Raw genomic sequence first — 72089 nt, 5'->3', positions numbered from 1 at the left:
AGAACAGTCGTGTAAACAGAGCACGTGCAGTACCGAAGTAATGTTCTGTAGTACAGCACTCTCCTGAGATCTCTAATACCGTTTGCGAAAAGACTGACCAAGGCTGAGCAGCTCTATGGAGGGTGACGCTGTAGGTCTCCATCCACTCATCTAGATTTCGTTTTCACTGATTTCTATAAATCACTTATGGCACTCTCCAGACCTAAACTTAATCTGGATTCCTTCTCTTTCGTTTATGAATCAAACTGTCGTTTCTTAATCAAACTGAATAACGGCACTCAACTCATGCATGTCTGTATATCGAACAAGAGGATCACGGTGTAAGTGTAGAGCAGAAAAAGAGTTTGATAGTTGCCGAATCTGCAAATATGACACACAGTAACAATTAGCAACGAAATCTATGCTTGCTTCTGTAAATGAATGATAAATTACAAAATTACGAAGACCTTAGAATGTTGTTTATGAAACGTATCGGTTACATTTTGACATGACGCGTTTCATATGAAAATAAGAAGCATCCTTCGAAGAAAGTTAATTTGTTTTCAGACATACAATTTTTGGATAGTACAAAATATATCGAACTGCTCAATTTAGATTGGTCCGCCGCTGGAGATCTCCTACCACGAGAATAGCCCTGTATCGTTGACATTTGGCAAGGTGTAAAATGAAATAATCATGCATTGCACAGTCATAAAATAGTATTTAGGCATTTACTGTATCTCCTCTATAGACCCTCGTGGTTAAAGTTAACATTCCATAAAATTATAAATCTTGGTGCGATAACTCACACAGCACAGGCCCATACGTAACAGTACACACAGGTACTGCCCCTTCTGACAGCATTCCTACAATAGAAGTGGTAACTCGAACCACAGTCTGTTGCCTCAAAACATGTCTGCACCATCTGGTATGCAAATCGAAAATTCGCCCGTCACGAGAACACATGTCCATTATCCTGCTATTCGGTGTACGGGATGTTTCTAACACAACTGTCTAAAAGCTCTTTACAATCCAAAAAAGAGTAATAATATATGACTACAATGTCACTAATACATAAAATAAAATCTCTCATCTCATACAGATACCTGGGCGTAACCATTTGTAGTCTTTGAAGTAGAATATTCGCATAGGTCCTGTCGTAAGTAAAATAGGTGATTCCTAGGCAGGTTACTGGGAAAATGCACTCAGATTACAAAGTAAACTTCTGCCTTCCGGCTTAGAAATTTCTCAAGTGTGTGGGACCCGTGCCCAGTAAGTCTAAGAAGGGAATGATTCCATCCGATATGTCGAAACACATCCTGAAACATGTCACCCAGGAAGAATACACCGAAAGAAATGCAGTGTCACCATTTTAGCTGCTAGTCTGTACTAGGAAGTATTTCTTAAAAAAGTCACTCATTTGTGCCGTTGGAAGAGCCGCTTGTAACAGCTGTTCGTACGGCCTTTTCTGCACAAATCGGCGAATAAGCAGACGCACTCCTGACAAGAGGACATAGCGCAGCGTAGTGCGTAATCAAAGTGCACTCACATAAATTTTAAGCACTTACGCCTAACCAAAAATGTCTCATAGCATTAATTTTTTTAATAACTTGCCCTTCATATTGACAGTAAACAGTCGCAAAAGTAATTGTTACACAGATGACCAGCACAGGAAAGGGAACCAGGCAGTGTATGACATGACATCACAAACCATTTCCAGAAATAGTGACTTTCATTTGTTGACAATAAATATTTTATAACAGTTCCTGTAGCACGAATCTTGTGATAACTTTTGAATGATATATACTTCGCTTACAGTGAATGTCGGCATAAAAGCATAAAGTTACATTGCATCAAGAAAATAAGCATTTGTCTTACACCAGGCACATGTGATAAATGAAGAGCTGATGCCTTCAGGCCCTTCACGGTCGTTAGTAGTTTCATTTATACAGAACTGGAATTGAATGAGAAAAGGGCATGGACGTTGTCTGCATTTCGCGTTATGTGTCATACATACTGGATAGAATTCGGAAAACGTGGAGAGGGAAACTGAAAACGCAGAAATGACTGACGTTTAACTACTGCTCTACTGATAAACCTAAAATGACAAAGAGCTGTCGGAAATTGTATGAACTCATAATTTTCTTATAAATGCCTCACACTGTTAACTTATTTTATCGAGAGTCTGAAACACTGAGTTCCAGGTGGAATCCGAATTATATTAAGAGACTTTTCGCCGTTCTCCAAAAGACAAAACTGTCGATATGTCCACGCCAAAAATCCAACACAAGGAAAAAATTATTTTCTGCAAATGGTAAGAAGGCAGTTCGTATATAATATTGAAACTTATTCTCTTCCATTTTTCCAGATTTTGGTCCGTCGATTACAACACTTTTGCAAGTAAACAGCCCTTTTTTTTATATTTTTTGTCCAAATTTTCTTTGGTATTCCTAAAGACAGAGGCCGAACAGCCGAATCTGTAATCCATTGATATACATCACAAGCATTTTTGTATAGAAATGTGTCATAGTATTCATAGGCTCCACAACTCTGTCTTTTTGTTACTCGAACTGACAAAATGCAGTTTGCATGAGACCTGAGTGACTGGCTTTATACGTAGCTTCAAGGGGATAACAAGAAGCGTCGCCTTTATGTTAGCAACGAACATCACTGAAGTATTACCTATTAATGACATCTCCTCTACATGTTCAGCTGGCGTAAACTTCATAATTTGAAGACTTCGTTGTACGTATAATTTCCTGAATCTGTCGAAGAAGCCGGAAAACATATGATGTCCATCTCACATGCAATTGAGGGGACCCAGTCTCGTACATCTCCCTCAGTAGTTGCTCCCTGATTGTCTCGAGCTAAGGAGGTCTGAATTCTTCGAATAGCTTTTTTACACACATTTTAAAGTTCCATTTTGGTGCGTATTTCATATTTCGTGTAAATGTTTCTCCCATTCTTAAAATAATTTTCAGATTTTGCGAAATGAAACCAGCTTTACATACCGCTTAAGTCGAAGCGTTTGCTTGCTTCTTCATTTAAATAAAACACTTAGAGCCCTTTTCTCTCACTGACAATTATTACTGTGCACGGTTTCTTTGGGTTTGGAAGGTATTCTGTTTTTGACCTGGACTTTAATTAGCACAACAATGATCAATCAAGCCACAATTCAGAATATCATCTGTTACCTGTATCTGTAATGTTTCCACCATTTCTAACGACAATATGTAGGTCTTCAAGACAAGTAGGTGATTTCGATTGCATACTACATTCTTCGTCTTTGCAAGGATAAAACATTAATAGCATTCCACAATACTGTGGAACCTGCAAAAAGACATCTTATACTAGGAAGTATACACGAGGAAATCAGAAAGAAAATCTGCATTGTTAACACTTAGCGATACCACAAAGGTATATGTTAATTAAACTGAAGAGCGAAATATACTGGTACAACTGCCTAATATCGAGAACGGCCTCCGAGAGCTCGCAGAAATGCGGCAACATGACTTGGAATGGACTTGATTAATGTTTGAGGTAGTGCTGGAAGGAACTGACACCATGAATTCTGCAGGGCTGTCCATAAATCCTTGAGAGTACGAGCCATGGATGTCTCTTCGGAGCAGCACTTGCAACGCGTCCCATATATGCTCAATAATGATCATGTCTGGGCAGTTTGGTGGCCGGCGGAAGTATTGAAACTCAGAAGAGTTTTCCTGGAGCCACTATATAGCAATTCAGGACGTGTGGTATGTCGCGTTGTCGTGCTGGAATTGTTCAAGTCCGTCAGAGTGCACAGTGCATATGAATAGATGCTGGTGATCAAACAGGACGCTTACGTACGTGCTGCCTGTTAGAGTCGTATCTAGAGGTATAAGGGGTCCAATATCACTCTAACTGCACACGCCTCACACCATTGCAGAGCCTCCACAAGCTTGAACAGTGTGCTGCTGACATGCAGGGTCCATGGATTCATGAGGTTATCTCCATACCCGTATACGTCCATCCGCTCGTTAGTATTTGAATCGAGACTCACCTGACGAGGGTGCATGTTTCCAGGCATCAACAGTCCAGTGTCGGTGTTGACGGGCCAAGGACGGGCGTAAACCTTTCTTTCATTCACTCATCAAGGTTACATGCGGGGACCTTCGGCTCCGAAAGCCCATATCAGAGATGTTCCGTTGAATGGTTAGCACAGGCCCAGAAATTTGTAGAAGGGTTGCACTTTTATCACGTTGGACGATTCTCTTCAGTCGTCGTAGGTCCCGTTTTTACAGGATGTTTTTCCGGCTGCGGCGATGTCGGAAATTTACTGTTTCACCGTATCCCTGATATTCACAGTACACATCACTGAATGCAGTGCCTTCAAACATTATTGTAGAAATATGGGATGACTTTGACCATCATCTAGCGGTTTTCCATTCGTCCACTAAAGGGCATACGCGATAATTATGAAAGGTAAATTGAAATGTAAAGAGTATCCCAAAATGCATGTGGAATATATACCCAGGTTAAACTGGTTGATATCTTGGGAAAAAAATGGTCCAATGTGTCATTTTAGATTCATCCCATGCTTCTGTTTTCATTCATGTATAACTATGCACCGGAAGCCGTGAGAGTGGAAAGTGGGCAGACGATGTTTGTGCTTGAGCTCTTAAAAGGTTTTAAATACACTTCTTAATGGAATTCGAAAACTCCGAACACATTCACAAAGAGAACCTAAATAAGCACTGAAATAGACAAAATGCAAAATTAATATCTACACATAGATAACAGTGTAAAATTACCTGCTCATTAGAATTTCTTCACCCTTATGCACCAAATGAAACGCTGTAGATGATGATGCAACAGCAAAACAATGACCAGAAAGACACAAAGATCAAATCTTACCCCAGAATAATATATCCCAAAGCATATTCCACCAAAACCCAACACCCTAAACCAATACTATTTAATTAGTTAACAAGGGTACAGAATATGAATAACAGAACAAATCAACATAGTACAAACGCTGTTGACGGTAGCCGCAAGAAAAGAAAAGAGCAAAATTTACTTCTACATCTATATCAGTGTGAATTCTGAAGTACATTTATTAATCAAATTCAACAACTGTACATTCATCCACAAAGAGAAGATGGTTACGTTATAAAACGCAGAATCAGTAAATGCCAGCATCAATGACAGATCAGAGTTTAACTGAACACAGCAAACGATCAAACACAACTACCTAAGGTTTAAGGCACTAGGTTCTATAGTTGTAATGTGAAACCTTGCACATTTCAGTTCACCAAGGTAGGCTCAGTTGTCTGCACTACAAAGATTATAACTGAACACGACTAGAAAAATCTTGACATATGGAATAATCGGGTCTACTGCAGGACGTTTGTGTCGCTCTGGCACACTATTTCGGCAACGTAACTCGTTGCCTTCTTCAGGTGCTACCTGAGACAGTATTTATGCCTAGAGGGCGCTGTGTGCTCTCTATGCCGTCCGCGCCCGCCTGGCGCTGCTTCTAATGTGTTGTCTCTTCACCGGTGCTCCCTCAGACGTCCGCGTCCGACTTGGTCGCCATCTGTGGCAACTCTCTGAGGTCCGTCCTGTATCGGGCGTTCCGCTCGCGGTCCGCGCCCGCCAGGTGCTGCTGCTGAGGTTTTGGCCCCTCCCTGGTGCCCCCACTGACGTCCGCGCCCGGCTCGTCCAGCATCTGTGGTTTTGGCAACTGTCTGGGGCCGGACCCGCGTTTGGCATTCCGTTCGTGCTCCGCGCCCGCTTGCCGCTGCGCCTGATGTGTTGACACTTCCCTGGTGCTCCGACGGACGTCCGCGCCCGCCTCGTCCACCATACGCAGTTGTGGCAGCTGTCTGAGGCCCGTCTCCCGTCGGGGGCACCCAGCGCCCTCTGGGCATGAATACTGGACAAAATCCTCCAACACGGCAGTCTCAGGTAGCACCTGAAGAAGGCAACGAATTACGGGGCCGAAATATTGTGCCACAGCGACACAAACAAAACGCAGTAGACCCGATTATTCCACATGTCAAGATCTCGCTGGGAAAGCCTGAAGAGTTACATCAGAAAAATCTTGTTGGCCATTTTTCCAGAACACACAACAAAATTATAACTACTTGTTTCCTGGCTGCGTCATATTACCAAAATCCAGGAAGCCATCAGACTGCCTCTACTGCTTTGCCGCACCAACTTCCTGCTTCGTCTCGTCCACCTGACTGCCATCGTAGAAACCTGCTGGTTGTGTTGCCTTCTTGTTCGGCGTCTGGACACTTCCACCTCTCTGCAGGGTCTCTCTCTGATGACCATAGTGGACACATTGTCTTCCACCTAGATGGGGTGGCTATCACTGTTCAGCTCTCTGCGACAGCCACTTTGGAATTTAAACTAAAGTGGTCAGTACGCCATACATCTCCCAACACCATACGTGAAGTACTCTCAGCAACTGTCCGTGGTCCACCAGCACTGGCTCCAAGTTAATGTCACTTACGTCACTGAGCCGTGACTCACTCCCTGCTATCACACATGGCAATACCAAGGCTCAGCATGTCACTGCGATCAGCAGATTAGCAGATGCGCACACCACTCGCTGCAGCAGCAATGCTTCACTAACACTGTTGACAACTGCTAGACGGGGTGGGAACTGAAGTGTTCTGTGAACAGTTAATCCATGTCACAGACCATATAGTCTTTTGAAATCGGACGATTCCTTTACAGTCACCCTCTACACGTTGACGAGCTCACACCATACACATTGACGTGCATCGAGAGATACTTTACAGATATATGAATGTCGCTTCGCATGCAAAACATCTCCGGAACCTTTCTGCTATCACTTGTCAGTGGCATACCCTTCTGATGGATCTTATCCCACGGGGGCTCTTCCCTACAAGGTGTATAACAGAATAGGCCATAGCATGCACCTAGAGCAAACTATCCAAAGGACGAACCTGTAGTTGGAAGAAATAAAACAAGCAACAAGGAGACGAACAGTTTCTCTCTGTCTCATCACCTGTTTCTCTCGTTTACTTACATCCAGTTTTCCAAGAGCCGTCCTACGTTTATGTCTGGGAAAATACGTATTTTTCATGCTTGGTGATCTCTTTCCCTTACGTTTATCTCTTTGCATCAACTGAAGAACGTAAGTATTTCATGACAATACCCTTCCAGCCAATGTTGCTAGTCTTGCAAGATTTTTGGAAGCTGGGCGTATGGCAGGGAGATACTGACAAAGTGAAGCTGTGAGAGCTAAGTCCCATAGTGCTCAGAGACATTTGAAGCTGTGAGAACAGGTAATACCAGGATAGGTCAACCAGAAGGACAACTGTCTCCCATTGATAGTGTTCCCAGTTTTCAGATCAGTAGTTAAGCTACTTAAACTCTGACTGTTCTGAGTGGTAAGACCGAAAAACGTATATAGCCTGAACTGGTGCGCCGCTGGCGCCGGTCTCCATCGATTCTCATGACGATCGTCTGAGTCGATTTCCGATGCCTGCCTGGCTACGAATCTTTGGCGGATGGCTATTTAACTGCGGCGCGCGCGCTCTCTGGGTCTTGAGTTCGGATATCATCTGTGTCAGCAACAGTCACGTCTGTCTGCAGCGTGACGAGGGGCCGAGTCGGTCCGACGAAGAAGCGTAAGGCGCTACTGCAGCGTGTTTAGCAGTTGTAATGCAGATCCGCTGTCGACGCTGACTGGGGTTTCTTGGATATGTGAAGCAGAGATTTCCTTGGTTCTTCGTTGATCCATTATGGACCATGGGTCAACGGCTGGCATTTATTTCTTGACGCAATAATTTACCAACAGCCGTATGTATTGTAGAAACTTATTTTATGAACTTATGTGCTACCAGTTTCGGCATTACACAGATGCCATCTTCAGGGCACACATGTCATAGTCGTAAAATCGCTATACACGAAAGGAGCCATGTAACTGGATCCGTGAATCAAATCGTTACGCAACAGCTCTTGGTGGCCAGGCCACACAGTCTGTTTTTTCATTAGACATCAGCAATCTTTATACAAACGTTTCCGTGCAAGAAACTTTGAATATCCTAGAAAAAGATTTACGCCATTTCAAAAAAGAACTTTCAGATGAACAAATCACTGTCTTTATGGATCTAATCACTGTCGTAGTCAACAACTTTTAATATAATGGTATCTCTGTGGGAAATCCTTTGGCTGGTATACTTGCCGACATTTTCATTAACTCTCTAGGAGAAAAGTTCTTCAACTGTTTCTCAGCTACAGCGCTGAACATTCGCTCCTATTTCAGATACGCCGATTATATTTCAGTCACCTACAAAGGACCTGTTGTTGGTATGACCGTATTTTCAATCACTTTAATGAACTTAAGTAGAAAATATCCTTCATAGGAGAACTCGAATACGAGGCCCGTCATTTGAATTATATTGACTTGATTCTAACAGCAGAAGAAAATAAAATCTCTTTTAATGTTTTTCGTACAGAAACTTATACCGATCAGACCGTACTTGCTTCTTCCATGCGTCCTCAGTCTCATAAGAACGCTTTCATTCACTCTGCTATTCAAAAAGCTACTTCTATTCCACTATCCAAAGAAGAATTTGAGGAAGAAATTAATTTGACCAAACCTGTAGCAGATAATAACGAATACGAATAAAGGGTTGCTACACTCGGCACCTCTAGCATTGAGTCCAACCAAAAGAAGAAGTTCTTCTCTGTTCCTTTCTTGGTGCCCATTTCCTATCAGATTCAACGCCTTCTTCGTAATAAATACAACTGTAACGTCACCTTTTTAAACCAATCATAGCTTGAAAAAAAAATGTTCACAATTCAAAATCGACGTGACCATTTAAAAAAATCTGGTGTCTATCAGATTTTCTGAGACACTTGCTCTTCTTATTACATAGGACAAACAGGACCCACCTTTACAGTCAGATACAAAGACCAGTTTAAAAAAAATGGCACTAGTACCCAGAATTCGTCTTATGCCGACCACCTTCTGATTACAGGTCATGCACCCAAAGCTGTTCACGATATCAACATTTTTCAAACTGACAGGAAAGGCCGTAGATTAGATGTTCTCGAAGAATTGGATATTTTGAAACATCTTCCTCATTCTTAATAACGCAATAAAAGCTTCTTCAATGGCATAAAGCCGTTACTTGATATTTTATTTCATGTCCCCTCGTGCAGTTACCGAAATATTTTTTCCACCGAAGTGTACTCATAATTTTTTTTGCTTTTGAAAAGTTTATATTAACTGCATTTCTTGTTATACCATTATTTTCTGTTTGCTAAGTTACTCAGCTCCCTTTGTATTTCAAAAATGACTCTTTCAGCCTTTAAACTGTACTTGTAAGCTCTTATATAGACAAATTTTTACCGTGTCTGCTGCTGTCAGATAAAATTATTGCGTTTTACTTCATGTAGAAAGTAATGTTCATCGTAACATTTCAATGTTAAGTATCCTGTTTGTATTTGCGGCTACCGGATGGCACTCTTGGTGTAATGTTCACCTGCCCGCAATTGCCGACGCGGGCGCCTTAGTCTGATGGTACCGTAGCTCGACGCATGTGAGCAGCCCATAGTGTCTTGCCTTTTGTGTTTTCTGTTTTACAAATTTGACGACTAAAGCTATATCGCTTGATTTTTAGTTTAATGCTTTTTTGTACTTACAGTTAATTTATTTTATTTCCTGTAATTTTATAATTATGTTAAAGACTAGTCTGAGAGCTTTATTTTTGATGGAGGCCACAGCAGTGCCGAAACATGGGTTGAAAGACTCTTTATCTGTGAGCGAGGGATGCTGTTGTTGTTAATTTTACGTTCTGCAGGGCTGTAAGATACTTTTGTACAACATTCAGAAGCGACCGCATAAAACAAGTTTAGGAAAAACGTGTTAATTAATTGGTAGAATCTTGAGGAAACTTAATTTTTCGTCAGAAGTAACACACAAAACACCTGCGCCAATTATTCTTGAGTACTGTTCGTCGGTCGGAGCCCTTACCAGGTTGCATTAGTAGAGGGGATAGGAAATATCTCAACGACGAGTGGAGCGATACGGGGCGAGTGGAGCGATACTGTAAGTCGGCTGTTTAGATTTTTTTATTGGTAACGCCACGTAGCGCTCTCTATGAAAATCACTGGCTGTGCCGTGTGCAGTCTGTGGCTGGTTTGCATTGTTGCTTGCTATTGTAGTGTTGGGCAGCTGGATGTTAACATCCCGTAGCGTTGCGCAGTTGGAGGTGAGCCGCCAGCAGTGGTGTATGTGGAGAGTGAAATGGCAGGGTTTTGAGAGCGGATGATCTGGAAAGAGACAGTAAATTTGTAAGACTGGATGTCATGAACTTATATATATATATATATATATATATATATATATATATATATATATATATATATATATATATATATAATGACTTTTGAACACTATTAAGGTAAATATATTGTTTGTTCTCTATCAAAATCTTTCATTTGCTGACTATGCCTATCAGTAGTTAGTGCCTTCGGTAGTCTGAATCTTTTATTTAGCTGGCAGTAGTGGCGCTCGCTGCATTGCAGTAGTTCGAGTAACGAAGATTTTTGTGAGGTAAGTGATCTGTGAAAGATATAGGTTAATGTTAGTCAGGGCCATTCTTTTGTAGGGATTATTGAAAGGCAGATTGCGTTGCGCTAAAATAATTGTATGTCAGTTTAGTGTTGATCAGAATAGGTAAAGCGCGAAATGTCTGAGTACGTTCAGTTCTGCTCAGCTGTTTGAAAATCAAATAACATAAGATGTTTATCAGCACAATAATTCATTAATTTTTCTAAGGGGACGTTACAATGCGTCACGGGTTTGTTTAGTTAGCGTGAGAGTCTTACGGAGATGCCTGTCAAACTACAGACGCAGATGGTACATGGGGGTCATTGTACATTACTGTGCGGTTTACTGTTAACACTGGTATACTGCACTGTAGAAGAAGATTCGCACAACATACTATTTGCACCCACATACTTCTCACCAAATGATCACGACGGGTAAATCAAAGTGATCAGAGCCAACTACGGAGCGTCTTTACAATGATCAACATTGGCAGGGGAAAGGTGGGAAATGGTAGTCGTTCCAGACGTATATGCCACCACCCACCACAAGAGTATCAGAAAAGAACTGATGAACAGCAACTGAAAAAAGTATCTTTAAAGGAAAATCGATATCGAATGGTTCCCATAAATAAGCAGGTGCTTGTCAGCCATGGACGACAAAAATTAATGTTCACTTGTAGCACATACAGAATAGGAAACGAAAACACAGTTGGAACTTTGAGTGTGATCCGACAAAGCTCTGACGAACAAGAGAAATTTCGCAGCACTGATACTTTTGATGCAAAAATGAAACAAATGTGTTCAGCGTGAGGGTTTTTGTCATTCTTGATAAGACAGCGTGAAGTACGGGCAAGCGGACGGGGTATCTCTGACCGGCCATTTAACGCAGACAACAGAAGGAAATTGGATTCTTCAGTGCTGACACGGCGGAGCCGCTTGTACTTGGAATGAGTTTAAGGCTGGGGGAACCAGCCAAGTGAGTTATCGGAGCGGACGCAGCAAACAGCTGCAGTCTCTCCCGCGGGTGGCCGTGTACCTCTGCAAGCCTCTCCTGACACTGCTGCTACACGCAGAGGGGATCTCAGGCATATCTCTCTAAACGATATTGTGGACGACGTTTTTCCATTAAGGTTTATACCAAAGATACTGTAATTGCATGTAAAATGAGGTTCATCTGTTACAATGCCTACTACACACTACTACAAGACAAAATAAAGACACTACAACTACGACCAAAGTTTATAGTGCTTAGCGCTCGTACGTGAAATACTTTACGTCGAAATAAAGAAAGCACAAAGCATAAATTTCAGTTACTACTAATAAACCTCCCAAGAAGAAATTTTTTGCACTACTGGCATCACTTTCCCAATAAAATTTTGAACCAAAAATATCACTTCATACAGCCACCTGTCCAATGAAGGCAAAAAAAGTTATCCGACATTCTCGATGGAGTTTAGTAGACCACACTGTCTCTCCACGCTAGTCACTTCAGGCTATCAACAAGCCTAGAAGGGTGATTTCAAGTTTATGTATTTCCTCGCTATTCCCTTGTCTAACTATTGCTTTTTAAATGTAATACTGATACATGCTATTTGTTACTACACTAGCATCAATTTTATATTATATGATTGCTAGTTTAGTTAAATTTGCTTTGTAGGCACTTTTTTATACGTTTAATTGTAATTTTCTAGTTAGTTCTAGTTATTTTTATTTGTTTACAGTTTTAATGCCTCAACTGTTTAATTATGTAACCAACACACTCACAGAGATAACGTTAATTTTGTTTTCGCACTTCACTCTCCATGGGTAAGGTGTTTTTCGGTGTTATTCACGAATATTGTATCTATCCTCTGAGGTCAATAGGTAAAGTGACCTAGTGTACCGAAGATGAACTTGTGTACCGAAAACCTATTAACAGAATTAATTAACACTGTAGACACCACCACAATATTCTGTTTCTCATTTAAAAGTACAAACGTAAGAAATGCCACACATTATTTCTTGAAAGTAGGTTAGTTTTATTCAGGATTCCAATATACTATTTTTTAGAAATAATTCAAAAGACAAGATCACTTAAATACTGTTTACTGGATAACCGGTTTCAACACACTTAAGGTGCCATCATCAGATCTGAATGTAGCTTAACATTTCTAAACAATTTCTATATAACGATACATGAGGCAGACCAGCTGATAAAAAATCATTGTCACAAAATAAAAAAATAAGAAACAACTGCTCTCATGGTTTGAGCTATATTGGCTTTTGAATTATTTCTACAACAGAGTGATCGCCCCACTATACACTATGTGTTCACTGCAACATACTATTTTTCCCCCACTCCCTTGGCTACAAAACTCATTTTTTCACCATAATCCCCGTTCACTGCGACGACGTTACGCCATCTTACTGGGAGAGCCTGTATGCGCACGTGGTACCACTCTATCGGTCGACTACGCAGCCATCAACTTGCTGAGTCATAACCTCCCAACCATCTGCGTCCCGCGGCCCGCAGAGAGCATCATTCATTGGGCCAAACAAATGGAAGTCGGAAGGTGTGAGGTCCAGGCTGTGGTGCAGATGGGGAAGAACTGGCCAAAAAAGTTTTGTGAGCTCTTCTCGGATGTCAAGACGTTGTCATGGAGAAGGATAATTTCGTTTGCATTTTAGTGGCGACGATTCGATAAAGTCGTTTCTTCAGTTTTCTGAGGGTCATATAATACACTTCAGAATTGATCAGCCGGCCGCTGTGGCCGAGTGGTTTTAGGCACTTCAGTCTGAACCCGTGCTCCTGATACGGTCGCAGGTTCGAATCTGCCTTGGGCATGGATGTGTGTGCTGTTCTTAAATTAGTTAGTTAGGTTTAAGTAGTTCTGAGTCTAGGGAACTGATGACCTCAGATGTTAAGTCCCATAGTGCTCAGAGCCATTAGAACCATTTTTAGAATTGATCGCTCCAACATGAGGGAGGACATAACCCCTTCAGAGTTCGAGACGATCGTTATCATGACTTTACCAGCTGAAGGTGCGGCTTTGAACTCTTTCTTCAGTGTAGAGATGGTGTGTCGCCACTCCATGGATTGTCGATTACTTTTTTTAGTGATAATTGCTGAATCCCTGTTTCATCACCTGTGGCGATGTTCTACAAAACATTTTGGCGATCAGTCTCGTAAAGCGCAAGCAGATCAGCACAGATGGTTCCCCGTTGCTCTTTATGGTCTGCCCTTAGGAGGCGAGGAAGCCCACGGCACACACTACTGAGTACGCCAGCTGGCGCACGAGTGTGTCAGCACCGCGAACGGAGACCTCCAGTTAAGCAGCGAGGTGTTCCATTGTGATCCGTTGCCCAGTTCGAATGAGAGTGGCCGCACGTTCCATTGTTGCAGGAGTCACAGTTGCGTGTGGCCGGCCGGCACCCGGGCGATCCGAGAGGTTTGCGCCACCTTGTTGCGATGTTGTCAGACGCCTCGCCCAACGACTTAATGTGTTTATGTTCCCTGCCAGGCATCCGTAGACGCTCTGCAAAAACCTATGAATACCTGCGATGCCTTGTTTTTCCGACAAATGAAACTGGATGACAGCTCTCTGCTTGGAAAACCCCTCCATTACAGAATCTATTTTGACGGCTACGTATATATGTCCCCCCCCCCCCCAATGAACCATGGACCTTGGCGTTCGTGGGGAGGCTTGCGTGCCAAAGCGATACAGATGGCCGTACCATAGGTGCAACCACAATGGTGGGGTAATTGTTGAGAGGCCAGACAAACGTGTGGTTCCTGAAGAGGGACAGCAGCCTTTTCAGTAGTTGCAGAGGCAAAAGTCTGGATGATTGATCTGGCCATGTAACACTAACCAAAACGGCCTGGTTGTAATGGTACTGCGAACGGCTGAAAGCAAGGTGAAACTACTGCCGTAATTTTTCCCGAGGGCATGCAGCTTTACTGTATCCTTAAATGATGACGGCGTCCTCTTGGGTAAAATATTCCCGAGGTAAAATAGTCCCCCTTTCGGATCTCCGAGAGGGGACTACTCAAGATGACGTCATTATCAGGAAAAAGAAAACTGGCGTCCTACGGACCGCAGCGTGGAATGTCAGATCCCTTAATCGGGTAGATAGGTTAGAAATTTTAAAAAGGGAAATGGATAGATTAAATTTAGATATAGTGGGAATTAGTGAAGTTCGGTGGCAGGAGGAACACGACTTTTGGTCTGGTGAATACAGAATTATAAATACAAAATCAAATAGAGGTAATGCAGGAGTAGGTTTAATAATGAATAAAAAATAGGAGTGACGGTAAGCTACTACAAACAGCATAGTGAACGCATTATTGTGGCCAAGATACACACGAAGCCCACGCCTACTACAGTATTACACGTTTATATGCCAACTAGCTCTGCAGATGATTAAGAAACTGATGAAATGTATGATGAGATAAAGAAATTATTCAGGTAGTGAAGGAAGACGAAAATTTAATAGTCATGGGTGACTGGAATTCTAGAGTAGGAAAAGGGAGAGAAGGAAACATAGTTGGTGAATATGGATTGGGGCTAAGAAATGAAGCCGTCTGGTAGAGTTTTTCACAGAGCATAACTTAATCATAGCTAACACTTGGTTCAAGAATCATGAAAGAAGGTTGTATACATGGAAGAATCCTCGAGATACTAGAAGGTATCAGACAGATTATATGATGGGAAGACAGAGATTTAGGAAGCAGGTTTTAAATTGTAAGCCATTCCCAGGGACACATGTGGACTCTGACCACAATCTATTGGTTATGAACTGTAGATTAGAACTGAAAAAACTGCAAAAAGGTGGGAATTTAAGGGGATGGGACCTGGATAAACTGAAAGAACCAGAGGTTGTACAGAGTTTCAGGAAGAGCATAAGGGAACAATAGACAGGAATGGGAGAAAGAAGTACAGTAGAAGAAGAATGTGTGGCTCTGAGGGGCGAAGTAGTGAAGGCAGCAGAGGTTCAAGTAGGTAAAAAGACGAGGGCTAATAGAAGTCCTTGGATAACAGAAGTAATATTGAATGTAATTTATGAAAGGAGGAAATATAAAAACGAAGTAAATGAAGCAGGCAAAAAGGAATAATAAAGTCTCAAAAATGGGATTTGACAGAGCCCTGGGAGTGGACAACATTCCATTAGAACTACTGACGGTCTTGGGAGACCCAGTCCTGACAACACTCTACCATCTGGTGAGCAAGATGAATGACAGGCGAAATAGCCTCAAACTTCAAGAAGAATATAATAATTCCAATCGCAAAGAAATCAGGTGTTGACAGACGTGAAAATTACTGAACTGTCAGCTTAATAAGGCACAGCTGCAAAATACTAACACGAATTCTTTACAGACGAATGGAAAAACTGGTAGAAGCAGACCTCGGGGAAGATCAGTTGGGATTCCGTAGAAATATTGGAACACGTGAGGCAATACTGACCTTACGACTTATCTTAGAAGAAAGATTAAGGAAAGGCAAACCTACGTTTGTGGCATTTGTGAACATAGAGAAAGCTATTGACAATGTTGACTGGAATACCCTCTTTCAATTTCTAAAGGTGGCAGGGGTAAAATACAGGGAGCCAAAGGATATTTACAATTTGTACAGAGACCAGATGGCAGTTATAAGGGTCGTGGGGCATGAAAGGAAAGCAGTGGTTTGGAATGGAGTGAGACAGGGTTGTAGCCTCTCCCCCTTGTTATTCAATCTATATATTGAGCAAGCAATAAAGGAAACAAACAAAACCTCGGAGAAGGTATTAAAATCCATGGAGAAGAAATAAAAATGTTGAGGTTCGCCGATGACAAGGTTATTCCATCACAGACAACAAAGAACTTGGAACAGCAGCTGAACGGAATGGACAGTGTCTTGAAAGGGCGATATAAGATGAACATCAACAAAAGCAAAACGAGGATAATGGAATGTAGTCGAAATAAGTCAGATGATGCTGATGGAATTAGATTAGGAAATGAAACACTTAAAGTAGTAAATGAGTTTTGCTATTTGGGGAGCAAAATAACTGATGATGGTCGATGTAAAGAAGATATAAAATGTAGACTCGCAATGGAAAAGAAAGCGTTTCTGAAGAAGAGGAATTTGTTAACATCGGGTATTGATTTAAGTGTGAGGAAGTCGTTTCTGAAAGTATTTGTACTGAGTGTAGCCTTGTGTGGAAGTGAAACATGGACGAAAACTAGTTTGGACAAGAAGAGAATAGAAGCTTTCGAAATGTGGTACTACAGAAGAATGCTCAAGATTAGATGGGTAGATCACTTAACTAATGATGAAGTTTCGAATAGAATTGGGAGAAGAGGAGTTTGTGGCACAACTTGACAAAAAGAAAGGACTGTTTAGTAGGACATGTTCTGAGTCATCAAGGGATCACCAATTTAGTATTGGAGGGCAGCGTGGAGCATAAAAATCATAGGGGGAGACCAAGAGATGAATACACTGAACAGATTCAGAAGGATTTAGGTTGCAGTAGGTACTGGGAGATGAAAACGCTTGCACAGGATAGGGTACCATGGAGAGGTGCATCAAACCAGTCTCAGGACTGAAGACCACAACAACAACAACATATATGTGTCAGAGCTTGAAACTATAGAATCTGAAGTTTGAATATTCCACCATGTCCCGCAAGAAATTCCGCCTTTTTTCGACCGAAACTGACCGAGAAAAAGACTGTGTTATATTACTTATTGAACCACCCTTGTACTTGGTGAGGTCTGACGCTGTGTCCCAACGATTTCGACTACCTTCGAACAAATTTCACAAATTGACAGTCGTGTTTGCAACGTAGAAAAGAATGTACATGACTTATAGATACTTGCAAAAATTTAGCAAAATTTTACATAAATTTAAGGAAGATATTTTGCAGATAATTTTTAATTTTTATTGTAGTGGTGCGTTATGTTATTTACCTGTTAAAACTTTCCCTGGTAGCAGCAAATTTCCTACCAAAGGTTTTACCCTACACTGTAATGATAATTTTGCTTTTGGTATGACAGAAGGATTCAGTACTAGGCAGAATCCGTAGTCTGATATAACCTTTGAAACTCTTTGTCGAAATTTTGGTTAGGGACTGAGCAAGCTACAATCAAAAGCGAATTTCTAAACGGTCCAAGTTCTGAAGGAATAGATGGAAATATGAAATTATTTTACGATAAAGAGACACACAAAGTAATTCATTTAGAGAAACTTTTCGATGATTTAACAGTGGTTCACGTACTAAAACTTGGGTTACCTTAGAGGATTAACTGGAGTCTGGTCCACGGGGCAGACGAGTCAACTGAAACATTTTTGAAATACGTGGATAAGTTAGACGAAGCTCCTGAAAGGCAAAAATCAAATGTAGGAAATTTCGGTAATTCATCACATGGGGAGTGGGACCCGGATTTTAACAGAGGGAATCAAGGAAGACGAAATTTCGGGAGCAGGTCCCCTGGTTATCCGGACAATGTGAGTAGGGGTCATTTCTGGCCTAGTGGCAGAAACAGGAACTGGAATCACGATCAGGAGAATCGGAACGTACCAAGGAATGAGAAAAGGTGGAAAGCGTATAAGGGAGCACATGATAATAGAAACAGGACTTTCATTTATTAGAAGTCCCATTGGAGGATTGTCAGTTTGGGCTGAGACCTTAATGCACAAATCAGGCAAATAATTACTGGAGTAGACCTAAAAATAAACAGAGACCTGTGTTTAGTAGACAGAATAGTTACAATTTTCAGAGAAATAAGAGCAGTTCATACGAGATAAATAAGATAAGACAATTAGAAGACTGCTGGAAGTATATAGAACAACAAAAGGGGATGTGAGAAGGAAGTAATATAAGAAAGTGAAACTATTGCAAATTCACTCGAATCATGTAATATTTCTGAATCAAATGGAGAGAATATTCTTGGTAATGATCATGGCAAATTTAGGTTTAACAGGTCACTGAAGACCTAGCTTTACGTCATGATGTTAACACGGGTATTGTTGCTGACAAGTCTGACATTCATGCTGAAGTGGCTGATGACAATTTAATGGCAAAGGCAGATCATGGTATAGCTTCTCAAGGTACTGGTGATGATAATGATGATTCAGAGTTGGAATAGTTGTGAAGATTACGGTTATGTTCTTGATGATGTTGATTCTGTGTATAAGGTTAGCAGTGATGGTGATTTTGTTGATGATTATGATGATATCAGAAAAGTTGATATTGTACTACAAGAGATGATTTTCGTGGAAGTAAAAGAGAATGTGACTGAGGACAGCGGTACGTTTATGGTAAAGCGAAAGTTAATTCAGGTATAAATAACAATAGTAAATAACTTTATGCATAAACAAAACTTCAGCATATTAGATAATTACGACGGTAAAAAGTGGAGTCGTTAGGTTTACTACTTTGCCATTGGTGAAAAGTGTGGACTGACGCGGGAGAATGGTGTTTTGCTATTGGCTGTTGAGTAAACTGACCAATGATAAAGCAGTGTTCTTCGCGCTCCTTTCTCTGCTGGTATAGAAGACTTAGAGTATGTTAGAGAGGATTCGGAGCCTAGCCATGAAACAGATCAGATGTGTGTAGTAGTAGTTCCGATGGAAATGCTAAGTTCCTGGATCTAGCAGTGTTCCATACATCAAAAGTATTGTAAATTTATGGCATAATTATTCCGATGGGCGTGTAGAAATTTCGGAATTTTTAAGTGAATTTTGTGACGAGAAAAGACAAATTCCGCCTGGCGTACTGAGCAGGTCGGTGGCTAAAAACTGTGACTGCATCAAGAACCGACAGACTTAATATATGGCGAGCATTCTCAATCAAAAACAATCTGTATTTTGGTAGCTACTACGTTTTCGGGTAATGCAACACCATAAACTTGCTGACGTAAGTGAAAGGGATTGTCAGTGACTGTTAAGTCTATCACGAGCTTGGCAGTGATACTTGCTCACCTAAGTTTCAGAATATATTAACTAAGGACAAAACTTCAACCTTTCATTTCGTGTGAAAACATTCTCCTGAAACGTAGATTAGTGACTTTAATTGCATCCTGGTTCACGTCGAAGTACAGTAGGTTTCGCTCGGCTTCACTACTGATGATCTGCTGAGACAATGTTGACAGGTAGGTGCAGGTCCGTCGTAGAAGGGACGGAAGGAAGCGTGCGGCCGCACTCCATAGCACTAAAATTATAGCATGCTGTATACTGCCCTTATAGCAGCTTGTGCATTACCCGACAAATAGACAACAAAAGTTGGAAAGTATGTTTTTTCTTCATCTGAATCTAAACGTACAAGGATATTCTTGAAATCACGTTTCAATTCCTGGCAAAGGGTTAATCGAACCACCTTCACAATCATTCTGTATTAAATCAATCTCAAGTAGTGCCTGAGAAAAACGAACATCTACATCTTTCTGGACAAGCTCTGATTTCCCTTATTTTATTGCCATGATCACTTCTTCCTATGTATGTAGGCATCAACAAAACATTTTCACATTCGGAGGGGAAAGCTGGTGGCCGAAGTTTCGTGAGAAGAGTCTGCCCCAACGGAAAACGCCTTTGTTTTAATAATGTCCACCGCAAATACTGTATCATGGCGCTGACACCCTCTCCACCATTTCTCAAAAACACTAAACGTCCTGACCTTCTTTGAACTTCCTCGATGTACTCCGCTAACCCTATCTGGTAAGGATCCGACACCGCTCATCAGTGCTTGGAAAGAGGACGGACAAGTGCAATGTAGGCAGTCTCTTTAGTAGAGCTGTTGCATCTTCTGAGTGTTCTGCCAGTAAAATACAGCCTTTGGTTCGATTTTCCCACAACACACTCTATGAGTTCTTCCTAATTAAAATTTCTTTTAATTGAAATACCTAGGTATTAGATTTGACTGATTTATTGTGTAACTGAAGTTTAACGGATTCCTTTTAGCTCTCGTATGGATGACCTCACAATTACATTATTTAGAGCCATTTGTCAGTTTTTGCAACATACAGATATAATTTCTAAATCGTTTTACAATTTCATTTGACCTCCTGATGACTTTACTGGACGATAAACGACAGTATCGTCTGCAGATAATCTAAGATGGCTGCTCAGATTGTCTTCTAAATCCTTTATGTAGATAAGGGAAAGCAGAGGCCGTATAACACACCTTGGGAATGCCAGATATCACTTCTATTTTATTCGATGACTTTCCGTCAGTTTTTACGAATTGGGACCTCTCTGGCTGGAAATGAGGAGTTCAGTCACATAACGGAGATGATACTCCAAAATTACGCAATTTGTCTACAAGCAGCATGTGAGGTAGAGTGTCGAAAGCCTTCCGGATATCTAGAAATACGGAATCAATTTGAATTCCCTTCTCAACTTCACTCAGAACTTTGTGTGATTAGAGAGCTAGTTGTGTTTCACAAGAACGATCTTTTCTAAATCCCTGTTGACGTGTGGCAATAGACCGTTTTCTTCGGGGTAATTCACATTGTTTGAAACACAATATATTTTCCAAACTCCAGCTGGCATCTACGGTAATGATACAGGCCTGTAATTTAGTGGCTTACTCCTACTGCCTTTCTTGGCTATTGGTGTGACCTGTGCAACTTTCCAGTCCTTGGATACGGATCTTTCGTCTAACGAGAGACTGCTTATGTTTGTTAGGTATGGAGCTATTGCATCGATATACTCTGAAAGGAACTTAATTGGTATGCAGTCTGCACTGGAAGACTTGTCGTTATTAAGTGATTTAAGTTGCTCCACAACTCCGAGGATGTCTACTTACAAGTTACTCATGCTGGCTGCTGTTCTTGATTGTATTTCTGGAATGTTTACTTCGTCTTCTTTGGTGAATGAATTTCGGAAGGCTGTGTTTGCTAACACTGCTTTAGCAGCACTGTCATCGGTACTATTTCCATTGTTATCGCGCACAGAGGGCATTGATGGCGTCTTGACGCTGGCATACTTTACATACGACCAGAATGTCTTCGGATTTTCTACAAGGTTTTGAGATAGAGTTTCCTTGTAGGAACTTTTATAATAACCGTTTCGCATTGAAATCTGCGCTAAATTTCGAGCCTCTGTAAAAAATCGGCAACCTGGAGATTCTGCGTCTGCTTGAATTTCGCATTTGTTTTCGTTGTTTCTGCAACAGTATTCTGATCCGATCTGTGTACCAAGGAGGATCAGCGCCGTCATTTGTTAATTTATTTGGTATAAATCAATTGCTGCTGATACTATTTCTTTGAATTCAAGCCACATCTAGTCTGCACTTACATTGTTAATTTGGAAGGATTGTAGATGGTCTCTCAGGAAGGCGTCAAGTTAACTTTTATCTGCTTTCCGGAATAGGTATACTTTTCGTTTATTTTTGGAGGATTTGGGAGATACAATATCCAATCACGCAACGTCAACCCTGTGTTCATCAATCCCTGTATCCGTTTTGATGCTCTTTATTGGCTGAGAATTATTTGCTGCTAGGAGGTCAAATGTGTTTTTGCAAACATTTACTATTCTAGTGGGCTCATGAACTAACTGCTGGAAATAATTTTCACAGACTGCTTGTATCTCAATTTTTTGCGATGCTTTATGCGCACCTCATTATTGAACCATGTATTTGCACCAACATACCGAGAGTAAACTAAGGTCACCACCAACTATAATTGTATGAGTCGGGTATGTAATTTACATTAGACTCAAGTTTCCTTTGAACTTTTCAGTAATTGTGTCATCTGACTTGGGAGGTCGGTGAAAGGATCCAATTATTAATTTGTACCGGTAGCCAAGAATGACCTCCACCCATACTAACTCAGAGAAACAATACACTTCAATTTCGCTACAGGATAAACTACTTCTAACAGCAACAACAACACCACCGCCATGTTTAGCATATCCTTCCTGAACTTCTTCTCAAAAATTTCTGCTCAACGTACCCCCGGCTTTAGGCGGCTTTCAGTACCTATTACGATTTGAACATCAATGCTTTCTATTAACGTCTGGAGCTCTGGTACTTTCCTAACACAACTACGACAATGGAGATAGTTGCTGGATCTACGTTCTTCCTGTGTTCGACCTGCACCCTTTGAGACTAAAAAAAACCATCGAGTCCACGCCACACAGCCTCTGCTACCCATGTAGCCGCCTCCTCCGTGCTCCTTGTAGTTGACTACTGACCTATTTAGCGGAATCTGTATTCTACGCGGTCGCAGAACCGCCTGACCTTCTGATTCAGATCCTCAACTCGGCTCTGTACCAGAGGTCCGCAATCGGTCCTGTCGACTATGCTCAGCTCTGCTTTGACCACACAAGCAAGACTGGCAGTCTTTACCACTTCTGATGGCCGCTCGAAACCAGAAATAATCTCTTCAGATTCAAAGCGACGCACATCATAGGTACTGATGTAAGCTACCACCTTCCATTCGCTGCGCCCTGGGCTCTTAATGGCAGCGGGAAGGCTTGTTCCGTGTCAGGAATAAGCCCACCCGGTACTCACACAGAGGGCACATTGGCTGTCTCTCTTTGGCAGCCATGGCCCTAAAGAGCTCAATAACGCGCCTAATGTTGGAGCCCCCTATTACCAGTAATCTCATCCTTAGGGATAGCCCGGATCTTGTTGGCTGAGGGGTTTCCTCTGGAACAGGACGAGCGACAGCACCCAGCTGAGGGACAGTGCCAGTCACAGACAGCACCTGGAACATGTCTGTCTGAGTGACTGTGGACGTCTTACGTTCGGTCACCTGGGAAGTCTTTCGCCACCTGCCACCCCCCAAGCTGACCTCTCACTTGACCATCGGCTAGGGGTGAATTAACAAATTGTCATAAATGTCAGAAAAATTTATAATGTCATTGTCCTGTGTGCTTTGTTACAGTCCCATAGAACTGTTATGAAAAATATCTATGTTGTGATTAAACTAAAAATTAATTGGCAAAGTTTGCAAATTTCAACATACCTAAAACCGACTTTTGGAGCATTTATCAGTAATCTAGTGTACTTAACATGACTTGTGAACTTTATGTATAATGTCAGCAACGAAAAAACCAATTTCAACAGTTGTAATTTTTTTTCCGTTAATGATTCTCGAGCATTGTGATATAAACAGTATTGTTTTTCAGTTATTTTGATGCCACGAAAGTATCATATAGAACTTTAATCTTTAATTCCATTTGACATATTGTACTGTATATCAGTTAATGTCAGGAATAAAACCCAACCTGAAATGAAAATGTAACCAATGATTTTACAATAGGTTTGTTACTGTAGCTTCATAACCAAATCTCAAAATAAAAGTAAGTAGAACGATGGTCAGAATGGATCCTTTATTGTCTTTAAAATCGTACTGACAATTTTTTGTAAATTTTTTACTTTTCATTTGTTGTTGTTGTGGTGTTCAGTCCAGAGACTGATGTGATGCAGCTCTCCATGCTGCTCTATCCTGTGCAAGCTTCTTCATCTCCCAGTACCTACTGCAACCTATATCCTTCTGAATCTGTTTAGTGTATTCATCTCTTGGTCTCCCCCTAAGGTTTTTACCCTCCACGCTGTCCTCCAATACTGAATTGCTGATCCTTTGACGCATCACAATATGCCCTACCAACCGATCCCTTCTTCTAGTCAAGTTGTGCTACAAATTTCTCTTCTATCCAATTCTATTCAATACCTTCTCATTACATATATGATCTACCCATCTAGTCTTCAGCATTCTTCTGTAGCACCACATTTCGGAAGCTTCTATTATCTTCTTGTCTAAACTATTTGCCGTCCACATTTCACTTCCATACATGGCTACACTCCATAAAAATACTTTCAGGAACGACTTCCTGAAACTAAAATCTATACACGATGTTAACAATTTTCTCTTCTTCAGAAACGCTTTCCTTACCATTGCCACTCTACGTTTTTATCCTCTCTACTTGGACCATCATCAGCATTTTTGCTCCCCAAATAGCAAAACTCATGTGCTACATTAACTGTCTCATTTCCTAATCTAACTCCCGCAGCATCACACGATTTAATTCGACTACATTCCACTATCCTCGTTTTGATTTTGTTGATGTTGGTCTTATATCTTCCTTTCAAGGCACCGTCCATTCCGTTCAGCTGCTCTTCCACGTTTTTTGCTGTCTCTGACAGAATAGCAATGTCATCGGCGAACCTCAACATTTTTATTTCTTCTTCATGGAATTCAATACCTACTCCGAATTTTTCTTTTATTTCCTTTACTGGTTGCTCAATATACAGATTGAAAAACATCGGGGATAAGCTACAAACCTGTCTCACTCCATTCCAAACCACTGCTTCCCTTTCATGTCCCTCGACTCTTACAACTGCCATCTGGTTTCTGTACAAATTGTAAATAGCATTTCGCTCCCTTTATTTTACCCCTGCCCACCTCCAGAATTCTTAAGAGAGTATTCTAGTTAGCATTGTCAAAAGCCTTCTCCAAGTCTACAAATGCTAGAAAAGTAGGTTTGCCTTCCCTTAATCTATCTTCTAACATACGTAGTAGGGTCAGTATTGCCTCACGTGTTTCAACATTACTACGTAATCCAAACTGATATTCCCAGAGGTCTACCGGTTTTTCCATTCGTCTGTAACTAATTAGTGTTAAAATTTTGCAGCCGTGGCTTATTAAACTGATAGTTCGGTAATTTTCACATCTGTCAACACCTGTTTTCTTTGCGATTGGAATTATTATATTCTTCTTGAAGTCTGAGGGATTTCGCCTGTCTCATACGCCTTGCCCACTAGATGGTAGAGTTTTGTTAGACCTGGCTCTCCCACGGCTGTCAGTGGTTCTAATGAAATCTTGTCTGCTCCCGGGGTCTTGTTTCCACTTAGGTCTTTCAGTGCTCTGTCAAACTCTTCATTCAGTATCATATCTCCTATTTCATCTCCATCAACGTTCTGTTCCTTTCTGTAATATTGTCCTCAAGAACATTGCCCTTGTATGGACCCTCTATATATTCCTTCCACCTTTCTGCTTTCCCTTCTTTCCTTAGAACTGGGTTTCCATCTGAGCTCTTGAAATTCATGCAAGTGGTTCTCTTTTCTCCAATGGTCTCTTTAATTTTCCTGTGGGCAGTATCTATCTTACCCCTAGTGATATGCACCTCCACATCCTTATATTTGTCTTCTAGCCATCCGTGCTTAGCCTTTTTGCAGTTCCTGTCGATCTCACTTTTGAGACGTTTGTATTCCTCTTACCTGCTTCATTTAATGCATTTTTATGTTTTCTCCTTTCATAAATTAAATTCAGTATCTCCTCTGTTACTCAAGGATTCCTATTAGCACTCGTCTTTTTACCTACTTGATGCTCTGCTACCTTCACAATTTCGTCTCTCCAATCGGCCCATTCTTCTTCTACTATATATTTTTCCCCCATTCTTGTCAATATTTCAAATGGCTCTGAGCACTATGGGACTTAACATCTGTGGTCGTCAGTCCCCTAGAACAGCTTAAACCTAACTAACCTAAGGACATCACGCACATCCATGCCAGAGGCAGGATTCGAACCTGCGACTGTAGCAGTCGCGCGGTTCCGGACTGAGCGCCTAGAACCGCTGGGTCACAAAGGCCGGTTTCTTGTCAATCGTTCCCTAATTGTCTCCCCGAAGCTCTCTACAACCTCTGGTTCTTTCAGTTTATCCAGGTCCCATCTTCTGAAATTACCACCTTTTTGCAGTTTCTTCAGTTTTAATCTACAGTTCATAACCAATAGAGTGTGGCCAGAGTCCACATCTGCCCCTGGAAATGTCTTACAATTTAAAACCTGGTTCCTAAATCTCTGTCTTACCATTATTTCTGTCTAGCCACAGATACTCAACCACCCACACAATGGGTACAAAAAAGCACTGAATGTATATACCATCTGATGATGAGTTGCTAGGCAACTCGAAACCGGTCATGGTTAAATAAAATACATCTACATAAAAGGCGACTGGTTGCAGTAATTTCTGAAAACCTTTTCACACCACAGTCGCAGTGTTCCACATCCACAATGGATAAAAGTCTTACCATTATATATTCTGTCTGATACCTTCTTGTATCTCCAGGCTTCTTCCATGTATACAACCTTCTTTCCTGATTCTTTAACTAAGTGATATCCTTGATTAAATTAGCTCTGTGCAAAATTCTAACAGTCGGCTACCTCTTTCATTTCTTACTTCCAATCCATATTCACCTACTACGTTTCCTTCTCTCCTTTTTTCTGCTGTCGAATTCCAGTCACCCATGACTATTAAAGTTTAGTTTCCCTTCACTATGTGAATGATTTCTTTTACCTCATCATACATTTCATTAATGTCTTCGTCATCTGCCGAGCTAGTTGGCATATAAACTTGTACTACTGTAGTAGGCGTGGGCTTCTTGTCCATCGTAGCCACAATAACGCGTTCACTATGCTGTTTGTTGTAGCTTAAACGCACTCCTGTTTTTTTATTCATTATTAGACATACTCCTGAATTACCCCTATTTGAATTTGTATTTATAGCCATGTAGTCACCTGACCAGAAGTCTTGTTCCTCCTGCCACCGAACTTCACTGATTCCCACTATAACTAACTGTAGCCTATCCATTTCCCTTTTTAATTTTTCTAACCTACCTGCCCGATTAAGGGATCTGACATTCCACGCTCAAATCCGTAGAACGCCAGTTTTCTTTCTCCTGATAACGACGTCGTCTTGAGTAGTCCCGGCCTGGAGATCGTAATAGGGGACTACTTTAACCTCTGGAATATTATACCCAAGAGGACGCCATCATTTTTTAACCATATAGTAAAACTGCATGTCCTCGGGAAAAATTACGGCTATAGTTTCCCCTTGCTTTTAGCCCTTCGCAGTACCATCACAGCAAGGTTGTTTTAGTTAGTGTTACAAGGCCAGATCAATCATACAGACTGTTGGCCCATGCAACTACTGAAAAGGCTGTAACCCCTCTTCAGGGACCACACGTTTGTCTGGCCTCTCAACAGAAACCCCTCCGATGTGGTTGCGCCTACGTTACGACTATTTGCATCGCTGAGGCCTGCAAGCCTCCCCACCAACGGCAAGGTCCATGGTTCATGGTTTTCATTATAAAAAATAAATACAATTGTTTTTGACAATTGGCCAAAGAACATATATTGTTTAGGTAGGGTATATATTGAGCAGTGCAAAGCACTTGGAGTCAGTTGCACTGTGGCCAATGAAATGACGCATGATGTGTAACAGTTGCTGTTTTGTCGCGTTAGTAGAAAACAGTTATGTGTGAACATCTTCGTAAGTGCTTATAGTAAGCACATCATCTTTTAATAACATTCGTCATTGTGTTGGTAAATGTTATTTTAACATCCTGAAACACTGACAAATGAGTAATATACTTCCTCTCGTGGACGTTATTGGTGGAAAAGATTCGACAGCTCGAAGTTAAGTATTCCACTGCGATAACTACATCACATAATATGATGAATCCCCGATAATCAGAAGTGTTTTATCAGACCTGTACTTGGGGTGGCATTATAAGTCAGTCTAAGGCGTAGTACATGGGGCAAATCTTTCCTCTTCCCAAAATGGTTAAAGCACCTTACCAGAATTTGACTAAGCTGCGCACTGAAGAAGGCTTGTTCAAAAGTGGTTCAAATGGCTGTGAGCACTATGGGACTTAACATCTGGGGTCATCAGTCCCCTAGAACTTAGAACTACTTAAACCTAACTAACCTAAGGACATCACAGTCATCCACGGCCGAGGTAGCGGTCGCGCTGTTCCAGACTGAAGCGCCTAGAGCCGCTCGGTCACTGCGGCCGGCAAGGCTTGTTCCTTTGAGATATTACTCACAAGGCGTTTGCATTGCATGTCCGACACATGATACTGATTTTTACTAGTGAACTGCATGCTATCACGTCACAACTCTTCACTGTCATACAGCCAGTGAGTCTTGTTTTGCCTGTTGACGTAGGTCACATTCACTGGAAAATACGTCACGTTCGAGAATTTTGTATTGCGGTGATCTATCTGAGGGACGATATCTTTAGGTGGCAACTGGTCACGACGCAATTCCTGCTGGCTCGCGGGGATGGGGTGGTCTGCTGCAATCTTGGTGAACTGTTATCACCGCGTGTTCGTTAGAAGGTTGTATGGACCAACATCAGTCTCCCGATTCACACGATGGTAGTGGCTTCCTCTTTGTGCAGAGTCATTAATAATATACCCTACTAATAAACGCCTACACCGACTTGGACTTAGTGACGCAGCTGCACGTTATAGATATGGTTCCTTGGATGTCCTTCCGCATAGATGTACCTGCAGTGCTCACCAGGCGAAATGGTTTTGACAGAAAAATCAACTTGCTTTCCTCACCAGGACTTCTGTCACTGCTTACACCAATGAAATTACTTTGCACTCGGATTTTTTCTTCTGTTCGAAGTCAAAGAGTAATGTATTTTCTACACTTACGGGAATTGGGGAGGGGGGGGGGGGCGATAACTGTTTGACGTCTCAGCAGGAAATGCTTACAGTATAATGGTACGCCTTGCAGTTCTCCCGAGTTTCTTGAAAATATTTCTTTCACTCGTGAACTTGAAAATGAGTTCCAGCAGGTAAACTTTGTAGATCTCACTCTTACGATAGTAGACGACTAAGTTTGCCTCAATATCTTCAGTAAAGAAACCAGTTGTGATATTATTATACCTTTCACTTGAGTACACCCACATTTTCATAAGAAAGCCTTTTCTCTTTGCGCTATCCCCCTTTCTAGTGAAAATGCTATTGACTATTGCAGTCAATAATGGCTGTGACCCTTCCGTGGTAGATAATATTTTTAGCAGTAAAACCAATAAGAGAATCACCATCCTAGGAATTTCTAACAATGAACTTAACGAATAGAAGGAATTTTTTTCTGTGCCCTTTCTGAGTCCAATATCTTAGAAAATACAGCATCTGCTTCAAAATAAGCATAACTGTAGAGTAGCCTTTTCCACTAATAATTCTTTAAAAAATAACGTCAAACAAAACTTGAAAAATACTCTTTCCCCTTTGCAAAATTCTGGTGTTTATTTGCGACAATTGTCCCGCCTATTACACAGGGCAAACAGATCGAGCTATTTCGATAAGATTCAAAGAACACCTTCTAGCGAAAAAAGTCACCAATGTTCATAAAAATTTCGTCCATCATTTATTAATCATACAGCATAATCCTAAAGATGTAAAAGATGTCCAGATCTTGGACACAGAGAGAAAGGGCTTTAGGCTTAGCATCTTAGAAGAGCTAGAAATTTTCAAACACCTGTCTCTGAAGGACGATCTCATTCTTAACGAACAGTTGCAATTACGCAAGAAAAACTTTTTCAAGGTATATAGCCGTTAATTAAATTTATCTGAATGGCGATACTCTCCTCAATGTAGTCTCCTAAACATTGTTTTTCCTTACAAACTTATGTTTTCTCTGTATATTACCTGAACTATATTTTGTTTGTAAAAAAGACTGTTACGTTACGTTGTAGTTTTCGTACACTGGTTCCCATTTGTTACCAGTAATATTTAAAATTGTCCTTGAAATACCTAATTTGCTCTTAACTTATCTGTATTTCGATTACTCCCTGCTAGATGGTGGGAATCTGTTTTCGTGTCCACCTCCTCGTGGCTGCTTCGGCGTGTTAGCCTTTTAGTTTGCCTGTAGCAGCTGTACTATGCCACTCTTGGCCCTACGGGATCTTGCGGTTGGCATTATATTCTAGGAAGAATTTTATCTGGTCGACTATTACGTTATATACTTTTAAATTTCAGTTTATTTTTCTATGACATTTCTGTTTGACGAAAGCAATTTTGCTCAGACGTTTTAAACCATAGTGTGGTTACATGCATGTACATCCTGTACATAGTTAATTAATGGAACTAAACCTATTCAGTGTATATTATTTCAATCCACGCCTTTATATTCTTAGGTATTCCAAGTAACATTTTATTCTGATGAAGATTGCCCAAGTGCAACCGAAACCGTGGACAGCTGACAAAATTTTATGCAACCGAAGTAGCTGTACATATAATCTGTAATTATATTAATTATATTACTAACACGCTAAATATCACGTTTCACAGACAAGGTGTTGGTTAATGAGGTCTTCGGGTGTTGTCCTCACCCAGCAGATGTGGATACTCACTTTATGTGATCGTCATCTCTCGTTTCTGTCTTTGGAAAGCTGTTTCACTGAGTATGTCCTGTTATACTGGGGAAAAAATATTTGGTTTGCATTGACATTCCTTGGTTGGAGGATCACAGGATCCAGCCCCTTTGTTTCTTTTATACGTGTATTTCTCCTCAAAACATTGGCTGAAATTTTTTTGTATGCATGGAATTTGAGAGATGGTGTGGTGAAGGGCCGCTTGTGTTCGCATGGACTTGTTGGACCAAGAAAAGCAAGAAAATAGTTGGTTAAGGAGACCAAACACGAAAAGCAGGAAAGTCGGGTCAGAAGAAAGGTGTAGCGTCTTTGATTAGTAATCAAAACGTTCTGCGTCCCACGTCCAAACCTCGCAAATGTTTAAATTTTAAATAAAAAAATCATCAGCAATGGCGGCTGAAGACTTCCGGCACACGAAGTCGCCTCCGTTATGCCACCAACCTAGTCGTGTAGGGTGGTGGAGCGGACAGAAGTTCAGGGCACTCTCTTGCTCCTGCAAGACGGAAGAATCAGCAATGATAACGGCAATAGCATTGAGAAGGCAGTGCAATGGATACCTATGAAATTTTTTTGGCCTTCTGATTGCTGTGATGCGTCCATCACGAATTCGTCTCCTGTATGAATCTTGTCATCTCAGTGGAGACCTAGAAATTTACTGTCTCAATTATTTGCTGGTTGTATTCCACTTACTGTCGTCCTATATAATTTTTACCTACACAGCTCTCTCCAGTACCACGTAAATTATTCCGTGAAGTCTTAACAGATGTCCTATCATCTTGTCCCTACATCTTGTCACTATTTTCCACGTATTCCTTTCTTCTCGTATTCTGCGCAGAACCTCCCCTTCCGTTACCTTATCAGTCAACCTAATTTTCATTATTCGTCTGTAGTACCACAACTCAAATGCTTCCATTCTCTTCTGTGCCTGTTTTCCGACAGACCATGTTCCACTGCCATACAATTCTGTGGTCGTAACGTACATTCCCATAAAATTCTTCCCCAAATGAAGGCCCATGTTTGATACTAGTAGACTCGTCTTGGACAGGAATCCCCTTTTTGCCAGTGTTAGTTTGGTTTAGATGTCGTACTTGCTGCGTCCATCATCTAGGTTTCAGAATTCCATAGCTTCATCCACTTTGTGACCATCAATCCTGATGTTAAGTTTCTCTCTGTTCTAATTTCTAGTACTTCTCATTACTTTCGTCTTTCTCTGGGCTACTCTCAATCCATATTCTGTACTCATTAGACTGTTTATTCAATTCAGCACATCGTGTAATTCTTCTTCACTTCTACTGAGAGCCATTGCTTCTTCGATGTACGAGCATAGATTGAACAGTACGGACGAAAGACTATATCGCTGTTTTACACCCTTTTTAATCTGAGCACTTGGTTCTTGGTTATCCACTCTTGTTATTCCGTCTTGGCTCTTGAATACATTATGTATTAGCCGTCTTTCCCTATAGCTTACTTCTATTTTTCTCAGAATTTGGAACATCTTACACCAGTTTACATTGTCTTATCATCCTGTCCATATTTTCAGTGTTTTCCATACGTTTCTTTACTCTCAGAACTGGAGAGAATTTCTTCATTCCTAATCTTATCAGACCACTTAACTTTCAACATTATTCTGTAGCACCACCTCTCAAAGGCTTCGAATCACTTCTGTTCTGGTTTTCTCAAAGTCCATGTCTATCTTCCATAGAAAGCTGTGCTCCAAATGGACATCCTAAGAAATGTCTTCCTCAGGTTAATACCTGTGTTTGATACTAGCTGACTTCCCTCAGCCAGGATGCCCTTTTGCTAGTCTGTTTTTTGTGTCCTTCCTCTGTCGATCATGGTTTAGTTTCCTCCCTAGGTAGCAGAATTCCTTTACTTGGTCTACTTCGTTTTTCCCAATTCCGATGTTAAGTTCCTCTCTGTTCTCATTTCTGCTCCAATTACTTTCATCTTTATTTCATTTATTTTCAATCCAAGTACAATAGACACACAAATGTAAAAGAGAATAAAGATTTGTTGTTTGACGTTAATTATGGTGGAGGCACCAGAGAGGGACTTCTGATAATGCAGTTGATAATGGAAGCACGAATGAAGAAAAATCAAGATATGTTCGACAATGTAAAACACTGCGAAATGATAGAAATTCTGGGGAAAACGCGTGTAAACTGTACGGAAAGACGGGCAATATAAAATATGTACAGGAATGAAGATCGAACAATAAGACTACAAGACCAAGAAAGAAGTACTCGGACTAAAAAGGCTGGGGGGCAAAAATATGGTCTTCCGCCCCTACTTCTCAATCAGTGCATCAAAAAAGGAATGACAGGAATAAAAAATAGTTTCAACAGTGGGGTTATAGTTCAAGTTAAAAGGATATCAGTGATAAGGTTCGTGATGAGAGTGCTGTCCTCAGCGCAAGTGAAGATAAATTACAGGATCTGTTGATTGTAATGAACTGGCTAGCAAGTAAAATTACGAACGGAGAGTAAATCGAAGCAAAACGAAGATAATGAGAAGCACGAGAAATGAAGGCACCGACAAACTTAACATCATAATTGGGGATCACGAATAGACGAAATTAGAAAATTCTGCTGCCTATTCAAGAAAATAACTCATGACGGACGGAGCAAGAAAGAATGAAATGCAGACATGCACTAGCTAAAACGGCATTTCTTGTCAAGAGAAGTCCATTAGTATCACACATAGGGATTAATTTGAGGAAGATATTCCTGAAAATCTAGGTTCGGTGCCCAGCACTGTATGTGGTAAAACCGAGCAGGAGAGAATCGAAGCATTTGAAATTTAGTGCACAGACGAACATTGATAATTAGGTGGACTCATAATGTAGGGAAGAGGAGGTTATTAAGAAGGAATAGTACGATAGGACATCTGTTAAGACACAGAATAACGTTCGTGGTAATAGATGGATATGTGGAGGCTCAAAACTGTAGAGGAGGGCATAGAATGTGATACATACAGCAAATAACAGAGGACATATGTTGTAGATGATACTGTTACATAAAAATGTTGGCGGATTAGTATCTGCAAGAAAGTCTTGAATCCAATCGCAAATCTGATCCTGTACTCAGTAAGCTCGTACTCATTGCACTAAATGGAAGTGCGGGACGGTGTGAAACACTTTCCGAAGTCGAGTTTTAAACAGTAGTTTTACTGACAACATGTGCATGTGATGTAATTTATATGTATTTGACGATGCTGGTGCTGATTCCCCATTTAGTAGTTTACTATGCCACTATGGCTGCAATGCATTAGGACTTTGATTTTATGAGACAGATCTGATGATGGTCATTAAAGACCGAAACCGGTAATTTGTCAAACAGAACAAAATTTTGACCATAGACGGAAATTAAAGGAAACTTATGTCAAGAAACTCGGTATCAACCAGAGTGCCGTTGTCTGCAGAGCGATGGATCTCGTGGAGTAAGAGAAATCTCTGTTTGTGGAATCCATTTTGATTTTTATAGAGCAGAGCTTCGTTCTTCATAAACTTCATAATACTTGACCACAAAACGTGTTCCATAACTACAGAAAATTGACGTTAAAGTTATAGGCCTCTTATTATGAATATATATCCTACGACCCTTCTTGAAAACTGGAAAGACATGCGCTTTTTTCCAGTCTCTTGGTACCCTTCTCTACTCCAGCGAACTACGTTACATTTCTGCTAGAACGTGACTAATTTCTTTCGCATATGTTAAGATTCATATACAAACTCATTGGGTGCCAATTGCTAGCAAAATATAACACTGTCTAGAACGACTTAATCTGGCACCAGTGGGCTAACTGAGTACTTCCACCCTTCTCCTATGCTATGTGAGGCTCCCCTTGTCTGCTCCCTTCGTGGACTGAGTTATCATTTTTAGTTTTTTAAGTAGTTTTGGAACTTAGTTTACTTCCCCTCGATTGTGAAATTAGTACTGTTTAGCAATTTGAGGTTAAATAGTATAAATTCTTACCTGTACCTCATGGATAAATATTCCCGGCATTGTTCATACATAGGCTTACACACAGAGACAAAACCAGCAAAATCTCTTTTAAGCAATGTAATATCGACCAACTTGCTGGGGATGGCAAGCGGTGGACTAACATGGACTTAGTTACAGCTCACAGCGACCACAAGTGCAATGACCACATAAAATAAATAGTAAGGCTGGGAGGTGCCAGACTGAAATCCATAGGAAGAATCTTCTTTAACACTGAGCCAAGCACAACTACAATCAGCATCGTCCAGTTAACGACATTAAGATGAGTTGCGAAGCGTGTTACGCCACAAACTTTGCTCATTTCTTAACTCTGCGTCAGTCTGTAGATTTTGTCACCATCAAAAGTATCCTTTAAAGCATCAATTGAAAGCTCTGCCAGCGTGACTGTATGTATTCGGACTTACTCAACATCATACGAAAGTATGAAAACTTTACGATGTAACTAAGGTTTGCTGACACTCTACATAGTTCCGACCTCAACGAAGCTCCGATGTGTTCTCTCCTACACAATGGTCTGTCACTCCAGCTTATAACTTTTCGCCCTTATGTGACAACAGACAAGCCACTTTCTAGAACACTACCCGAAATGACTCTCCCATCATCCTTACCCTCATAAAATATTTTTCTCGTTTTGAATGTTTATCTTTCCCCTTTCGCCCATTCCTTGGAGACGTACATCAGCTTGTTGCCACAGGGTGCCTGCCCTCGAAATAACGTCAACTTTCAGTTTGTGGCCTTCGTATTCTTACGAAGGCTTCCAGAAAACCGAATGATATTGACTATTTTTTTTTTGGTACTGAAACGTCCCCTTAGAAAAATTTATGATTGACTCTGCTGATAAAGCTCTTACATTATTTGATGTTCAAACAGCTGAGCAGAACTGAACGTACTCAGACATTCACTAAACTGACACACAATATTTTTAGCGCAATGCAATCTGATTTTCAATAATCCCTACAAAAGAATGGCTCTGACTAACAATAACCTATACCTTTCATGAATTCTTACCTCATAAAAATCTTCGTTACTCGAAATACTGCAATACAGCGAGCGCCACTGCTGCCAGATGAATAAAGGATTCCAGCTACTGAGGGCACTAACTACTGCAATGTATTTACCTTAATAGTGTTCAAAGGTTCATGACATCCAGTATTACAAATTTACTGTTTCTGTCCAGATCATCCGCTCTCAAAACTCCGCCATCTCACTCCCCACATCCACCACTGCTGGCGGCTCAACTCCAACTGCGCAACGCTACGCGCTGTTAACATCCAGCTGCCCAACACTACAATAGCAAATTACAACAATGCAAACCAGCCACAGGCTGCACACAGCACAGTCAGTGATTATCATATAGAGCGCTACATGGCGTTACCAATATAAAAACCTAAACAGCCTACTTACATAGCCCCTATGCTCCACATAAAAAAATTTTACAAATTGTTTTGGGCCATTGTCAATACAGATTAGAAATTTTTTTCATAATTACAATAACAAAGAAATCAAATGAACACACTTATCGACACAATGTTGGTCCAAAGATAAACTATTCTCACAGTCCACAAAGACAGTCCTGATCATTCATCACAGTGTTAATTACAATTTTATGCACAAAGTCTGAGCAGTAAGAGAAAATGCCCACGGACGTAGTGGATTTATATGCAGTCTTTAAGAAGTAGTGCTGTCTTTCCAACAGAAAGATAGTGCTGACTCTTGACATGCAGACAGGTAATGGTCCACAACAGAGCAAACCCACCGCAGAGTCAGTCGAAGTTTTGAAGAATATTGGTAGGTAGGTCAACACACAGCAGACTGGTCGACCATCAAAGATGTAGACCCACTGTAGTTCTTGTACAGACGGCCAGCAGCCATCTGTTGCGCCTGTGCAGGTGCACAATCACCATCGAAGAGTCTTGCGGACAATATAGCAAGTCAATAAACCACCACTTGTACACTTACAAAGTTTTTGGAATTGTCCTTAGAACCAGCAATGCTATTAACCAGTCCCTTGCTGAATTATTAACACATGTGCAAACACTAACAGTCCCAACTTGTGACATATTATGTATATACGAGGTGCATTCAAGTTCAAAGGCCTCCGATTTTTTTCCTCCGGACTGGAAAGAGATAGAAACGTACACATTTTTTCAAAATGAGGCAGCGTTCATTGTCAATACGTCCCAGAGATGGCAACACCGCACGACAGATAGAATTTTACCGCCAGCGGTGAGAATGAGAACTGTTTTAAATACTTAAAATGGCGAGGTTTTCCTTACTTTTACAGCGTGCAATCATTCATTTGCGTTGTGTGAAAGCAACTGAAATGCATTGACAGTTGAAGGAGACATGTGGTGATGGAGTTATGAATGTGTCGAAAGTGCGTTCGTGGGTGTGACAGTTTAATGAAGGCAGAACATCCCGTGTGACAACAAACCGAAACAACCTCGGGCTCGCACAAGCCGCTCTGACGACATGATCGAGAAAGTGGAGAGAATTGTTTTAAGGGATCGCCGAATGACTGTTGAACAGATCGCCTCCAGAGTTGGCTTTTCTGTGGGTTCTGTGCACACAATCCTGCATGGCGACAAGAAAATGCTAAAAGTGTCATCCAGGTGAGTGCCACGAATGCTGACGGACGACCACATGGGTGACCGTGTGGCATGTTGCGAAGCAATGTTGACACGCTACGACAGCATGAATGGGGCTTTCTTTTCGTCGGTTAAGACAAATGATGACACGTGGACGCCTTTTTCAATCCAGAAACAAAGTGCCAGTCAGTTCAATGGAAGCACACAGATTAACCGCCACCAAAAAAATTTCGGGTAACCGCCAGTGCTGAAAAAATGATGGTGTCCCTGTTCTGGGACAGCGAGGGCGTAATCCTTACCCATTGCGTTCCGAAGGGCACTACGGGAACTGGTGCATCCTACGAAAATGTTTTGAAGAACAAATTCCTTCCTGCACTGCAACAAAAACGTTCGGGAAGGGCTGCGCGTGCGCTGTTTCACCAAGGCAACGCACCGCACATCGAGCTAACGTTACGCAACAGTTTCTACGTGATAACAACTCTGAAGTGATTCCTCGTGTTCCCGACTCACCTGACCTGGCTCCTAGTGACTTTTGGCTTTTCCCAACAATGAAAGACACTCTTCGTGGCCGCAGTTTCACCAGCCGTGCTGCTATTGCCTCAGCGATTTTCCAATGGTCAAAACAGACTCCTATGGAAGCCTTCCCCGCTGCCATGGAATCATGGCGTCGGCGTTGTGAAAAATGTGTACGTCTGCAGGACGATTACGTCGAGTAGTAACGCCGGTTTCATCGATTTCGGGTGAGTAGTTAATTGGAAAAAAAATCGGATGCCTTGGAACTTGAATGCAACTCGTACTATGACCAACAGAAATGTGTGCACTGAAATGAATGCTTACAAGTTACTTAATTTGATGAACTGGTGTCAATTACAATTTTAAATTTACGACATGAGAATACAATTACAAAGGTACAAAATACATCATTAAAGAACATAACAATGCAGATAACATTTGTGGTAATATGAGCTTTAGACCTCCCTCATAAATTACACAGCTATCTCTTCATTTAACTGAGAGAGACAAACATTTATTTTACTACATCATTGACAGATGTTTACGTAATTACACAGTTGGATAACTTCACACTTATGAATTTGTATTTTGTTTGTACCTTGCGAACTGTTCATATTTTTTTGGAACCATTGTGATACTATGAGAGCTTTGAATGATATATTTGGTATGGGATCATGATTTTTAAAGTACATTTGAGGTAGATGACACTATTGAAATGTGCAGAGAATTTTTTTTAGGATTTGAAATTATTGCAGAGCTACGACGGTTTTGAGATTTGACTGAGGTTTTATGTTGTTATTATTACGACGACGATGTGTATTATGCTGTTGAAGTATGTTTATGATCAATAAGCTGATGCTATATGAGGAATTTGATTATGCTACATATTTATGATGATGAAATATTGAAGAAGTGTCGACGAATATGTATATGTGTAATAACGTAAGGAATAATGAGTAGTGGTTAGCGAGTCTGATTTCTGAAAAAGGATGTTGGAAACCACGAATCGTACTTTAAGAGTTATGAAATGTGTGTACATGCGTGAATGTATCACAATACCGGCGAAAATTTTTTGGAGGCTGTTATATTTATAGCATTTTGTTTCTACTCATTTCTAACGCAAATTCTCAACCTGTGAATTTTTTTTATATGAGACTGTCACTGCTGTCGTAAATATTTCGGTAAGAAAGTTAAGTGACCTTCACGTAATGCGTCGTGGGCGCCCACCTGTGGCACCTGCCTGGAAAAAAAGCCAAAATATTGCAGTAAAATCTCATTAGCACTACTGGTATATGTTCTAAGTATGTAAGCCTTATAGTCGTTACGTAATCGTGCAACTAACAAGCAAGAATGTACACCCACAATAACACTGTGTCGTATGTTCACTTAACAATGCATTCGTAATTACAGTCGAATATGTTCCCTAGGTTTTAGACTGGGTAGTTAATTTTAAGACATAGTTGCATGTTAACAGTTTCTATGTGTGACAAAGAGTACTAGTAACGTGAAGTGAAAAATTTTATAGCAAAGACTAAGGTAAAAAGCAGATTATCTCTCAATAACCGGTTTTACATGTGAAATATGGTTCAACCCTTTCCTCTTCCTAGTACGGAGAGTTTCACCTTCAATGTAATTATCATGTGATATAAGTCGGATTCTGTAAGGTCCATTGTAAACCAGAAAGAATTTGTGTCTCAAGTGTTTCTTCTTATATGACAATGAATGAGCTTTACAGTGTAGTTTTGTCCTTTTGTCTGCAGCAGAATTTATATTTTTAATAGCTAAATCAATTATATCTTTGTGTCAAAGTTTACGTTTATTCGGAAAAGGTACAAACTCTCTTATTCTGTTCGGTGGTTCTTCATTCTTCAGTACAAGAACAGGTTGTAAAGCAGTGGAGTCATGAGGCATTTCATTCAGCACGTTTTGAAATAAGTGTAAATATCTGTCCCAATGCTGATGCTTTCTGTGACAATAAAGTCTGCAAAGCTTATTGATTTCTTTCATAATCCGTTCAGACGGGTTACAATGTGGTGAGTACAATGAAATAAAAACAGGTTTGATTTTATGATTCCGAAGTATGTGTGACCAAACAGCAGACCTGAATTGCGGTCCGTTATGTGAAATTACTTTAGCAACGCATCCAACTTCACGTAAGAAATTTTTAACAAAGGCGTTGGATATAGACCGTCCAGTGGCTTTGCGTAACCGTGTGAAAGAAACAAATTTTGAAGTAAGTTGAACAGCGACTAGAACGTACTAAAATCCATTCGATGTTCTGACAAGGGGTCCCAAGATATCAACAGCACAAAATTCTTTTAGTTTGGAAGGAATGATAGGAAACAACGGAGCACGATGTGAGATAGTAGATGGTTTAGCTTTTTGACAAAGTTTACAAACAGACAAGACTCTTCGAATTCTCTTTTCCATATTGTTAAAATAACAAGTCGTCGGAAGAATATTATAACAGTTTCGTGGACCAAAATGAGCATAGCTGAAATGAATGTACCAAATGAGCTTATTAACAAAATCGTCAGGAATGCAAAGTACCCATAGCTTGTCATCAACAGTGCAGCGTTTGAACAGTATATTGATTCTAACCAGATAATAATGCAGAATCTGTGTGCGTGTCTTTTCATGCCATTTGCTTTTGATGTCTTTCCAAATCGGATCTTTATCTTGTTCATGAGCAATGTCCTTTAAAGACGTGGTAATGAAGTTTTCAAAAGGCGACTTTCTGAATGTAAAGAATACAGAAATTTTTCTCGTGGTTGCCTTCCGTGTTACTTTTCTACAGCCCAGCCGGTGCGCGTGACAGTGCGTTCGCAACAATGTTCTCCTTGCCCGGAATGTAGACTATTGTGAAGTGGAGTTCTTGCAGAAACAATGCCCAACGTTTAACCTGTCATGATTTAATTTTGAAGACATAAAAAATTGTAATGTACGATGATCACTGTATACTTTTACGTGCTTATCAGAAAGAAAGAAACGGAATTTGTGAAATGCAGAAACGATAGCTAAAGCTTCTAATTCAGTAACTGAATAATTTTTTTCAGATTTTGTTAGCACTCGGCTAGCAAAAGCAATGGTTCCCAGAACAGTAATGTCATTTTCTGTGGCTTCTCGAAATAAATGGGTACCAAGACCGACTTTAGAAGAATCCATGCTAAGGCAAAAATCTTGTGAGAGATCTGGATGAGCTAGTATTGGCGCGTTAAGTAGCGATTCTTTCAAAGAATTGAATTCCAACTGTGCTTGTTCGTCCCAGTTCCAAATAGTATTTTTTCCAGTGAGAGAACAAAGTTTTGGTGTAACTAGAATTTGCATTTTCAGAAAACGACGGTAAAAATTTACGAGACCTAGAAAACTGCGGATTTGTTTTTCCTTGGATGGAACTGGAATGGCTCTGATTGTTTCTAACTTTCCAGGATACGGCTGAATGCCTTCAGAAAAAATAATATGTCCCAAAAACCTCACCTTTGACCTATCGAATTCAGACTTTTCAAAGTTAACTGTAATTCGAGATTCTGCAAAAATACGTAACAAACTGTTGAGGATGCGATTATGTTGTTCCCCTGAAGCTTCTGCTATTAGAATATCGTCCACTTATAAGGTGATGTGACGTTTTAAGAACTCAGGTAATATGGAATTTAGCCCGCGAATGAATGCTGCCAAAGAAATGTTCAAACCAAAACGAAGTTTCCGGAACTGATAACAAACGCCGAAACCAAGGAAAGCTGTGTATTTTCTACATTGTGGACGAAGTTCGATCTGATAAAAGCTGGATCTGAGATCAATGGAAGACAACACTTTTACACCATTAAAATTTTGAAGAAGTTCTTCCAACGTTTGAGGCCTGTCTGTTTCAGGAATGATGATAGTATTGATTTGACTTGAATCTAAGACAAGCCTGATCGATCCATTTTTCTTCTCAACAGAATGTAATGGATTGATGTATGAGCTTATTGCAGACTCAATAATTCCCTCGTCAAGCACAGATTGTATATCTGTTCAAACACGGTCCCTATAATGTGCCGGAATTACGTATGGTCTAAGATAAAATGTAGTATGCTCATGAACACGAAATTGGTATTGAAATCCCTTGATTGTTCCTGTTTTGTGAGTAAAAACTGTGGAATGTACTTGTAAAATCTCAAAAAGGTCGTGCCTATCACTGTCATTACATTACTCAATTGTTTGAATTTTATTCTGAAATAACTCATTAGTATCCAATATGCCGTCGATATCATCCCTGTCAGTACTTGCAGAGTGACTATTAGTGTCACGTTCCGTCGAAAATTCCGAACTGTTGTCTAAAAGGAGGTAAAGCCGATTAATTTCCTCGTCATGGTTTGAGAGCCACTCTTCAAATTTCAAAGCTATTGACTTACGTTCTTTCTCTAAACTTATTTCAGCATCATGAAATTTTAAGATTGCTTTGTATTCATTCAAAAAGTCTACTCCCAATATAATTTCCGTCGACAAGTTCATAGAGAATCTGTGGCTTTGAACAAAGAATTCTACATTTTTTCCAACGATTGCACCTTGTAATTTAATCTTACGTAACGGAAGTTCGATTTGTTGCATTTGCTAAAGGCTGTTTCACAAATCACTGAAATCGGACTGCTAGAGTCAAGTATTGCCGTATAATATTACGTCATTTTCTGTAATGTGAATTACAGGATATGCAATGTTGTTATGTTTTACGTCGTGTTCTTGGAGTAAGATGCCCCTATTGTCTTCCATTTTTACATAATTACTAGGCACGGCAGCTACGTCGTCAGCTTCATAAGTCCGTTTTGTGGCTGCCGGCGGTGTGAGTCATTGCCTATTGTCTCTTTGCTGGCGCGCGTCGTTATTGGGATTTGGAGATCTAACTTCTACAAATTCACCTTGTCGAGAGGGCCCTGCCCTGTTTGAATCCCGCCAGTTCTGATGGAATTCAGGTCTGTCGTTTTGTCGATAGTTTTCATAGTTTCTTGTTTGTCGGTCATGTGGTGAAGAATTTCTCCCGGAATCTTAACTGCGCGGTGGAACGTTGCGTCTGAAGTTATTCTGTCTCCCTTGATAATAATTATTTTGGTTCCCATATTGTCTGTTTCTCTCATTCTCTCTGTGATAGCCATTACCGCGGAGAGGTGATCTTTCCCTGTAACTATTACTACTCTGCCAACGGTTGTCATACGGGTGGTGTCTGTTTTGGCCACGATTCACGTTGTAAGAATAGCCTTGTCGTGTCCAGTTTTTATTTCTTTCATCGGAGAATTGTGACGGATGTGACCTGTAATTGTTGTGCTCCTGTTTTCGCGTTCCGCAATTGTCAGTGTCAATTTCCAGTTCTTGTAAGAGTCCCTAAAAAGGTTCAATGTCGTCTTTGCAACGTAAAGCGAAAATAATATGTCGTAAATGCTCAGGCAATTTGGTTAAGCAAATGCGGATGAGTTCTGAGGGGCTGTATGGGTTTGAAAGATACTGATTCTTATGTAACATGTCTTCGAAATATTTGACAAGACTAAAAAATTGCGATTTTCTAAATGTTTCGTCATTATGATGCTATGTTTTACTCGGTCTTGTGTAGCTTGAGACCAATTTGCTGAGAGGAAGCCATGATAAAATTCTCCTTCACTGTGACAATCGTGCATGACCGATCGCATTCTTACAGCTGGTTCATTCTCTAAGTAGCCACACATAAATTCTAACCTGTGCTCCAATGACCAGTTGGGAGGAAAACAATGAGAGAATTGATGAAGCCATGCTTGTGGATGAATGTCGTTGCCAGAATTCTTAAATGTTTTGAATTTACGTGCAGTAATGAACAACTTAGAATAAAAATCATCATGTCGGCGAGCTGCATATCGGTCATTGTTACTTCGTTTCGGCGGTTCAATCTCAAAATTCAGTGCGCCTTGCCAATTTCTTTCATAATTTCCGAAATGCCCTGTTATTATTTTGTGACTTTTCCGTATTTCTAAGTCCCTCTTCCCGTGTTGGAGCGCGAGTCTCGTCTGAAATATGTAATTCTTGTATTACCTGTGTCAACTGATCTTGTACTTCTCGGATTTCTCTTTTGTACTGGTATTGATTAGATTTTGATTTTGTTTGAATTTTCTAAGGAATCGGGTCTTGTGTCATTCTATCTTTGTGGATAAGTTGGTGAACTGATCCGAAAGTTCGGCTACTTTCTCCGATAGAGAACTTATTTCCTCAGTGTGTTTTTCTGAACCAAGTTTCAGAGTGTCCATTCGTGTTGAAATCGTATCTACTGTGTCCTTTAAGTTTTCCTGAGTTTTTGCAAGTTGCGTAACCGAATCGGTAGATGCAACTCAGTTGGTTTTAGCTTGCAAGGTGTCGTTATTTTCATGAACAATAGTTTGCAGTTCTTTTATGGCTGCTTCTTGATTCTTTAATGCATTTTCATGATGCGAAAAAATAGGTCATTACAGACTTTTTGTCATTTCGATTCGATTTTAAGTAACTCAGCAGTTGAACCTTCACCTGTTTGTTCATGCGTGGAGTCTAACTTTTGAAGCTGTTGCTGTGACAGTTTTTGATTTTGTTCCATTGCGTCTAATGTTGATGTGTTTGTCTCTGGTGTTGTTTCATTAATTGCAAGAATAATGGATTAGTGTCTAGAATCTGTTCCTCTATGCTTTTCGGCAGTGAATTTGCACCGGCAACATTCACATTTTGACGAGCAGAAAATGTGTCGTGACTTATTTGAGAAAACGGAAAGGACGCAAAACCTGAATCTACAGTATTTGCAGTATTGTGTCCTGTCATTTTTCGGATTCCTGAGGCGAGCTGTTGGAGACAGTTCGATCGATAATGCTTCCCTGTTCACTAGTTGTTTCACTGTCTACGCCATTATTTGCCGCCCGCTACATTTCCTTACGCGCAATTACCACATTACTACTTTGAATGTCTGTTAATTCATTTCACAGTGGTGCTGATACGCTACACTCGTCGTCACTATTATTTCTCAGTTTACTTTGGAGCCTAGTGTTACGTTTTTCACGCGCCATAATTATCACGTATTTCACACGATAACACAGAAAAGCCCAATCTGAAGAGCAAAATAAGAAAACACATTAACATAGCACTGAAAATAATATCTAGTTAATTGCAAGCGCAGCTGCGAAATAACTGGTGCAGATCTACATGCATACCATAACTGTTTTACTGTACAACAATGAAAAACTGCAACTACAAAGAAGATTCTCTCTACAATTACGCGCTAGCAATTAACAATAGCTACACTAATTACACAAACTACAAGAAAAAATCAGAAGATTCCAGTGAGGTATCCTCAGCTAAGGGTCGATAATTGTAACGTCCCCTTAGAAAAATTTATGATTGACTGTGCTGATAAACCTCTTACATTATTTAATTTTCAAACAGCTGAGCAAAATTGAACATACTCACACATTCACTAAACTGACACACAATATTTTTAGCGCAACGCAGTCTGAGTTACAATAATCCCGAGAAAAGAATGGCCCTGACTAATATTAACCTATACCTTTCATGAATTCTTACCTCACAAAAATCTTCGTTCCTCGAACTACTGCAATACAGCGAGCGCCACTACTGCCAGCTAAATAAAAGATTCAAACTACCGAAGGCACTAACTACTGATAGGCATAGTTAGCAAATGAAATATTTTGATAGAGAACAAACAATGTATTTACCTTAATAGTGTTACTGTCTCTGTCCAGATCATCCGCTCTCAAAACTCCGCCATCTCACTCCCCACCTCCACCACTGCTGGCGGCTCACCTCCAACTGCGCAACGCTATGCGCTGTTAACAGCCAACTGCCCAACACTACAATAGCAAATTACAACAATGCAAACCATCCACAGGCTGCACACAGCACAGTCAGTGATTTTCATATAGAGCGCTACATGGCGTTACCAATATAAAAACCTAAACAGCCTACTTAAAATACTATGCTGATATTTGTTTGAAAGGGGAGGGAATTTGGGAGGAGAAGGTGGAGGGTGATGAGGGAGGGTCGGCATTACAAACCACATCTTGCTAGTAGCATCTTATGGGTTCTAGTCCTACAGGTATCTTGCCCTTTGCACAGTACGTCATATGGTTTTCAACGAAGGTGTCAAAAATTCCGTGCTTTCTGTGGCTTATCTTCGAATACATGGAGGAGAATAACAAGCTGCTCAATTGTTGCTCAGTCATTTGTTGAACGACATTTCTCATCCTGGATAATATGTACTTTTTCTCTAAGGGTTGATCTAGTCCAAACTGGATGAGCGTACTCCGCCCTGGAAAACCAGAGGGCCTCATCAGTAGTTTTCAGAACAACAGGAATGGCTGCCCAGTTACTGCTGGTAAGTTTATTCCAAATTTGCTTCCTCGTCACTAATAGTTCCTTACTAGTTTGGATGTAGTGAGTTTATAGGCCAAGGACATGTCATGGAACACATTTATATATTTAGGATTGTGTATGTGATACTGGCTCTCCCAGTATACTCTCTGTGTCGTGGATCTATTAACGTGAAGCTCTGCTGAAGTTGTTTCATTTTCCCCTGCAGTATAAGTACAGTTATTGGTATACTGGAGGAGAAGGAGTGACATGTTTACTACCTACGATGCCTTGCTTGACACAGAGAACGAAGCTGAGCCGTGGACCATTGAAAGCAGAGAATGATGAATTTTCTCCTAGTTTCAATGGCTTTACCGCAACAACTGTGGTCGAGGTAAGTGGTCTGAATAAGTACAACTTGGTTCGCCCATAATGCACCTTAACAATGGCTTCTGCGCTTGGAAGTAATTCGTGTAACGACGATAGTAAGCATACGATTTTTGGCTGCCCTTTATAATTACAGAAGCTCTTGAATCCACAATGAGCGAATGAGTTTAAATATTTGTTGCCTACGTCCCAAATGATGTCATCCACGTTAAAATGGCGCTAGTTGCTCATTGTTCTTGTGTAGACTTTTTCACACTCACAAGGACAAGCAAAGAGGCTCCTTTTGAACAAAAATAATTGTATTTGTATGATACATAGGCTCTAATTGGTGGAATACATTTCTTGTAACTTCTGTCGGCAGCATAAAAGTGCAACATTTACGGTAGAAAATACAGAAAAGGAAGTAATTCAAGCGTTTGAGAAATGATGTTACAGAAGAATGGTGAAAATTAAGTAGGTCGATAAGATAAGAGCTTAGGAGTTTCTCCATAGAACCAGAGGGGAAAAATACATTGAAACACTAGTCAGAAAAAGGGGAACGATAGCATGACATCAGAGAATGATTTCCGCGGTACTACAGGGAGCAATAGACAGCTAAAACCACTGGGGAAGACAGAGAAGAAATATCTAACAAATGAGAACTTTAAAATCTTGTACATGGCTGGATGCAGATTAGATGTTCACTTATTCTTTCTGTAATGTAAATACCTCTAGGACGTTAATCCAGAAAGCACATTATGTAATTCTATACTTTCCATTGGCACATTTCTGCTGTATTTTTATAATAATTGCCTCTAATATTTCACCTCCTCTCATTTTTCCGTCCAGCCCATCCATTCTTCTCCACGCCCACCCTCTTGATTTCACTCAAAGATGGTGTACTTTAAGTTAATTTAAGTTTACGTAATTCAATAGCTTAAAAATTTGTTTTGGCAGTAATCTGATAAAATAATGTATGCTATGTTTCCGTAATAGAATATGTTGACTAAATACGTTGTTTGTAGACTGACATTTTAATTCTGTAATGGTCTGAAGCCTTTTAGTGCTGCAATGTTCACTCGCTCTTGCGCACACATCCAACGCTTACCAGTGCTGCCCTCTGTCATTCCTGAACGTAAGATACATCGGCGACACATCAGTTCACGTGTTAGATTTGTGAAGTATTGTCTAATGACTAATGTAATCAATGAATCTCAAAGAAACTTGGCTGGGCGTTGCTGATAGACATGTCAAAAGCAAAAGTAACAGTATCTTTAAGTAGGATCAAATTAGACGGCATGTTGACAAGGAAGCAATCAGAACCGCTTCCAAAGACGCATTTAAATTAACCCAAAAGACACAACACTCCACTTGAACCATCAGGCACAAGACTAACCCTCTCTGAGAGCTTGTTCGTGTTGGGTGAAGGGTACGCGTGTAAAATGTTCTCTTTATTTATCCATTTCACTTTGAGAAGAAACTGGGTCACGCAAAATGTGTTCATTGCGCCTCCAGGGATTGGGGGTTATCATTATTTCCAAGAAGATGTGAAATTGCTGGGAAGTTGATACAAGAGTAGACCAAGGGGTTATGGGGTATCTTTATTTCCAAAAAGGTATGAAATTAGTGGAATGTTGATACAAGTGTAGACCATACTCTCGGCGTCCTTCTTCCAATATGAGAGTGGCGTGATGGTGGGTGCCAGCGTACCTAGGTCAGTAGCACGCTGCACTTACGTCAGCGTTGTGAATGTATCTTTCTGACAAGCCATAGTTGATGAACTGCGTCTCGTAACTTGTCGATCTTGGCGTGGTGTGGTTCGATGTAGTATCTTTTGTTGTCGTTTAGGTATTCTTCCCGAAGTGCTTCGTAAATGTCTCGTGTCCTGGTCCAACATGGCATCCACGACTCGAAACGCTGCGGCTGAGCGGAAGAGTAAACACGTCGGCGTCGTTCGGCACTCCAAATTTAACTGCTCCTAGACCGCGGGTCTTAACGGAACAAAATCAGCGATGTCAGGGGACTTTCCGGGATAGCCCAGGAAAACTTCATATATAAATTATCTGGCAGGAAGCGTGGGTAGCTCTTTAAAAATGTCTACAGATGATATAGTCATCTACACTCCTGGAAATGGAAAAAAGATCACATTGACACCGGTGTGTCAGACCCACCATACTTGCTCCGGACACTGCGAAAGCAATGATCACACGCACGGCACAGCGGACACACCAGGAACCGCGGTGTTGGCCGTCGAATGGCGCTAGCTGCGCAGCATTTGTGCACCGCCGCCGTCAGTGTCAGCCAGTTTGCCGTGGCATACGGAGCTCCATCGCAGTCTTTAACACTGGTAGCATGCCGCGACAGCGTGGACGTGAACCGTATGTGCAGATGACGGACTTTGAGCGAGGGCGTACAGTGGGCATGCGGGAGGCCGGGTGGACGTACCGCCGAATTGCTCAACACGTGGGGCGTGAGGTCTCCACAGTACATCGATGTTGTCGCCAGTGGTCGGCGGAAGGTGCACGTGCCCGTCGACCTGGGACCGGACCGCAGCGACGCACGGATGCACGCCAAGACCGTAGGATCCTACGCAGTGCCGTAGGGGACCGCACCGCCACTTCCCAGCAAATTAGGGACTCTGTTGCTCCTGGGGTATCGGCGAGGACCATTCGCAACCGTCTCCATGAAGCTGGGCTACGGTCGCGCACACCGTTAGGCCGTCTTCCGCTCACGCCCCAACATCGTGCAGCCCGCCTCCAGTGGTGTCGCGACAGGCGTGAATGGAGGGACGAATGGAGACGTGTCGTCTTCAGCGATGAGAGTCGCTTCTGCCTTGGTGCCAATGATGGTCGTATGCGTGTTCGGCGCCGTGCATGTGAGCGCCACAATCAGGACTGCATACGACCGAGGCACACAGGGACAACACCCGGCATCATGGTGTGGGGAGCGATCTCCTACACTGGCCGTACACCTCTGGTGATCGTCGAGGGGACACTGAATAGTGCACGGTGCATCCAAACCGTCATCGAACCCATCGTTCTACCATTCCTAGACCGGCAAGGGAACTTGCTGTTCCAACAGGACAATGCACGTCCGCATGTATCCCGTGTCACCCAACGTGCTCTAGAAGGTGTAAGTCAACTACCCTGGCCAGCAAGATCTCCGGATCTGTCCCCCATTGAGCATGTTTGGGACTGGATGAAGCGTCGTCTCACGCGGTCTGCACGTCCAGCACGAACGCTGGTCCAACTGAGGCGCCAGGTGGAAATGGCATGGCAAGCCATTCCACAGGACTACATCCAGCATCTCTACGATCGTCTCCATGGGAGAATAGCAGCCTGCATTGCTGCGAAAGATGGATATACACTGTACTAGTGCCGACATTGTGCATGCTCTGTTGCCTGTGTCTATGTGTCTGTGGTTCTGTCAGTGTGATCATGTGATGTACCTGACCCAGGAATGTGTCAATAAAGTGCTGGAAGCAGTATACACAGTAAAATATCTAGGCGTAACTACATAAAGCGACCTTGATTATATAAAGCAAACACTAATAAAACAGATGGTACACTGGAATTCATGGAAAGAGTCTTAAGGAAATGAAACTAGTGCGGGAAAGAAGTTCGTTACAAGGCGCTTGTTCGACCGATACTTGACTGTTTATCAGTGTGGTGCACTTAGCAGGTACGACTGATGCAAGAGCTCGACAAGATCCCACAAAGAGCGGCTCATTTTATCAATAGATTGTGTTGCGAGCGCGTAAATGTTGCAGGAATGCTCAACAAACTCTGTGACAAACGCTAGAACAAGGGCGTTGTGCATTGCAGGAAGTTCTACTTTTGAAATTTCAAGAAAGTTATTTATGATCTCGCGAGATGATCACTATGAGAATATTCCAGAAAAAATGCTAATACAGACACATACCGACAACCATTCCTCCTTCGTGCTGTTTGCGAGTGGAACAGGGTAGGTGAATCAGTACTAGTACCAGAAGTACTCTGCTCCACGCACCCCGTCAGGTGGCTCGCGGAGTATTGATGAAGACAAGCGGAAAGATGCTTCTATCGTAGCATAAAAAAGGGGAATATGTTTAGAAGTCTCTGACTGAAAAGTTGGCCACCAGATGCCTCATTCTGCCTTCCACACCGTCCTTAAAAATTTCCAACAATTTTATCATGCGAATATATTCGCGATCTTTTTAATCTGAAACTCATTTCTCTCAGACAAGCTCCTCTAACTGTATCTCGCTCACACCCATTAATCTACTGCCATAAGTCACTCACACACACACTCATTACCACTTGCCCATTCTCACTCAGTGTTATTACTCTTGCTATCTCTTTGTCACTTCTCCTGTCTCACACCCCTAGTCCCCTTTGTTCTATCTTACCACAACTGTCTCCTCTAACTGTCACTATCTCTCTCTTTCTCTCTCTTACTGCTGCTATTTCATTCAGTCCTCCCCACATCTGTGGTCTCTTCATAGTGTCAGTGTCCTTCTCTTACTTGTTTCATTGTCATACAGACTGAGGTAACAAAAGTCACTGAACACCTCGTAATATCGTCTCAGATCTCCTTCTGCCCGGAGTAGTGAAGCAACTCCTCAACGGGTGGACTAAAAAAATCGCTTGAAGCCGGTGAAGGATTCTGTGCACGAAATGACCTCTCGATTATGTCCAATATATGTCCGATGAGTGGCCAAATCATTGGCTGGGTTTTTCCAGAATGGTCGTGAAACCAATCGTGAACAACTGTGGGCCGGTGACATTGCGCATCGCAATCCATAAAAATTCCAACCTTGTTTGGGAACACGAAGTCCATGAGTGGCTGTAAATCGTTTCCAAGTAGTCGAACATAACCATTTCCAGTCATTGTTGGGTTCCGTTGGACCACAGGACCCAGTCCACTCTATGTAAACACAGCCCACGCCATTACGGGACCACCACCAGCATGCACTGTGATTTGTTGAAAACTTGGATTCATGATTTCGTGGGGTCTGCGCCAACCTCGAGTTCTACCATCAGCTCCTACCAATTAAAATCGGGACTCATCTCACCACACCATTGTTTTCCAGTCGTCTAGGGTCCAACCTATTTCTACGGTTATTTGGCGCAGTGTTGCTTGTCTGTCAGCACTGACTACGCAAACGCTGTTGCTCTCGGTTGTTAAGTCAAGGCCGTCGGCCACTGCGTTGTCCGTGGTGAGAGGTAATACCTGAAACTTGGTGTTCTCGGCACTGTCTTGTCACTGTGGATCTCAGAATACTGAATTCGCTAACGATTTCCGAAACTGAATATCCTGTGGGTCTAGATCCAACTAACATTCCTCATCAAAATATGTGGTCTCCGTCGTGTGGACATAATAATGTTGGAAGCGTTTCTACATGTAGTGAGAGTTCCGCCAGTGCTTTGGCCTATTATAACTCGTGTACGCGATTCTACTGCCATCTGTATATGAGCATATCACTATCTCATGACGTTTGTTACCTCAGTGTACTCTGCCTCTAATTATCACAGTACGCCACACTTTTCTTTACTCCTCTGCAAATGGAAATGTTCACATCGCTCTTTTCCTACCACTCTTTTGTTGCTGTTACTTATGTATCACTGCTAATGGCTCCCCCCCCCCTCTCTCTCTCTCCCCCTCTCTCTCTTTCTTACAATGCTATTTTTTTCCTTCGCTCTTTCTGTACCACAACCACTATTTCCTATCTTCAAATATCTATTACTTTTCCGAGTCTATCCCACTGTCACTGTCTCCTTCACCCTCAGCGTAAAAGGGGTAATATGTTGGCATGTCAAAATCTTTTGGCTACTTTTTTAAGTTACTGAGGAAGGTAGAATGAGGCAGTTGGTAACTCACTCTTTTCAAGAGGACCATATTCGCTTCTTTGTGCTCCGATAGAAGCATTTGTCAGGTGCTTCCCTTCTTTTCCCTCCTACAGCAGGCCATGTCACTCATATGGCAAAACGTTACGGGTCAGTAAATGTCTTGAAGTTTGCTTATTTGAAATTTAAATGAAGCAAACTGAATTTAAACTGCAGGCCGGATCTTGGTGCACACCAAAATTTTGTTTGTGCTTCAGTACTACGACATGCGATTCCCAGAACCCTTCCGGTGATAACGGAGACGCATTACAGCATATTTCTTCCTGATATGTCATCTAATCTACCTTTCATCTCACTGAAACCTGGTTGGTAGGTACTCAGAGAGCTTACAGGATAAGGTTACAATTGTAGATGGGTCCGTAAACAGTTACTGTGAGTTGCACAATCAAACACTTGTTTACAGATTGCTTTAAAGGATCACAATTAGACTATATGGCTGAAGGCCTAGTTAAAGAAAACTTGAGTAGATTTGTGGACTGAAGGCCCAAAACCACACCAAAAACAAGAATGGCTGAAGGCCTGGCTTAGAAATCAAAAGCGGTTAAAAATAGAAGGTAAAATATTTTTTTAAAAATCATGCAATTGCAAACAATTAGCGGATGAGGGCCTACACTACACGGCTGAAAGACAACTATAATTAAAACACATTAATAACCAATTTCTTCTAGCCAAGAAATTTCTTTTTAAATTACAACAGAAAGGCCAAAAGCCTAATTACAGAAATATTAACTTATTGCATGGCTCAAAGCCACAAACAAATTAGAAACGACAGCTGAAAGCCTGAAAAACAAGTCATATAAACAATTTAAAATAAACCACTTCGTTCGCATAAAAGAATACACACGGCTGAAGGCCTTATTAAAAGGTGTTGACGTAAATCGGTGGCAGTAGGCCACACGTAACACTTCGAACAACTAACGGCTCAGGGCCTGGATTACAAACAATTTCAGATAGAACAAATATTAAGGAAAATATTTTTTTTTAATGACAGCAATCTTCAAAAATTTAACATGGCCGAAGGCCTTTATGTAAAATTTAAAAAGGAACTGAATTAATACTCGGCCAAAGGCCTCACACAATACTTCAAATTACAATGAAAATCACAATCTACAACAAACAGAAAAAGTTGTGGTCAGAAGTGTTCCATGAGTCTGCCTCAGAAGGTAGCTCAAACGTAAGGTGAGGTGAGACAGGCACCCAAGAGTTGAAATTAAATATTCGGATGGCAACCCAAACTAGGGATGGCCCAAGGACTGACCAACAATTTAACCACTTCCCTTCCGTCCGACCAACTGCACAACGATGGAAAATATTGGCCAAGGACGAGGATATGAACAGCACTACGTCTTCAGAAATTGGAGTCTAAAAACAGCCAAGGTAACAACAATTACTCTAAGCAAAATATGAATCAAACTACTTAAAAGGCTGTCGAACTACACGCCGTGCTGGACAGCATAAACACGACGAGGAAACTGCCGGAAAATTACGCTAACGACCAGGGCAGGTACCTGAGGCGTTAACGGCCACATGGCAGAAAATACCGCTGGTGCAATTAACTGGCAAGTCACAGTCAATTTAATAATTAATCACGATATAGGAAAACGGCTGCAAGATTTCAGCGCCTCCAACACGTTATACGTTGCTGCTAGCCCGAACGGCCCATGGAGCAACAACCAACAAATGAACGAAGAGATGTCGCAGTAGTTGAGGTTCCATAACAGGTGACCTGATCACTCAGTTTCAGCGCCTAGGTTCGGTGGGGAACGAACTTTGTCGGCCTCGCAGCTAGCGCCTCACAATGTGACAGTGTGTGCATGCTGCCAGGGGTCCCAGCCCGCCACCGCGTCACGGAGACTTCCTCGCACCTCCGTCCCAACCGAATGACCACCGCACACACCACCACCATCCGGAAATTCTAGCGCTCACATCAAAGATAGTACGACACTGCCGGTATCGATAAGCACTGCTGCTGCCACTCAAGGAAGCAAGCGAGCAACTTCGTTATGCCAGTAAGAGAGGAAGAAACAAGACGCCTCTCGATGTGATAAAACGCCAAAGAACAAATGGCATGAACGGGAGCCGCACACGGCTCACTCATACCGGATTTTACATGCGTATTTACATACAAAAGTTTGGTAAATCTGATCTTCTGTACCACCGAAAAAGGTAAAGGCATTGAGAAAAATTTGAAACATTTCAAGGTTGTTTGACATCGGGATTTTAGCAATACATGACAAACATTATAGCCATTTGCTGTGCATACGCGTCCTGGAACCGTATCAAAATACCGTGATTTGGAGTGTTTCTCGATAACAGTAAAAGATTACTGTAAACAGAAAGATTTCACGTTTAGATAAAGGCCTAGAGAAGACGCCGTTAAATTTTGAGCAATTTTCTGCTGCTAGTTACTTAGATATCGGCTTTCGACGGCGGAAAACCGTAGCAAAACCGTTTTTTCAGGTTTTTTTCCTGACGTAGTTGGTGCCACAACAAGCTTCTTAGAGCACTCCATAGACCACATCCTATGCAGCTACTAACCATTTTGCTCCATTCGCCTAAGCTGGAGGAAGTGTGTAGTATTAAAGATATTGACACAGTGCTTTAGGACTGTAACAGACGGTCGTTCTGTTTGGTATACAAACGCTCTCCGGCACAAAGGCTGTCCAGAATATGTGCTACTATGTTCCTGTCATCAACTGAGGTATGTGCCCCTGGAAAATCCCGTTTATATGGGCGAAATTTCGGAATATTCTCGTAGCATGTTATGTGGCATGCGTACCGATGTAGATAGAAACGTTAAGGTGTACGTAGATCAGGTAAATCAAAGACAGATCGGTTAAAGGGACATGCACGTTATTTACAGCTGAAACTTAAAACCCCATTTCGCCGTTCATTCGTGCAACATTCTAACGTCAGTTACAAGTAACATGGCGAGCTGTCTTTCATAAATTAAGAGAACTGTAGTTGACTCTTTCCTGCAGACTGTGTGCTGTTAACAACAGCAACAAAGACAATCGTCTTACTTCGTAGGGCAGTGTCACTTTCTCCAAGATTATCCTGTACAATGTCCATTATTAGAAATCTAAAATTAAACGTAGAGAGTAAGTACCACAAAGAGATGGAAAACCGCCTCGTTCAAAAAGGTTTGTGAGAACATGATTCATCCACTTACCTTAGGAGGTTTCTAAACATAATGAAAGAAATACGGATGGACCAAATAAAAGTGGCCCGGACTTCGCCACGTCACACTGCCAACATTTTGAAACCGTACACATGTGTTAGTATTAATGGGCGAGGAAACGACATACAGTTACTTTGTACCAGATAAAGCAACTGTCTGCTGGCCGAACGTTGCAGCTTACTTACACAATCTTCACGAATGGTAGAGATGTTCGCAGAGGTCAATGTGTTCGCGGACCTAGCTGGTCATGCAGATCATCTGATCTGTCAGTGGGTGATTACTTTGTGTGGGATGCCATCAAGTCAAAGACTTCAAGAACTGCAGCAGAACATTTTGGATGAGACTGCAGCATTTGCAGCAGTCCAGCTTCGGTGCTCCTTCGGCAACTTGCTAACCAGGGCCCGAAACTGCCAAGAGATGAATTGTGGTCATTTTCAACATCTGCTGTTGTCAGGTTAGTAACGTAATTCCTTTCTTCTGCTTTGTTTCTTTGTAACCTGGAACTCTGTACTCTGGGCCACTTTTATTTGCCCCAAACTGCAATCGTGTGTCATGCATAGAAACCTGTTACAGAGAAAATCCAACAAATATGTGTAGATAATATAAGGGAAGGCTACTTTTCCAATAGCTCTGGAAAATTTAGAAGAGATCCAACAGGAGAAATTTACCTTGAACGCAATTTAGTACTTTAATTTTTTTCTCTTTTTCATTATTTATTTTCATATCAATCTCTTTCTAATTAATTAAGATTTTCTTAACTCATATTTATTGTTTAGTTATACAGTATAAGTTATAACAGCATTATTGGAGTCAAGAATTTATAAATACAAATATATGGTAAATATGTACCGTCATGAATGTATTATACGACCTAGTTCAGACACAGAGAAAACGACAGGTTTTCAGAGTGAAATAAGTAAATAAGATAATCAGATTTCCTAATAGAAATTTGAAGATCTTTAATAATCGCATCATTGGCAACATATTAATTCTGAGACACTACCTCTTGAGATCCCTCGGAAACTGGTATGTATAAGTACAATCACCACCATGTAATTTGATGTTATGTAATAAACAAAATATAATTGAAATTTACTCGTGACCGAGACATCACAGATTCCTTCTAACCGAGATAAGTTGCTCTCACTTTTTCACCGTGAGAGACACAGATAAATAGTTTTTTCATATAGTCGTGTATTCACTAATACTATGCCACCAAAAATAAAGTCGTAGTTTTCGCTATGCTCGGTGCTGGCACAAGTTGCCGTGACATGAAACTCGCTGGTACTGTAGACCTGGTAGAGCCTGTGTGGTGTACGTTCCCAAGGGGGACTTCCGCTCTCGATTCGCTTGCCATTACTCACGGCGACGGACGTGCGTATATCTGACAGGAGGATTGATGCTACATTTTGACAGCCCCAAGAGATCTGATGATGTACACGGGAAGCACACTGATAAACTAAGCCTACATGCAATATAAGCTGACCATCTATTCATAAAGATGACATATAAAAACTCAGTTCTAGGCGTTATGTAATATAAGCTGACCATCTATCCTTAAAGGTGACATGTAAAAACTCAGTTCTAGGCGTCTCGTTCCAAGGGTAGCTAGACATCTTTTTTACCAATTTTTTCGAAACTTTCTCATGGAGAATATGATAAAGCTGATAAAATATTGAATTAAAAACAGTCTTGTGCACAATAAAATATTTATTGGGCTATGGTAACTGGCTTCCGTCAAAATCTAACCGTAAAGGTCACGTCCGTGGATCCACGATACCTGCTCTGTTCACCGCCACCGCTTACCAACATGGTGTAGTATGGTCTGAAGATGGTCACATTTTGACCGAAACTGGTTACCATTCCCAATAACTATTTTATTGCGCTCAAAACTGTATTTAATTTAATTAATTTTTTTCATTCTGGGATAAACTTGTAACATATTCTACTGAAAGTGACATTGTAAGAGGTCCATGATTAAAGAATTTGTTGCTAGTGCACTCGAGCAGATGTAATTTCGTTGGATTGCTCACGCGCTGCCTGCGATATGTAAGCTATAAGTGAATCACAGACCAGAGAGTAGTGTTGTATGCAGTAGGAACTGTGTGGCAGTAGGAGTAAGTAGTAGCTAGCAGTCTGGTGTATGGAGTTGGCTGGGCCGGTCGTGTGGAGCGATGGTGGTGCCTGAGCGATGTAGTATAAGGTAAACGCAGCCTCGCGCATTTGTACTATTGTGATATCAAGTCCCATGAAAATGTTTTTTAAAAATCTCTTAATAATAATCTTTCTTATAAAAATTAACTTTTGACAATCACTCATCTCAATTTAAAGAATTTACTAATTTCTCCAATCCATGGTCATCCCGATTATTGTAAAGAAAAAGCAATTGTTTCTTTTGTACATGACGAATCATTCGGCCAGCATTTCACTGGGCTGTGCATTTCTTATTGGAGCAGATACATATGCGTTATCTGGTGACCTTATTGAGGTAAGAATTTCAATTTATTCAGAAGGATCTTTCAGGGCCATGACGCAGCACTGCTGACGTCCAAATTTACCAGTTTAAATGCACAGTCAATTATTGAAAGGTTATAAGTGAGGCACAATTTTATTGAGAGAGTAGTCACATTGTAATATTGGTAGGTTACGGAATTTATTTATTGGGAGGTTACGCTGAATGTGAATTATAAATAATTATGTTTTTACTGTTGAGAGGTTTAGGACCGTTTCTGATGGGAGGTTTCGTAACTTTTCTGTTGGGAGGTTACACTTATTTTTACTGTGGGGAGGTTATAACATTATGTCGCCAGAAGATCAGTGATTTTGTTTCACCACTTCGTGAACAAAAGTCGGTCTCGAGCACGTTTAATATTGTAACGAACAGTTTTGGTCGAACTGAGCTATCTTCACTTCTGAAATAGGGCAGAGGAAAGTTTAGTTACCACTAACGGCAGCTGAAGAAATTGGTTACTTTTCACACAGGTATTTCTGCACAACGCCTTATGTCGGCAGTGTATAATTCGAATTAGTTACGTTATTTGCTTCTTCGATCGGTGTTGTTTAAAACCAGTTATTACAATATGTGAGATTAGTAAACTCACCAAGAAGTGAGCTTGAATACGGCGTTAACTTTAATTGACATTCATAGCAGGTTTCTGAAGACACATAAATACTGCCTGACTAAATTGAATGAAATTCGCAAACTTTTTATAGACAGATATCGAGATGCCCCTATTTACTATCCTTGAGAGTTGCGCCGAAAAATTACGCTATAGCGGCACACATTCATCCATCGAGCGTCAACGTTTAAAATTATGTAGTTTTCGCCGATACCTGTGTCATGTAAATTTGTGATCAATCTGCATAACTCCATGGTGGTGCGTCTTTGAGTGTGTATCTTATAATATTGTTAATCAAAGTTCCTAAATTACATTGACATACTGTACACATTGCCAGGAATTATATAGATAAAAAAAGTTAATAAAATTCTAATTTCAGAATTTAATTTAGTGGGAACTGTAATTGAAAATCATAAACATGGAAAAAAGTTAGCCAAAAGTAGAATAATACAAATAATAATATTGCATTGCGTTGCTTTTCATTTCTAGTAAAGTATTAATCAACAGTGCCGATCGAAGCAGTTGGAGACGAAAAGCTAGGGCTGAAGTTTAACTGAAGTAAACACCTTCCGTGAAAGCCTACATAGTATGACAAGACGTTTATAGCAAATTTAATAGGAAATAAAATTCATATTGACAAATAAAAGTTGGGCGTCTTGACTATGAGCAGAGCAGAAGAACCGAGGAACCATCACTGAATTCTAAAACTCAATGTACAGACCTGATGCAGATGTGTACCTCATATAATAAGACAGTGGGTGGTACTACAGCATCTGCTTAATACCTGTTAGCTTCTCAAATTGTATAATCATGAACTAATACTGATCGACATTTCAACCATTGTGCGAGGGAGGTAGAGAAATCATCTAAAGGCCTTCCACTGAAAACAAGTGCAGTATGTTAAAATGCCAGGTAGATAAAAAAGAACGAACACTTCACTACACAGTAAAAGTCAGTCTATATGCTACTAAGAAGTAATAATACTGACATTCTGAAATAATTGATGGAAGTAAATGCTTAATAAGTCCTGTTGTCAGTAGAGCTGTGACAAACACATAGCTCTATAAGATATATTTTAGATGTGTCATCGATAATATTGTTATGTCATACGGGCGTTATTACGAATTAAAGCGAATAATTTTTCATGTGTTTTATTAAAACAAAATTAAACGAATTTAATTTATTCAGCAGAAATGTTTAGCACCTACATTCAAAGAAGCAGCGGACGTACTTCTACAGTGTGTATAGATTATTACGTATTTATCATTCAGCAGAGCAAAACAAATTGGAAGCTTAAATGTAGTATCCTTCCTGGTCGGCTGCTAAATGCTTTCCGTTATGCAGACATTCCCGTCAAATGTCATTCATAACATTAACCAACAGGTAGTAGTCATTTCCAATGTATGAACGTGAAATACAGTGCTCACCTTTATGCAAATGATATGTTGGTTACATAGCGATCACGCAGTGAACCAATTTGCGACATCTGAATTTCCAGAATGAATTTTCCACTTTTCCTGATCACGCTTTCTTAAGACTTTCTGTCATAATGAAACTATTGCTGAACTGGGAGTCTAGTCCCGAACCTGACATTAAGTGCATTTACGCTCGTCCCGATTTGTCTATCTAGGCACGAGTCATGAGCCACCAACGCAGCTCACACAAAGCTCTCGCGATTTGTATCCCAGTGTGAATCACAGTTAGAATGTATCAGAAAGATCTGATATGAGTTTCAGTATTAATGAAAACGTATATTTTTATTTAAATTTTGCGTTGTGATGGAGAGTGGGCAAGCTGTCACATCAAAAGCAGAGAATAGGAATGAAATCGCTTCTCACTACAATTACGTTTCACAGTTCTTTTTATTGTGCCATTTTTGATTTCGGGGCGACCAAGTACATTCTGAGATGTACCTAGTACATACGCATCTAATCGATGTGAGGCACGTGTTTCATAGAACCATAGAAAATTTCTGTTCCGACACCGACAATGTTGAGTGTTTATGGAAAAAGTTTAAGGCAATTGTAAAATGCGTTTTAGACAGGTACGTGCCGAGTAAAACTGTTAGGGACGGGAAAAACCCACCTTGGTTCAACAACAAAGTTAGGAAACTACTGCGGAAGCAAAGAGAGCTTCACTCCAAGTTTAAACGCAGCCAAAACCTCTCAGACAAACAGAACCGAAACGATGTCAAAGTTCACGTAAGGAGGTCTATGCGTGAAGCGTTCAGTGAATTCGAAAGTAAAATTCTATGTACCAACTTGACAGAAAATCCTAGGAAGTTCTGGTCTTACGTTAAATCAGTAAGTGGCTCAAAACAGCATATCCAGACACTCCAGGATGATGATGGCTTCGAAACAGAGGATGACACGCGTAAAGCTGTAATACTAAACACCTTTTTCCAAAGCTGTTTCACAGAGGAAGACCGCACTGCAGTTCCTTCTCTAAATCCTCGCACAAACGAAAAAATGGCTGAAATCGAAATAAGTGTCCAAGGAATAGAAAAGCAACTGAAATCACTCAACAGAGGAAAGTCCACTGGACCTGACGGAATTCCAATTCGATTCTACACAGAGTACGCGAAAGAACTTGCCCCCCTTCTAACAGCCGTGTACCTCAAGTCTCTAGAGGAACGGAAGGTTCCAAATGATTGGAAAAGAGCACAGGTAGTCCCAGTCTTCAAAAAGGGGCGTCGAGCAGATGCGCAAAACTATAGACCTATATCTCGGACGTCGATCTGTTGTAGAATTTTAGAACATGTTTTTTGCTCGAGTATCATGTCATTTTTGGAAACCCAGAATCTACTCTGTAGGAATCAATATGGATTCCGGAAACAGCGATCGTGTGAGACCCAACTCGCTTTATTTGTTCATGAGACACAGAAATTATTAGATACAGGCTCCCAGGTAGATGCTATTTTCCTAGATTTCCGGAAGGCGTTCGATACAGTTCCGCACTGTCGCCTGATAAACAAAGTAAGAGCCTACGGAATATCAGACCAGCTGTGTGGCTGGATTGAAGAGTTTTTAGCAAACGGAACACAGCATGTTGTTATCAATGGAGAGACGTGTACAGACGTTAAAGTAACCTCTGGCGTGCCACAGGGGAGTGTTATGGGACCATTGCTTTTCACAATATATATAAATGACCTAGTAGATAGTGTCGGAAGTCCCATGCAGCTTTTCGCGGATGATGCTGTAGTATACAGAGAAGTTGCAGCATTAGAAAATTGTAGCGAAATGCAGGAAGATCTGCAGCGGATAGGCACTTGGTGTAGGGAGTGGCAACTGACCCTTAACATTGACAAATGTAATGCATTGCGAATACATAAAAAGAAGGATCCTTTATTGTATGATTATACGATAGCGGAACAAACACTGGTAGCAGTTACTTCTGTTAAATATCTGGGAGTATGCGTGCGGAACGATTTGAAATCGAATGATCATAGAAAATTAATTGTTGGTAAGGCGGGTACCAGGTTGAGATTCATTGGGAGAGTCCTTAGAAAATGTAGTCCATCAACAAAGGAGGTGGCTTAAAAAACACTCGTTCGACCTATACTTGAGTATTGCTCATCAGTGTGGGATCCGTACCAGATCGGGTTGACGGAGGAGATAGAGAAGATCCAAAGACGAGCGGCGCGTTTCGTCACAGGGTTATTTGATAACCGTGATAGCGTTACGGAGATGTTTAGCAAACTCAAGTGGCAGACTCTGCAAGAGAGGCGCTCTGCATCGCGGTGTAGCTTGCTCGCCAGGTTTCGAGAGAGTGCGTTTCTGGATGAGGTATCGAATATACTGCTTCCCCCTACTTATACCTCCCGTGGAGAACACGAATGTAAAATTAGAGAGATTCGGGCGCGCACGGAGGCTTTCAGACAGTCGTTCTTCCCGTGAACCATACGAGACTGGAACAGAAAAGCGAGGTAATGACACTGGCACTTAAAGTGCCCTCTGCCACACACCGTTAGGTGGCTTGCGGAGTATGAATGTAGATGTAGATGTAGATGTAGATGATGTCTTCGCCATTCCGCAGTGTAAGTAGGCAGTTTAAGTTCTTATATTGGTAACGCCACCGCCACGTAGCGCTCTGTATGAAAATCACTGGCTGTCATGTGTGCAGTCTGTAGCTGGGTGGCATTGTTGGAATTCGCTATTGTATTTTTGGGCAGTTGGCTGTTAACAGCGATTAGCGTTGCGCAGGTGGAGGTGAGCCGCCAGCAGTGGTGGATGTGGGGAGAGAAATGGCTGAGTTTTGAGAGTGGATGATCTGGACGTGTGTCCATGAGAGACAGTACATTTGTATGACTGGATGTCATGAAATGCTATGTATATTATGACTTTTGAACACTATTAAGGTAAATGCATTGTTTATTTTCCATCAAAATCTTTCATTTGCTAACTATGCCCATCAGTAGTTAGTGCATTCAGTAGTTTGAATCTTTTATTTAGCCGGCAGTAGTGGAGCTCGCTGTATTGCAGTACTTCGAGTAACGAAGATTTTTGTGAGGTAAGTGATTTGTGAAAGGTATAGGTTAATGTTAGTCATGGCCATTCTTTTGTAGGGGTTATTGTATGTCAGATTGCGTTACGCTAAAAATATTGTGTGTTAGTTTAAGCACAGTCATGTATAATTGTTCAAAGGGGACGTTTCAGCAGATACTTGCATACCTGTAAGAACTGTGTCGACGGAACCCTCAGGGGTGGGCAACCGTAACGGACGACCGCTGGATGCTGATGACATCGAACTCTGAGCCTAAGAAAATCATACATCCGGGAGACCACTTAGCGATGGATTTGGCTGGAGTTGTGTTTGGTCTAGGGGGTTTGGCGAACGTGGGCTTATTTTTAAATAAAGTTTGTTTACAGCCGTATATTCCAACATGGAACACCAACAGAAATATAATTAAAATGAGGTATAACAAATTTCTGCCACGAAAGAGGTCTCGGTTTAATGCAGACAGTAAAATAATTCGATATTCTATATTCTAACTGTATTCTACATGGATCCATATATTGCTAAATCTATAATTTACTCGGCCCAGCCGGCGGGTGTGGCCGAGCAGTACTAGGCGCTTCATTCAGGAACCGCGTGACCGCTACCGTCGCAGGTTCGAATCCTGGCTTGGGCATGGATGTGTGCGATGTCCTTAGGTTAGTCAGCTTTAAGTGTTGTACGTTCTAGGGGACTGATGACGTCGGATGTTGAGTTCCATAGTGCTGAGAGTCATTACTCGGCCCAGCTAACGTTACAAGTTGGCACTAAGCAGGAAGAAAATATCACAATATCAGTTCATAAATATGTTCTCATAATAGTCATATGCTCATATCGATACAATGTAAGCTAGAGTCGGTGCGTTTACTGAAGGTGTCTGCACGTTCCATACGCGTTGCTATAGGGTGCGAGCTATGCATGTGGCTGTCCTAAGAGATGCGCAAGCATGGTACGGGTGATGGGTTCGGAAGCACGCTGGCAGCTTTAACTTCCCGCACTCGCAAGCACGTCAACGTATGCCATGTGTAGTGACCACTGCCGATTCGGAGAGCTGGCGGTTTTTACATTTTGGAGCTATATAATCGGTAGCTACATATAAATTATAGGGTTCATTCGTGGCATTTCAGTTGTTGGTCCGGAATATTTCCATGCACTGGCTGCTATCTTAACAGCTCTTCGTAGTACCAAATCGAGTGAATGGACTACTTGCATGGGCAAATCTTCAGAGAGTTCGTGCGATATAAGCTGTCCCAGCATTTACGTGTGAACAAAAACTCTTTCTGTGTTTGACGCTTTGAAATCACATGCCAGCTGTGGTTATACAGTATGTTGAATTCATGTGTTCCTTTTATTTAAGTCAGGTTTCTGCTGTGATTTAATTTAATTCGTGATTATTGCAACCCTTGGTGAGATCTTTCCAATAATTTTATTTTGCTTTGAACTGACTCTGGTGGCCTTTCTGAACTGACACTGGCGGCCATTCACTATGGTAAGATTTCTTTTATAATTACACTGTTTTTTTGTGGATGTGTTTGGTCAGTGGGATAGAATTTATTTAACCACACCAGTGAAGAGTAAGATCATCTGGTGCGGTTTCCTAGACATCAGCTGTTATTAGATGTAGGGATAAAAGTGGACGCAAGGCGTTGTCTTGTACAACAGATCACAGTGGGTTGAATGTCAACGATCGAATCATTTTCATCTTATAGCAGATATTAAACCCTTGACGTAAGTTTTGCTTATCTTATGTACTGAAAAGAAAAGAGAGAGAACAAGTCTCCTTCTTGTTATCTTTTCTCTCCAGACTGTCATGATGTAAGGCTGTATTATTCTATTATGCATAAAAATTGTTGAAATGACTCTGAGCACTATGGGACTTAACATCTGAGGTCATCGGTCCCCTAAAACTTAGACTACTTAAACCTAACTAACCTAAGGACAATACACACATCCATGCCCGAGTCAGGATTCGAACCTGCGACCGTAGCGATCGCGCGGTTCCAGATTGAAGCGCCTAGAACCGCTCGGCCACACCATCCGGCTCTGTTATACACTGAGGTGAGAAAAATTCATGGGATACCTCCTAATATCTTGTCGGTTTTCCTTTTGCTTGGTACAGACCAGCAACACTATATGGTTTCCATAAGCCTCTGGACGTTCCTTGCAGAAATATTGATCCATGCCGCCCCTAGAGCTATCCATATTTCTGAAAGTGTTGTCGGTGGGGGATTTAGTGCACTAACTGGCCTCTCGATTGTGTCCCATAAATGTGCGATGGTATTCATGTCAGGTAATCCGTGCGGTCAAATATTTCGCTCGAATCGTCCAGAATGTTCTTCAAGCTATTTGCGAACAGTTGTGTCCCAGTGACATGAGACATGAAGTCCATGAATAGCTGCAAATGTTCTCCAAGTAGCCGAACATAACCATTTCTAGTCAATTATCGGTTCATTTGGACCTGTGCATGTAATCACAGCCCACACCGTTTTCGAGACACCGCCAGCTTACACATTGCCTTGTTGACATGGGTTTCTAGTGTCTTCACCACACCCGACATCCACTATCAGCTCTCACTCACTGAAATCGGGGTTCATATGACCAGATCACAGTTTTCCAGTTGTCTAGGTTGTAAGGGAAATTGTCGCGAGCTCAACAGAGGCGCTGCAGGCCATGTCATCCTGTTAGCTAAGGCACTCATGTCGGTCGTCTGACGCCACAGAATGTTGGATTTCGCTATGCTAACAGAAACGTTCGTGGTACGTCTGACATTGATTTCTGTGCTTGTTGCACGCAGTGTTGCTTGAATGTTGGACTGACAAATATACGCAAACGCTGCTGCTCTCGGTCGTTAAGTGAAATGCGCTATCTGTTGTAAGAGGCCATGATAGAAATTTGGTATTTTCAGTACACATTTGACAATTTTGACCTCGGAGTATTGAATTCCCTAACGATATCCGAAGTGCAATGTCCCATGCTCCAACTTCAGTTCCACCTGCATAGTCTGTTAATTAAATCGTACGGGCACAATCACGTCGGCAGGCTAATCACATGACTGCAAATGCCGGCTCCGCCAATGCACTGTTTTCTACACCTTCTTCAAGCGATACTACCGCCATTTGCTTATGTTCCTATCGCTGTCGCATGGCTTTTGTCACGTAACTGTATATGTCATGGTTTTAAAGTTATGCCATGTATTTTTTTAGTTTTAGAGCTTCATATCTCATTTTTAAGTTATACCTGCCTAAATTTGGTGGGAAGGCTTGTTGAGACCTATTAGGAATGTAAATAACTGTCGTAACACCTACTGAACGAAGTTTCTCACGATGATTCTTGAACTTCCCCTTTTGGCTATTCGCCTGATGTTTTGGAATTTGTATCATAGTTGAGTTGTGGAGTATACGGCGGTTGTTCGAAAAGTAAGAAACGATCGGTCGCAAAATGGGAACCACAGTGAAAATCAAAACAGTTTTCTTTGCACATTTAGCTACACTTCACAGATACTTCTCTACATATTCCCAATTTCCAACACCATCGTCATTGAAGGCAGCCGCCTCTGCTTTCCGATAATTCTCTACGCTGGTCTATAGAGCGTAGCCTGCGCCCATCTTCGTATCATGTTTAATGTGAACAGAGATGTTACTCAGCAAGAGCCAATCAGAGTTTGTTGTGGGTGATCGAACACTTCCCATCGAAAAGGCTGCAGGAGCGCCTTCACTGCCCCTGCCGAGTGCGTCTGAGAATTGCCATGATGAAGGAAGCGCGTGGCCGTTGTGTTAAGTGGCTTGCATTCATCAAGGCGAAGTCTCTCAGCGGGCCCTCCTACTTGTTAGGCGACATTGTTGTTCTAGGTACCTTTCCGCGCTCACAGTCTCTCACAACTGAACAGAGCGTCTTAATGCGACCGACGGGAATACTAGAGACACTGACTAAAACGTCTGTGAAAAGCCTCGTCGGATTTTCACAGTGGTTTACATTTCGCGACTGATTGTTCCTCACTTTCGGAATAGCCCTCTTAAAGTAGCTAATGTTAGTGGAATTCTGTCGGCTGCTAGTTTTGAATTAATTGAACGCTGAGGAACAGAGATCACTCTCAGGAAAACTATTTTTGGTGTTCAAAATGTCTTATTTACATGTTGTTGACTTTGAACAAGCCAATAATTACTTTAAAAGTGTTTATTTTTATAATTATATGTTACCATTATGGGGCTAATGTACAACTGTTTGTGTGATATTAGTTGTAAAATTTTATTTTACTGAGTATCGGCTTGGTAGCTTACCACTCCCAGATCCCCACACTCTTAGAAGTACATGGTAGCAGACTGCACGGTTATTCGTTAGGTTGGCCGTCACACACGCTTATTCTGTGCTAGCGGCGTTTTTGGTGACTGATGTTTCGCTTTCTTTTTCAGAGCATATGGCCATTGGAGCAAGAGGCGTGAAGGGGTTGCCTCATTTAACCAAAGACTGCTTACTGTATGAATTAAAGATTCCTGAAGAATCAGGTTAAGGCAGCTTCAGTGAGTTGTCAGTGGTTGTGCTACTTAGTTACATTATTTTCCGTGTCCGGGAAAGACCATCCAATTTTTTTTCTTCCAAAACTATGCAGTTTTAATGATCTTGTTGCAGATAAATAGGTCTTCTGCTATGAAAATAAACTCAGTTTATGGGCACTTGGGCGCATATTCAGTCGTCTGTGTATCTCCCCATTCACACTGGTCATTTTCAGAGTAGCTCCATTTAACCTTGTTTATTTTTCATCTTGATACGCCTTTTCTTAACCTGTTCAGTGTCGTCCATGTACTACACTGTAGTTGCTTCACTTGTGTGATTTCGTCTCTTGGGAGATGGTTTGAATTTTGCAGAGTTTCCAACCATAAAGAAAGGCGGCAGATCTCTGGTCGGCGATTTGGCGGTACTGTCTGTGGAACAAAGCTCTTCTTTGACTTAAATGAGGACTCTTTGGTGGCTACTCATTAACTACCATGGGTCGGTTTGCTGCTTTCTCCTTTCTGCTTCACTAGCCATCTTGCTCTGATATTTAACGGTGCTATGACCGCAAGTGGCTAACCTTTGTGGTCAGGTGTAGGCTTCAGGCGCCGGTGACAGTCCAGACAGTCTCATTTAAAACCAAGTCTACTTATTTGACGTGGCTAGACGCCTCCCATCCTGGCGCCGCATGTTTTATAGCTACAAAAGCGAGACCCATTGCTGCTGCAAGCAGTGGGCTACATTAACACTACCAACAAACATCGCCGTGGAGATGGTAAGACAGATAACTGCCGCTTGCTCCGCTTGCAGGACGTTACTTTCTGATGAGGAGGAAAATGTTACGCTCTTGAGTGGTACGTCTCCGTCTCGGAAGCAAATTTTTTGTTTACAAGCGCCAGTAGATCATGTTGCAAACATGGTTCGAGAACAGGGTCTGCTTAATGGGAATCCTAAGTTTTCGTCGGACATTCAGGTATTACAAGAGGAAGCTCCTTTATTGCAAGAACGAATTTCGTTTCTCATTTCGCAGGCGAAGGTCGAAGCAATTAATACTGGTTGTGAGCAACATTTAAATATGTCGAAGATCTCAATAACAACATAGCAATGTGGAAATAAATTACTAAACTACCGAATCGACTGATCAGAATTATTCCCAATATTCAGAAGAGTTTTGCAAAAAATGATAAGCAGATTTTGGAATGATTGTGGTTAACTGTTATATTGAAAATACAATCGACTATTTGCAGATTCCTCACAGTATTATGCTCCAAATTATCTGTCACTTAGCGGTCGGTCGACGAAGGAGGCTAATTACCGACGTTTTGCATGGGATGGGTTGCTAGTTGAGTCAAGGGAAAAATCCTCTTAGGACATATAGAAAACGGTAGAGGAAGAGAATTAAATGACAAGCATCTCTTCAGAGTGGAAGCGATACATAAATCTTCAAACGATTACGCTGCTACTGTGTGTGTGGTACGGCCAAACTTTCAGGAAACATTCCTCACACACAAAGAAAGAAAACATGTTATGAGGACATGTGTCCGGAAACGCTTACTTTCCATGTTAGAGCACATTTTATTACTTCGCTTCAAATCACATTAATCATGGAATGGAAACACATAACAAAAGAACGTACCAGCGTGACTTCAAACACTTTGTTACAGGAAATGTTGAAAATGTCCTCAGTTAGCGAGGATACATGCATCCACCCTCTGTTGCATGGAATCCCTGATGCGCTGATGCAGCCCTGGAGAGTGGCGTATTGTATCAGAGCCCCCCACAATACGAGCACGAAGAGTCTCTACATTTGGTACCGGGGTTGCGTAGACAAGAGCTTTCAAATCCTCCCATAAATGAAAGTCAAGAGGGTTCCGGTCAGGAGAGCGTGGAGTCCATGGAGTTGGTCCGACTCTACCAATCCATCGGTCTTCCTGTCGGGACACCTTGTTTTGGAAATCAGTCTCGATACAAACCTACCGGGCCACGGCTATTGTCCCGTGCTAATCCATACATCAAATTGGCATCTGCGAACTCCGCATTTGTAAACATTGCACTGACTGCAAAACAACGTTCGCGATGAACACTAACCTGTTGATGTTACGTACTGATGTGCTTGATGCTAGTACTGTAGAGCAATGAGTCGCATGTCAACACAAGCAATATGTGTGTGTGTGTGTGTGTGTGTGTGTGTGTGTTTTTACTGGTGTATTTTAGCTATGAAAACACTGCAAGCTACACCTGTCATGTAAGTTTTTGGACAAATACTTTTGGAGATAGTTAAAAAAAGTCGGAGTTTGTGGATACTTTCGAACACAGCCAAGTTGGATGCTCTGGGATTATATTGTGCCTGACTATTTCATTTTAATAGCCACTGAAATACTATGTTGTGATTGGTAATTTTGTTTTAATGGTCGCCAAGGTTCTAAGAAATGAGTTGTGATTTCTTGGAATGTCTCTGACGTCACGGATAAAGAGGGCGCGGTTTGTGAGATTGTCGTGATGACCTCATCGACAGAAGTAGTATGTGACGTCATGTGTCGTTCACTGACATGAATCACGTAGTATCTAAAATGAAAACTATGTGCGATAGACATCTGGTAATTACACTACTCAAGGGGGAACAAAATTAGGTTGTCGGTACAGGCATTTACACACTTCTCCAAATGAATCCGTACAGAACTTATTAACCACAACACTCCATGACTGCATTATGGTACAGGGCCCCTGTGTGAACAAATAACTCCATACCGCTCGAGGTCGTCAAATTTTTACACTCTGCAAAGCTGTGCCTTTCATGCCATTATGATCTTGTGGAACAATAGTTGCAAAGTAATTTAGGTTTAGTAACAACCGCCAAGACGCTGGCATTTGAGTGTGGAAGAATTTCATATTATAAGAGAACCCAACGAAGTGTTAAAAAGTAGTGGGGGCTGAAGGGGAGAGGTACTTGGATATTCCGTATCGACTCCCGATACTCTTCGACGAACATCCGTTCGCCGTAGAGGGCGAGCAAATACGCCGCCGCCTTCCGTTGCTGTGCCCGTGTTACTGGATTCCCGCACGCTCCATTACGCTGCCATTCTTCGACACACACGCGCGCGCCCACAGACACACGCCTATACACATACCAGGAGGGAGGGGTAGGGGGACTCTCTTTTCTATCGTTCCTGCACATTCATTACGTAAATAACTTCCCATTCAGAGTGGATGGCAGTAATTTCGCAGAGAACGGCCTTTTTTCTGAGAAACGACAGTTCCCTGATTACTATCTAACATCGCGGGACGCAGAAGTTGTCCTTCACCCTTCAGCCGAAACGAGCAGAGACTTTGCATCCGGCAGCCGTTGCATAGCTTCCCTGCAGCCGTTTCGTTGCCATGCGTGCCTATACAATCTGTCTACTGCTCGATGACATTGTTGATCAAGCGAAATTTGTTCTTCACACCCAGTTGCTTGTATTATATTGGTAGTCCATTAGGCAGTTGTCTCACTCAAGCAGTATTACATATCGGCTCTTGCTACTGCCGGCACAAATTATCATTTTCGAAGACACCCATGATCACCAACTTGCGAAAGTATCACCCTGCATACAAGGTTCTTTTTTTCTATTTTGGGCGTGTATTTCTCTTCCTGAACGTCATGATACTATCAAATCAATTAGTCGTATTCACGTACGAAAACATAAGAGTACCAAACATTTCTAGTAACTGGAGTTTAAGCTGACTCTTCCTACTGTTGCCATTATACACTTCATGTTAAATAATTATTATTATTTGATGCTGCTTATTTTGTGTAACATTGTCTTGATCGAATAGTTTGAATTGCTGTACCATGCAAGCTGATATTTACACTTTCTCATAAGAATGATGAGACAGTACATTATTTTCATGTGTGGTAAATCATTTGTTAGCTGGAACCTTGACGTGGGCCTTTTTGTCCTCAAACATAAACAACTATTTCTTGTACTTTTGCAAATAATTTGTTCTTGAGAGATACATCGAGTTAGTAGAAATTCCTCAATTCTCACTTCTATAAATCAAAAGAATTTATCATACATGCGAACTTACCCAAAATTCTAGAGATAAAATGATGATAATTACTCTCTTTCAATTTTTGTAAAACATTATTCTATATACTGAGCATGCAGTCATAATAAAGGAAAGAAAAATAGTAAACGGAAGTGGACTAAGGTGGGAGAGGGGAGGGGGGGATGGGGAGGAAGTAAGGGGGGGAGGGGGTGAAGTAAATGACTGAGTAAACCTCTAAGTCGAATTTTGCACAAGTTTTCAGATAGGTCATATAATTGTGACACACAGATTTACAAATCAGTATTTAAACTGCTAAACGTTGCATGCATGACTATGAGAAAGATAGGAAAATTTATGGAACATTTGGAGAAATATTAAGCAGCTGTTTGAAATTCGAGAGCCAAATGATGGATCACTGTTGTAAGA

This window comes from Schistocerca gregaria, chromosome 2 (assembly GCF_023897955.1).
Source record: "Schistocerca gregaria isolate iqSchGreg1 chromosome 2, iqSchGreg1.2, whole genome shotgun sequence".
Classification (NCBI taxonomy): domain Eukaryota; kingdom Metazoa; phylum Arthropoda; class Insecta; order Orthoptera; family Acrididae; genus Schistocerca; species Schistocerca gregaria.
This window is presented reverse-complemented; position numbering follows the sequence as displayed.